The sequence below is a fragment of the Cuculus canorus genome, chromosome 1 (genome assembly GCF_017976375.1).
Source record: "Cuculus canorus isolate bCucCan1 chromosome 1, bCucCan1.pri, whole genome shotgun sequence".
In the NCBI taxonomy this organism is placed as follows: domain Eukaryota; kingdom Metazoa; phylum Chordata; class Aves; order Cuculiformes; family Cuculidae; genus Cuculus; species Cuculus canorus.
In genome coordinates this window covers 16,626,641-16,698,252 of record NC_071401.1, presented here as the reverse complement: position 1 = coordinate 16,698,252, position 71,612 = coordinate 16,626,641, and the positions used below count along the sequence as shown (strand labels likewise).

The following is a 71,612-nucleotide window of genomic DNA, read 5'->3' as shown; positions in this document are numbered from 1 at the left end:
GCACACTCAAGTGTGCAGAACAGAGAGGACACATTACAGGTAGCAAAGTAAGGCCTTCATGCTTTGGATAAATTGTGTACATACTGTCTGAGTAAACAGTGTCACACAAATATTGAGGCCTCATAGGTGGTGTCCTAACTGGGGAAATGCCGAAAGCCCTGACCCACAGGGAATGGCTTGTTTGATCTGAGCAGCTCGACACAGTTTGGGGAAGATGGGAAGGATTGAACCACATTAAAAAGAAGCTAAAAGTGACTTTGGGATTGAGGCTGGTGACTAAAAAAAAAAGACAAAACAAACCAAAACCTGATGGCAATCTAATCCCCCCAAAATAATATCTATATCTTAGAAGTGGTATTTTAAAATTCAAATACACTTCAAAGTCTTCTGGGCACGGGGTCCCAGGGCAGCTCCCAGTGCTCGGTCCTTTTCTGAAGCACAGTCAAGCCTTTGTTTTGTGTTTGGAGGAAAAAAGTGACAAACCACTCTGTTTGGGGAGTGCTGTTGTTTTTCAAACCCGTGTTTGACAAAAGAGAAAATGAATCTTCACACTGATTTTAATAATTATGCTTTTTAAAAGCACTCCTCTGATATCTCTTGGAGCAGAGGAATTCTCCTGAGAGCCTCAGGGGCCAGGGAAAGAGGTGTTTTCACCATCAGCAGCAACCTGCTTCAGGGAGGACGTGCCTCATGCTTCTTAGTATCAGCCCCTTCCCTTGCCCCACATCCATGTGTGCTTCTTAGCGAAAGCCAACATCTCCAGCATCCAGTCTCATTTTGGGGTGAATCCAGGAGTTGAGTTATTACTACAATGATCGGCTTCACTCCCTATCAAAAGTCTCACTCTGTTTAGTAACTACCACTGGGCAAATGCTGTTACATCCCCCCTGGCTGCTAGATTTGCTCTGTGTAAGCTCAGGTAGATGGATACCTGGCAGCAAAGCAAAGTTAGACCTTCCTTTGCACAAATTAAAAGTTGATTTCCCCCCAGAGTGGAGGCCGTTCCAGTTCTTTAAATCACGTTCACCCTGTTTTGTTTCTACTGCTTGTATAATTTCTTCAGAAAAAAGTCTCTGTCCATCCCCTCCACACCGCCACACACCTCTGTGGGTATCCAGCAAGCCGAGAGAAATAATCACCCAGTGGCAGTCTCTACAAAATGAAGTCATGGGCTATATCTGGACATGGGTCCCCCTTCTCCACCTTCCCCCAATAATACGTTTTGTGATGTGGATTTCTGTCGACAGAGCGAGACGCCCGGCTCTCTGCTCCTGATGAACATGTCCCACGAGGACAATGATGGAGTTCCTGCAAAATTTTTACCGCTGACCTTTTCTCCACCATGGAACAGGAATGCATCTCCCAGTGAAGGCTGGGGACAGTGGAGAGCATGTAATAATGCTGGAAAATGTGACTCTGTCTTTGTGGAATGCCATTTCTCCCCCCTCCCCTTTTCTTTCTTTTTCTTCCCCTCTCCCCTTTAGAAAAATGCAGTGCTGAAAACTTGAAAATTTAAGGCAAAAAGTTGCTGTCTGCTCCCCCCTCCCTTTCCCAGCTCCGTCTGAACAAGCAGCCAAGCTGTTAAATGCTTTTACCTGCTGTGTCCAAGTCAAAAGTTAAATAATGTGTGAATGAATGTGGAAGGAAAACACGAGGCAGAGAGGGAGCGCAGGAGAGAGCCCCTCTTACAGCAAGATAATTGTTACATTATGAGAAACAAATAACACGCAGCTCCTCTCCATGTCTGTGTCCCTGATATCTTGACAGGTACATCTGAAATTAATTACATGCCTCTTGTTGTGTTTCACTCCACTCTTGAAGCCGGAGCCTGCAAACATGCAGTGCAGAGCATTGCACCCCGGCAGCCAGCGTTTGCTTTTCAGAGGTCAAGACATTGGAAATGGTGTTGGTTTGCTTTCCATGGGCCGTTGTGGCTGCAAAAATGCCTTTACCAAGAGGCTGAGCTATCCCAGCTGGCCGCGCATGGTGGGTTGGATGCTAGTGTCGTGGTTCCTGCCTTTCATCCATGTCCACAAAGAGAAGTCTATGGCTTCTGCCAACAGGAAAGAGGTGTATTGTTATTGCTGACTAAATAGTACAGTTGCCACATCTTTTCTTCTTGGGACTTGTTTGCTGCTCCTTGATGCTGGAAAGCTGTTACCATCTAAACCAACGGATTCCCATCGGCATAGAGATGCAGGTGCAATCCTGCAGGTTTCCACTGCTGTTGAATCTCCTTCACTGCATCTCAAGTTTGGCCCTCTCTCCTTCTGCAAATCCTCTGCTGGATCACCCATCCCACCTTTATGACCATGACGGGGTGTCCTGTGTGTCTATGAATTATTTTAAAGTGGTAGTAGTTGCGCCAATGTGATAAATGAAAGAGCTCTTGGTCCCTTCTGGACATGGATTCATCTCACTTGCATCAGTGGCCTGAACTGCCTCGGAGTCTGATGGGGAGTCCCTTGGAGAAGACTTCATCAGTCATCTCCCATAGTTCTATTTAGGAGAAGAGGTGTGTCGAATTGTCCCTGTATTTATGTTGAGTACAATGGAAGCTGCATGTGACTGTCTTGCATGGAGAGGACTTGATGATGAATGCATTTGGTCAGATGTCTCCTGCCCCATGCATAGAAATGTGTTGTGCACTTATTAACAACGCTAATTTAGTCTCCTCTTTGTTTTAAAATGCTTTCTGCTGTGGTTCACATTCAAAGAAACAAGGATTTTAGATTAGTGGAGGGGTGATGTGGTTTTTCCTTCAAACTGTTCTCCCAGACTTGCATTTTTCATGCTGAATCTGAGTTTCTTAGAGAAAGGAAGGAAACAGAGGAAACTGTCCTTGCATGCTACAAAATGAGCAATATCTCTTCCCTGCTCATGTTAGGTGGGAAGAGCCCAGGATCACTCAGGTCAACCCAGCGAAGTAGGTTTGTCTGCATTTCTGACCAGAAGGTGAGCTTGAGTTCATATGGATGATCCATACTGCTCACCCCCTGTCCCATGTCCAGCGTGGGATGAGCTTACTCAAGAGTCCTCATGGGCAGGGAAAGTGAGTTTGAACCTGTTTTGTCCCCTTCTGTCCTATGCGTAGACCTATAGTGCTATCCATCCAACATTGGTTTTGTGCTTAGAAAACACCACTCCGGTGGTCTACAGCACAGCCTGCATATTATTTCAGACAATTTAACTTGGCCAAAACACACAAAATTGTTGTTATGTCTTGGGGCCAGAGGAGCAACACATGAGCTGGGGAAAATGGCAGCTGGGAAAAATGTGCAGAGCAGAGGGGATATGCTCCAGACAGGGACAACCCTGAGTAGCGTGGACACCCACTGATCCATACCCCTTGGCCTCAGGGCCAGGAACACTCCGTAGTCCTCTGTTGTTTGGCAGTATAGACATGACCTATGAGTTCCACTGCTAAAATCTTCTCTGCCTCTTTAGATGATCTTCATCTATACCCAAACATTACCTACAGCTCCTTGGGTGATGTTGTCTGGCTATGTCCACATCACCAGGCTATGCAGAGTGAAAAAGTGCTGAAGATTTGATATTGACAGTTCAAAGATTTTTTTCTGGACTAGCTATAGCCTAGTCCCGTGAACTGAGTTTTCGCCGATGTGTGGTAGGGGAACACCTACCCTTCTGGGGAGCAGGACTTCTGGTTTGGGTTTCTTGTAAACTGAAACATCAATGCAGACACATAACCTCCTCTCGGCCAGAGGCAGTGGTGGGGAAGATGATGAAAAGCTTCACCCCCTACCAAGTCCATTTTCTTTGACTTTTGCTTCAGCTTTGATGTTCAAACAAAACCAGAAACTTGAAATAAAACCTGATCCCAAATCTTCCCAGAGGCGGCTTCACCCTTGCAGACATGGTGAGACCACAAACTCAGGGATGGCATACCTTGTCCTGCTCTTCCACAGATGGTCAGCAGAATCTGACCTCCATCTCAACCCCAAGTCCAGATGATCTTTATCTGTTCAGGGGTTTACTTTTTATTTGCACCCCTATAATAATGCTGTTACTATTCCTGTGGGCATCTTCATCAATACAAATGATAGTCTTCTGTGTCATTTTTTCCAAGGACGATTTTTTATGGGTTCCTTCAGCAATTAGTTCAAGGTACATTGCAGATTTACTATGATCAGTGCTTTCTGAATTTCTAACATGGTTGGAAAACTCCCACAAAGAAAATAATCAGTCACGAGTAAATAAGCATTGCCACACGTTCCACAACAAATTTACGATCTGGATACCCAGAAGACTTCTAAGTAAAGACCGCATGTATTTTTTTTCAAACATTTTATTTGGCAGGTGTTCCTGGAAGACCAGGGCTCAGCGGTGGGGTTGAGAACTGGCTGAACAAAACCCATAGCCATGCTTGTGAGACTACAAGCATTTTTAGGGCTCTTGTAGAAAACACCAAACAAAATAATTTGAAATTAGCTTGAAGATACTTTCTCAAGACTTTTCTTCCCCAGAGGCAAAATATGTCACACAAGGCTCTTTTCTTTCTATTGCTCACAGGTAGATGAAGGTAAATAATTTGATGTTCACTCTTTTGAGTAGACTTGCCTCTAGCCTACCGTGCATTTTTATTAGTAGTCCTAAAAACATTCCAGGTACAGTTCTAGATGCTGGAGGGATTTCAGAAATGCTTTTTTGCTGCATACCAAAATGCTAAAAGCAGAGCTAGACTGTGTCATCAGTTTTCAATCAAGCTTTTCTGTACCTCTTTTTGTAAGTCACTAAAAAGTTACACATACAATTGTGAACAAAGGTTTTCCATATAGCTTAAAAATAAAGCTCTTCGTTGCAACTGCTATAGGTGGTTTGGGGTGTTCTGCTGAAGGACCTGGTCCTGTCTGGGTTTGTGTGGCAGTGGCAAGGAGTGTGGAATACTTCTGCTTGGCTAGGTTCGCACATTTGCTCTGTTTTGCACCAAACTTTATCATCATATTTTACAGTTCTTTCACAAGCAGGAAATCTAGACTATGGATCAGTGGTTGCCCTAATTTTTATTGGCGGAATAGTCTTTATTGGTGTAATTATGAGCTAGCTGGACTTTACAGTCTTTGTATAATGGATCCAATATATTATTACTGGTGTGGTGTTTTAAATGTAATGTAGCGAAGAACAAAGGTAGCTTTCCTCTTGCTTTGTATCTCTTTTTCTCCTTTCTGTACTTCTTTTCTTCTTTCTCTCATTCTTTTTCCTTCCTTCCTTCCTTCCTTCCTTCCTTCCTTCCTTCCTGCCTGCCTGCCTGCCTGCCTGCCTTCCTTCTGTGTTGACAGTAGGTCAATCACTCCAACATAGACACAGTTATTTTGACAAAAATCTTGGCATTAGAAGAAGAAAAGAGCCAATACTAGCAATATGAAGTGGTTTTGCTGGTGCAGCTGTGGTGAGAACTGCATCTCTACCCAGCTTGGTCCCACTGATAAGTGAGATGGAGCCCTAAACCCAAAGATCACAGATGTAAGAGTCACTCTGAACTGTTCTGTTTTTTTCCAAACTGCAGATTCACGTTTCCAAAAGCGTGGTGCAGTGCTGGTAATTGTGCTGGTCTGCAGTGGCAAAGACTTATTCAAATCCCCTGCAGAACAGTGTTTGGTAGAGATAGCGCTGTCCATCACCTCCAGAGGAAAAAGAGCCATCGGAATAAGGCAACCACCTTCAGGAAGTCTAAAGAAGAGTGAGATGAATCAAATCTTATGTGGGTAAGTAAGGAAGATGGTACCAACAATCACCTGAAACACAGCAGCTCCAACCAAAATGGGACCTCAGCTCCAGGGCTCCCGATAGCCCTTTGGAGAATTCTTTCTCCCTCAATTGACTATGGAAGACTCAAAGAACCCCAGACAATCACTGTAAGTATTTAAAAACTATCTGGCATGAATAACTCCCCCCGCTTCGCCTCCCCCCAGGTACTGACCCAAAGAGTTGGAATCAGGACAGGAAGTTTAAGGAGAGGAATAGGGACATGGGGTGAAATCACAGACTTGGCAACACCCCGAGATGCTGCTGGAGCAAGGTTTACATCCCCAGCATCTCCATCTAAACCAGGATCAAACCCACCATATTGCTCAGCAGTGATGAACTCTAGCAGGACTTGTGTTTCACTTCCCAAAAGTAAAGAAAACCAAAACACCAGCCCTTTTTAGCCTTTTTTATTTGTTTGTTTGCTTTTTCCAGTCTGCGAGGAGAGAAAGATGTGAAGGATTGGGCCTTTGGTACTGCTGCAGATGGTGCCAGGGCCAGAGGAGAACACCCGGCTTCTCAGATCCTGGGACAAGTTGGCAGCACAAGCAGCAAGAGCAAACCACACTTTATTTGTAAACTGTGCAAAGTTACAATGATGTCATCACAGCACAATAAACATTGAGTCCCGCGGTGCCAGGTTTATAGCCTCCATCCAAACCAAAGCCTTGCTTTAATACTGCGCACACATAATCTTTGGTTTGTAACATTTACTTAATTCCTTATTGTTAAAAACCCCAGAGGAAGAATAGGCTACTCCTAACCTCTTCTGTACCACAGTTCTGAGCTATTAATCTGTCATGTCAGTGTATTTTATTAATACTGTTTTCCTGTGGATGATAGGTAGAGTACATCATAAGTCACTTACCATCTGCTGTGTTAGTGTGTTGTAAAGTATCTTTCCTCCATAGATTATTGCTTTGATAGATTAGGGGTTTGTACAGCCATGATACCTCATCCCATCAATTTTAAGCTCCCAAGAGAGCCCTCACAACTGAAGTATCTGATCAACGCAAAAGTCTTTAACGGCATCTCACTGTGTCCCCGCAGGCAAGGAAAGTGCTATTACACTCGCCTTCCAGATGAGGACACAATGTCATGATTTTGTGCTGCACTTGCTTTAATCAAGAGCCTTTTCTCCTTCTGCTCCATCCCTAGACAATGGGGAGAGATAAGTAGGTCTAGAGGACAACAGCCTTTTCTCCAGGATGAATCAGGGTTGGATCTGGAACTGGAAAGTTTCCTAGAAGTGCTTGGTAGCATCCCAGCCACCAAGGCATCTGCTCTGCTCTTTGGAGCTTCAATATGTTTACACCACCAGTTTTTATGGGCAGAGCTGCATGACCATCCTAGAGCAGCAGCATCCATTTAAGCTTACCCACTGCCGTCAGAACCTACCTCATGCTGGTTTAGCTATATTTACACCTGGGTGCTTAAGTATAAAGAACTGTGTTTAGGTAGAAAAGTGAGAAGTAAGGAGACACTACAAGGGAAAGGATTTATTTCCAGCCTAGAGAAATTATCTAAAGAAGATGGGCTGCACTGGAAGTGTGCTTGCTCCACCCCACTATAAATGCAAGACGGTGTTGCTACCCTTCATTGGACTTTTTTTTGCCACATTTACAAAGACAGGGACTCTGTGGGCAGCTGATGCATCAACAGTTCCCGTTCTACTTTCCCTGATGCAATGTGTCCTACTGGCAGATATTTCCACCCCCCCAGTAAATCCACATTTATGATGCAGCTGTGTCTGTGCTGTGCTCAACTCTATTGAGTTCTCACCTCCGTTTCTCCTTGAGTAGATGCCTGAAGAGTTCTCAGAGCTGATGATACAGCTGAACAACTGAATGGAAGAGTTTGGCTCCAGGAACCAGCAATTTGCGGTGGGCTGCAGCTGCTGTCAAACTGAAACCCACCTGTTCTCAAGTGGTCCTTTTGGGTAAACTCGGCCTCCCTGGAGGAAGGCTTGGAAAACAAGAACTTGTTAAAGGCTTGATTTGTCATGATGTAGAGCAAGGGGGACAAGGTGCTTTTTAGTGATAGAAGTCTGGTAAGACTTAATGAGTATGGGTTTGTACAAAAATATGCATAAATGCATTAAGCAGTTCAGTGTGAAGAGTTTAGGAATAGATCAAACATGAGACACCCATGAGGATGTGGAATAAATATGTCAGTCAAAGAAATAAAGCATATCAGCTACAATCTGTCATGCAAGAGATGCCAAGGAGATCACTGCAGATGGGATTTGGCATTGCCCAGCTGGATTTTTCCTGCGTCTTGGTCCCAAAATAGCCCCTACTTGCTGCCCCTAAGGACTTGTGTCACACACCTTGGCATGCTCAGCACCCCAAAGCCCTCATCTACCTGAAAGCAGTTCAGCATCCTCAGGGTTAAACCAGATTTGATATTCGTCCAAGACCTGGCAGCAGAATTTCAGCCCAGCATGAGTTTTTATGGTCAAATTATAGACCCCAGAAAAAGAAAAAAAAATACCCCAAAAAATCCAGTCCGAGTTTTATAATGGAAATCATGACAGAGCCATGATTATAGTAGCAGGAACAGCATCACTGTAATACAGTCGTAAACTGGTACTGTCCTGCGGGGTATTATAAAAGGAAAAAAAAGGTGTCTAAAGAACATTTGGTACCCCAAAAAATGTTTGAGGAGGTGGGTGCCACAACTGGATGGAAAAGGGCTGCTTGCCAAGATGAACTTTAAAGGATTACATTTCCTCCCTAGTGCAAAATGGCATCCATGGTGTCTCCACAGCCCCGTGTCAAAGGAAGTGAGATGCTGAACCGGCCCCTCTGCAGCGCTCATGCCAGCTCTTTGCACCCCTGAGACAAGGAAAACTAAGTGTATCCATGTCCAGGATGGATGGCTGTCTACGTGTGGGTAAACTCAAATTATATTGGACAGAGCAATACTGCATAGTAGTGTTCTTTCACGATTTGGATCTAACAAGGTGGAGGCACAGCCTTTTCCAACACTTAAATAGAAAAAAAAGTAATAAAGCTTCTGGATCTCATCTTTATTATTATCTGGCCATAAAGGGAGGCAAAGCATTTGTGAGCTGCTTGCAAATCCCAGCTTCTGAAATCCTCCTCTAGATCCTGTGTTTGCAACAATTTTGGTCAGTCGTCTCCAGGACCTCTTAAAAAGACGGAGCAGAAATGATGTTTGGCTCTGGCAGAAAGTGAAAGCCGGGAATGATACAATAAAGAAACAATGGTCACATTTTATTGCCTTACTCACGCATGGTTTCTTGAGTACGACCTATGGAAGCTGTGATTTACGCTGGTGCAAGCTTTATCTCCTGCAGTCTTGGCCAGCTCATTCATAATACCGAGACCTATGGGCCTCTGCTGACTTTCTTGGTTAAATAAATTAAAGCAAATATAAATGTTAATGGAAGCCACTTTATTTATGGCTAGATTGGAGCACTGTCTCTTACACCATGGGTCCAATCCAAACCCCATTAATCCAAAGTCTACTGACATCCCTGCATCAGGACCTATCACTGGGCTTTTCCTTCCCTCTATGAAAGGGTCAGTTAAAAATAATTCTAAATGAGATTACATTATCCCGCCAAAACTGTTCTGCATGAAACTTTCAACCCTTGGCACCTTTAGGGAGGCAGAGCATTCGGGATATTTTAGTGGCTGTTGTTTGAAGGCTAAAGATATCCTCCTGCAGTAATGCCTCCCGCCCTTTCCCTCTCCATGCCAACCATCCCACCCTCTCAATATCTCCTTGTGAAACGTTTTGCAATGCATCATGCATTGTTTGTGGCCAAACACATTTTTGGCTCTTCTATATGATACAGAACCTAATTCCAGCCCTTCAGACTTTTTCTCAGATTGTTCCTTGCCAAACCTTTATTTTTTTGGCCTGGTTGGATGGAGAGAGTTTTCTGCTGCTTTTATTATTATTATTATTATTGTTATTTTATTATTATTGTTTACTCAGAGATGCTTTCTGCCACATGCACTTGGATAACTGCCGCCTTGCCATTCCAATGTCTGCCTTAATGCATTCTAATGTACTCCTTCCCCTGCATTTCACCTTCTCCAGCTCAAAAAAAACCAAACCCTAAACCACCACAAAAGCTAGAAAACAAAATAACATATCAACAGGTAAAGAACAGTTGCATGCTATTTTTGTGCTGAAAAGAAGATCAGAAGAACGGGGTAGCATAAAATGTTAAAAAAGTGGAAAAATATAGGAGTTGTCCCACAGAGTATTAGGATGAGTCAGAAATTGATACTGTTTTGTTTTCACGTAGAAATAGCAAGATCTGGGTTATTCTTGTAGCATAAAATTTTACTGTTATCACAGCTGTGTGAGGGATAAAAGGAACGGCAAGAAGGAGGATCAGGTCCTCAGTGAATATGAATTATTATTGTTTATTGAGGCTGAGGCTTTTCACATCTGATGGTGTCCTGTTAGTATTAATAGAGCTTTTCCACTGAGTCAAATGGGGACTGGATTCAGAAGCTGCAAGGCAAGAAGGAAGCATTTGGTTAGATCTACAGTGTGGAAAGGGATGGGGAATCTACCCCAAATGGTTACAACATCAAGTCCCCAGCCTCTGTGTGAGCACAACTTCATCCTTTGGGATAGTATCCAGACTTTTTGGGCTTATAGACAGCATGGTCCTTCCCGACCATGACTGGTGGTACATACCTAGGTGTGGTATCCATGGCTCTGCAGGGTTTGGAAGCTGCCAGTCTAACAGATCAGGACAAATCAAGGAGGCTTGATGCATTTGAAGCCAAGATTAAAAGTAAGTAATATTATTTGTATTGCAACAGGGGTGCAGGGAACCCTGGAATGCTTTGTGCCATGCAACTTGAGTGCATGTAGTAAGAAGGATTTTGTACCTGTGACAGTCCACTGTAACGCAGGAGAGGAGGAAGGGAGAGGAGACAAGAGCAGTGAAATTGCACACACGCAAGTGAGGAATTGGAGAAATCCTAAATTAATCCACACATTTCTTTCTGAAATCTGCCATCCTAAACATCTCAAAGGCAACACACCGACACTGATTCTCAGTACCACCTTCACACCACCACACGTCTCCAGCAGCTAAACAGGCAGCGGCTTGGGGAGCTTCGGGGTTGTTGAAGGGTGTACTGCCAAGCTGGTGTGCCAAGTCCTGGAGCTCAGTCTACAGGGCAGATATGGGAACTGCTTTCAGTTTGGTTGCACTATTTCTTATTGAATTAAGTATAACAACACTATCTTCTGGGGAAAATTACATTAGGCAGGTGGGGTGGACTGTCCCCTGTAGGACACAGGCTCCCAAGTCTCTGTGAGATGATGCAACAGCACTATAATCCCAGCCAGGTCACGCCAGCACAGCAACCCTTTGCCAGGCACATCCTCTAGAGGCATCCCAAATTCTCCTTAAAATCATCTCACAGAGCTTGTTGGGGACCAGGGGTGGAGATGAGATCAGAGGTGGGGATTTTGCATGCTGTCTTCGGGCTTTTGTGGCTGCTCCACATGCAGCTCAGCATGGGAGAAGTCTGCTGGTATTTTGCCTTTGTTTTTTTATGCACGTCAGCACTGATGGGCTATGGGAATGTGTCCAGGTAAGGGGGCTCAAAAAAGACCCCGTTTTCTTAATGAACTTTCTATATTCACCCTGCTAAGCCCTCAACTTTTTGAGCAAAGTGACAAATGGCTTTCAAATCTGTCTTGCATTTTGCTGAGAAGGGAATGAGCTTTGTGAATATTTACCCTGTAGGTTTCCTCAATTAAAATAGCTCCATGAATATTTGTTCTGTAGATTCCATGCAATTAAGTGAATAAGCAATACGTAACAGCTTGTGTTTTCCAAGAGCAGGACAGTGTCCAGGCAATAGTGTAGCAATGCTGCGAGGAGGCAAAAGGAACAAACGCCTGCCTTTGTTTCTGTGTCGTCCTGTTATTAACCCCTAGATCGGCAGGAGAGTACAATTCAAGTAACTCATTGCTAAGTCAGCCCTGAATCCATACTGCAATCTCAAAAGTTCCGTATCTTGCTCAACACCTATTTAACAAAGTTTTATGGTGAATGTGCACTTGTAATCAGGTGTTCATACGTAAACAGAGACTCTAACTGAACCATCAGGGTGGAATCAGAGAGAACTCACAGCAGAATCACTCAAGAACAAAACCTACTGCTGTCAACAAAAAAGATTAATCTCTAATGTTTTCCTGACAGTTTTAGATAAGAACAAAATGACTGAGCCTGAGTCTGTCCAGGAAAGGATGAAGGGGTTTTGTAGCATCCACTTGAAGACCATTCTTTAATAAAACCAAGTGGGGGGCAAGGTAGCTCAAGCTGGATGTCTTAGGAATGTCTTAAGGATGTCTTAAAGGATGCCTAAGAAAATCAAAGACCAGGTTTTAGGTAGTTGGGCTCCCATCACAGCAAGCAGGTGAGAAACTCTGGGTGCCCATAACTGTGACCCTATCAGGCAGGTTTTTAGGAGAAACCAGCACCCAGAGTGAAGAAAAGATCCATGTATAAGCAAGGACTATGTGGGGTGTGAATGCTTGACAACGGGACCCTACTTTGAGTTGTCCAGAGGAGATTCAAATGTACATCTCCAAACCAAGGAAGGAGTAAGTGAGATGGATGTATGAAATTACTCCTGTGAAACAGAAGGGAGGTTTTAGGTAAAAATATAAAAGCCTGGTGTAGCTATTGTTTCTGATTGCATAAAACAAAGTGCATTTGGGAGAAGTTTTCCTTGTCTGAATGGTTCCAGACCGAGTTTCAAAGCATAGTATCTTGTCTGGTACCTTGCCAGCTCTCATCAGGTTAGGTCATGAGGTGATTATACCATTAGTCTCCTGTCTGTTCTCAATCTCTGTCAAAAAGCATTTTTTTTTCTCACAGTTTCAAATAGAAATACTTGGCTAAGATGAAAACCTGTGGGCTGCTTTGGGGTCCTTCCCCAGTTGTATGTGCTCCACTCAAGACCATGGATTAGAACTAAACAAGGTGATCCATGTCATATTTCAGGATTTTTTTGTTTTGCCTTGTCTGAAAATGTGTCCCTTCAGGAGAGCAAGTTGTGTCTGCATCCTCAGAAACATTCACCCCTTTGGTCACAGCTGGATTTCTAGATGCGCTCAGCTCCCACTTAGGCAACTGAAATCCTGTCTTTGGAAGATCTTCACACAAACAGCATTGGAATATCTGCCAAGGAGGTCTGGCAGCAGAGGTGGCTGCCTCAAGCCCTGCAGAAAGTCCATCTTCTTTTCTGCAAGTCTGTCTTGTCTGAAAAACTCTCCAAAAGCCCTTTGGATAACCTGGCCCTAACACTGCTTCATATGAGATGGTCCCAAGACCCACTGAGTCAGAGCAAAACCTGGCGCAGCTCTCTGCTGGTCCCTGCTTCCCATCACAAGGTCAGAGTAAATGTTGGGATCAGGGATTGGGTTGAAAATGGGAAGAAACTGGGACGTTTAACAAATGTCTTGTTCGCAGATGAGATGTTTTTACTCTCAGACATCATTTGCAAGGACAGGATCATAATGGCAGATGCTCCCCTGAATGTTTTACATTATTGCTCCTATTCCAGAAAGGCTATTCAGGCATTTTATCCTTTCCAGTTGGTTTCCATCTCTCCACTCTTGAAAATTACTGTTATTAATAATGCACCCACTGCTAAGCTCCCTTGCAAGCAGGACTCCAGCTCCAACACTGCAGAGAAGGAGGGGTTACTGGACTTCTTTGCAGGGAAAAGAAAGCGCTACCCCACCCTGAAGGGATCATTCAACTTTGGAGAGAGGAGCTGACAGCTGGATTGTATTAGGATGGAGGCCTTTAAAAGGCAGTCTTGTGGTAGGGGTGAGATCTTTGGTCCAGAAAAGCAGCATGTTCTGCTCAGTCCCTGGGCTGGAAGGTCAGGCTTGTATGGCCTCCACCCAATTGGCACAAGAGTGGAGAGGCTCTGTTTTGATTTTCCTCTGACTGGTGATGGGAGCTGGGCTGGTGCAGTGAGACAAGAGTTGGCCACTGCTGTGCCTTGGACTGGACACGGACTGGGCACTCCTACAGCATAGGTGATGAGTGATGGTATTAAAGACAAGGTGAAGGAGACAAACACCACTGAAATTTAGGGAAAATGAACTGTGTCTACAGCTCTGAATGCTGCCCCTCTACAGGCAGATAAGTAGGATGTTAGTGCACAAAAATCTCTGTTATTTAAGGGCAGGGTAGGGAAAGAAAAGAGGCAGAATAAGGTAGAGCTGTGAGGCTTCAGGCATGCATTTTATCCTGGAAAATTCTGTTGTTTTCTGCAAGACGTCTGATGGGAGAGAAATCTCAGGTTGCTGCAGTCTTCCCGCTTTACAGTGCTGGCCTCATGTGCCAGAGGAAGACAAGTGATGATCTTGTCCTCTTTTAAACCTATCCGTGCTATAGGTAAAAGGGACTTTGTGTATGGCCTTTAAGATCTGGCCTCCATCACTGCAGTTTTGGCACAACAAGGAGAACAACTCCGCTTTCACCTCCCTCTAACTGAACCTTCTTGTAGCAAAAAACTCTTTTCTGTTATTTACCTTACAGCTGCCATGCACCGCCAAGGCATAACTGGAGCTGCATCCTCTCCAGGCACATGGTGGTGTGGCTGTGGGGTGTGACGGATACTCACTCATTGTTCCTCTGCACCCCAGTCCCTGTTCAGTCCCTGCCAAGAAGTATTCTTGTTTTAAACCTTGTCTGGCTTCGGAGCAACCTCATGTTACAAAACAATCCATGTGTCAGAAGCTGTCTTCCTCTTTCCAGAGATGTGGCATTTCTCCCTGGATGCTGTACAGACCAGGAAGGGCTATATCCAATCTTATACCAATGTATTTACTCCTCAGGAGTACAATGCTGCCTATGTTGCAGTCTAGATCAAAAACGCCTTAAGTATAAGCCTGTTGCGATTTAATACCAGCCAGCAACTAAGCACCAGAGTGCCACTTGCTCACTCCCGCTTGGTGGGGTAAGGGAGAGAATCAAAAGTGTAGAAGTGATAAAACTCATGGGTTGGGATAAAGACAGTTTAATAAATAACATAAAAGCTATGAATGCAAGCAAAGCAAAATAAGGATTTCACTCACCCCTTGCCATTGGCAGGCAGGTGTTCAGCTGTCTCCAGGAAAGCAGAGCTCCATCATGCGTAATGGTTACTCAAGAAGATAAACACCAGCACTCTGAATGTCCCCACTTCCTTCTTCTTCCCCCAGCTTTTTATTGCTGAGCATGACATCCTATGGTGTGGAATGTCCCTTTAGTCAGTTGGGGTCAGCTGTCATACCTATGTCCTCTCCCAACTTCTTGTGCACCCCCAGCCTACTACTCTCCGGTAGGGTGGGAAGCAGAAAAGGCCTTGACTCTGTGTAAGCACTGGTCAGCTGTAACAAAAACATCCCTGTATTATCAACATTGTTTTCAGCACAAATCCAAAACATAGCCTCATACTAGCTACTATGAAGAAAATTAACTCTAACCCAGCCAAAAGCAGCACAATGCCCTATTCTTCTTTTAAATTGGAAGAACCTCAGTTACTGAGTCCTTACTTCTATGTGTATTCCTGTTCTTCAGCATTTGACAGAACATTTTAGCATCAAATGGTCCTTGCTTATTCTCCTTATCAGAAGAAAAAGTATGTGAGTTAATATGCAAAATTCATAGGATATTAGAATCATAGAATAATTTGGGCTGGAAGGGACCTTAAAGATCATCTAGTTCCAACCCCCCTGCCATGGGCAGGGACACCTCCCACTAGATCAGGCTGCCCGTGAATATTAATTATTATTACTCAAATAATAATAATTTGACACTTTCTTAGCAGGTCGAGGAGCCTCAGAAAAAGTCCCTATCAATGTTTGAAATTGAAACTTAGAGACCCAGTGAAAAACATTTATCTGCTTAAACTAGTAACTAAACAGAGTCAAGGGCACAAATCTGGTCACTGACTGATAATTTGTTATTAGTCACCATTGCTCACCAAAATAACACTCACCTAAGTCTGGACAGAGATTGGGGGATTTAAGAAAGATGTTTCCCAATACAGAATGTAGATGTGGTCATCCAGTTTTGAGTAATTGAGCTTAGTTTTACAGGCCAGTTGCGCATCAGGCCAATAAATGGCCATTAAATTAAAGTTATTTCTTTGGTTAATTAACATTAACATTAACATTAACATTAACATTAACATTAACATTAACATTAACATTAACATTAATTAATTAACATTAAACTGGAGCTCGTGTTTGAGGATGGCCATGTTTAAAATGGAGAATTGTCATCCTATCACAGGGCATGCTGTCACATGCTCAGGCACCTTCCAACCATGGGTCCCAGCTAAATAATTAAAAAAACCTCATCCAAGACACTTATAAATGGCTCCTTTGACTGTCACATGCAGAACACACACAAATGCTGGGTGAAGTACTATTCTATCCCTTCTGTGGGTGCGATGGCTTTCATAGCTCATTCATAGCACACAGCATCTTGAAACTTACTGATAAAGCCATAATACCACACCCCACAGTATACATAACGATGTCATCTTAATAAATGTTTGCTGAGTGCCACAACTTGGCACAGCACTTTAGAGATTTTTTAAATAAAGGAGCATGCAGAGTTTACACTTGGGTCCTGATTCTGCATATGTTTAATATTATCCTGACTCATCCACCGAGGGTATTCTTTTGTGGAGGCAATGGAAGAAGAAGAAAGAGTGAGGAGACACATGCATAAAAATGAATGATAAGTGATGCTGCAGAACGCAGCATGGGTGGGCCAGGAGCATTAGTAACAGAATATGCTTTTTTTTTTTAAAATCTATGTATTGGTTAAAATCCAGTTGAGCTCCTCAGCACCTGAATCATATCCTTAGCTCAAAGGCAGTGTTATGGTTTATATAACGTGAGTTTGGTGAGGTCTGCAATAGAATCAGGACTTTTGCAACGGGTTGCAGGACTTGCTTCCTTCTGAGTTACATTTGTGACCAGGGACAGATGTAGCTCCAGTCTGGATGAAGGGAGTCTTACCTGTGCTGCTTACTCTTGCTTTGAAGACTGATGTCTCATCACTGTATGTGTTCCTAGTAAATCCTGCAGGGACTTGCTGACAGATTTGGGGGGTGTGTGTATCTCAAGTGCTGGAGGTTGACACACCTGCTGCGATAAATGACAACAAAGACATATTTTCCATCCCAGTACCTTTCTGACATGCTAAACACATCTTTATACTGTCCCAAAGATATCTCTAAAGATTCATAAGAAGATGATTTTCCAAACATTACTTTAAGTCTAATATATTAGGTCAACTAGGAAATGAAATTCAGAAAAAATCATCCCACTGCCTCCATTTCTAATAATGGTGATAGGATGTAATGGCTTTAAACTGAAAGACAGCAGATTTAGATTAGATATAAGGAAAAAATTCTACACTATAAGGGTGATGAGACACGGGGACAGGTTGCCCAGAGATGTTGTGGATACTCCGTCTCTGAAAGTGTTGAAGACCAGGCTGATTGGGGCTTTGAGCAATATAATCTAGTGCAAGGTGTCCCTGCCGTAGCAGTGGGGTTGGCACTAGATGATTGTAGAAGCATAGAATCAATAGAATGAGTTGGAAGGGACCTTAAAGAACGTCTAATTCCAACCCCCTTGCCATGGGCAGGGACGCCTCCCACTAGGTCAGGCTGCCCAAGGCCCCATCCAGCCTGGCCTTGAACACCTCCAGGGACAAGGCATCTACAACTTCCCTGGGCAACTTGTTCCAGTGCCTCACTCGAAGGCACTGGAATTGTGAAGAATTTCCTCCTTATGTCTAGTCTAAACCTGCCCCTCTCCAATTTATAGCCATTCCCTCTAGTCCTATCATTACATGCCTTTGTAAAAAGTCCCTCCCCAGTTTTCTTGTAGCCCCTTTCAGGTATTGGAAGGTTTCCTTAGTGACAACATGTCACTAAGGTCTCCTCAGACTCTTCTCTTCTCCAGGTTGAACAAGCCCAGCTCTCAGCCTGTCCTTGTATGGGAGGTGCTCCAGCCCTCTGATCATCTTTGTAGCCCTCCTCTGGACCTGTTCCAACAGTTCCATATCTTTCTTATGTTGAGGATTCCAGAACTGGACACAGTATTCCAGATGAGGTCTCACAAGAGAGGAATAGAGGGGCAGATAACCTCCCTCGCCCTGCTGGCCACGCTTCTTTTGATGCAGCCCAGGATATGGTTGGCCGCCTGGGCTGCAAGCACACATTGCCGGCTCACGTCAAGCTTCTCATCCACCAGCACCCTCAAGTCCTTCTCTGCAGGACTGCTCACAATCACGTCATCCCCCATCCTGTATTGAAGCCATGGATTGCCCTGACCCAGGTGTAGGACCTTGCACTTGGCCTTGTTGAACCTCATGAGATTCACACATGATATTCTTTGAGGTCTCTTCCAACTCAAACCATTCTATATTTCTATTATATCTTACATGAAGACTGTGCCTTTGCAGGTGACAATGCTCAACAAACACTTGCTTCCCATGGAGTTTAAAAGCTTCTGGAAAGTCCCAGCTCAGGTCTGTTTACTGTCACAGCGGTGTGGCCAGTTCTTTTGTATGAAAACCCCGTGGAAAATGGTGAAGCTGATTGTCTTCTGCTGATGAAAGTCGTAATAGCTTTAACCCACAGCAGCAGTAGGAAAGCTAAAGATTGCTGAACTTTTAGATTTAGTCCCTTGGTTCAGAACTCAGATCCCATGAAATAAAACTCCATATGTACACTGAGACGCTTCCCAAATGCCCCCAAAGCATCCATGCTTTGCTACCATACCCACCCCCCCCATGTGTGCATGAGAAACCAGAGACAAAGAGTTGCAACATTTCATCAGTGGAAGTCCCTGATCCAGTAAAGCACTTAGAGCACAACATGTCACATAGAGATTAATAGTATTTCAACATGTGCTGAAATATTTAGGCATATCAGGGCCTAGGGACTTGTCTACACACAAAATTGTCTCAGATTAAAGGTTTGGGGTGATTTTAAAGTTCCTAAAGCTTTTCCTTAGTAGCTCCCTATATGCATGTGGTCAGTCCAGAGCATATTTATCCTATGTCCTTCCTGTATATATGCTTTTTCACTACCCTTCTAGTTTCTTAGTCTTTATCCCACCTTTTCACTACTGTTCCCCATGTCCTTCTGTCCTGAGGAACATCATGGACAGGCAGCTCTCGTGAATGCTGCAAGGAGTAGACACTTTTGCTCCCAGTGTCATTTTTTTTTTTTAATGTTTCTCCAGCATGTTGCCCTGTTTAAGAAACCTTAACAAACTGTTAGGGCACAAGACAACCATGCAGACTGGGACCATCTTCCTCCTGCACACCATCATTTTTGCCCATTCAGCTTTCATCATCAACATTTAAACTGTGAAGTTCCGGTGGTAGGACTGTCCCTGCTGTGTTGTGTTTGCACAGCTCCGAGCACAGCAGATGCCTCCTGCAAACTCATGAGTATTATAACTATGACTACTTACTACGTCTGCTCTTACTGATTAATAAGCAACAGCATTTTCCCAACAGCCCTTTAAAAATTAAGGTAATTTGGAAAAAAGCTTTTCATACAGAAATCAGGGCATTTGCACAGCAAGCTGGACTGCAATTGATATCCCAGGCAATTTCCCCATGTAAATAAGTGCTCCTTGGAGAACCCTGACAGAACCTCCTCTTCATAGATACGTGTTTCTGGGGGGCAGTTGGACTGGGGTGGGGGAATGGGGGGACTGGGGAAATGGGAGTCTCAGGCAGTTTGAGCGCTTATGGGCAACTGTCACATGAAGAAAAATAGACATACTGTGCAAAGCTGCTGGCAAACCTGGGTGTTAAACAATATAGTGGCTCTGGGAATTTGGGAGTGTGTATGCAGGGTTCTTTTGCAGTTCACATAGGAAAGCCCATTAGCGACCCGTGTATACGAATGCAACCTTTCCGGCACAGGGACACGTACATAAAAATATTATCCTATGTATATAGCTGTTCCAAAAATAGACCTCTAGGAAATTTATTCTGAGACTCCTGGTCCTGAGACTAAAGCATTTATTCTTTCCTTTTACCTGAAACCCATGATTAAACTGAGTGATCGAATTCAGACAAGTACATTTCAACGAGCACTCATTTCTTCAGAGTCCATAGTTGACACAGGCGGTTTAAATTCAGATTCATGAGGCTTGAGGTTGAGAGGCCAGTTGTGCTTTTCTTGTTAAGTGTTTTTTTTTTTAACTCTTCTTTCCCTTCCCCTTCCTTTTTCCCTTCCTTTTCCCTTTTCCCTTTCCCTTTCCCTTTCCTTTTTTCCTTTCCCTTTCCCTTTCCCTTTCCCTTTTTCCTTTTCCCTCTCCCTCCCCTTCTCCCTCTCCTTCTTTTTTCCTTCTTCTATTTCTCCTTCTTCTTTCTACTTTTTCCTTCTGCTTCTTAATTTTTCCTTCTCCTTTCTTTTTTTCTCCTCCTCCTTCTCCTTCTTCTCCTTCTCCTCCTTCCCCTTCCCCTTCCCATTTTTTCCTTTTTTTCATCTTTTCCTTTCCCCTTCCCTTTTTTCTTTTTCTTTTTCTTTTTCTTTTTCTTTTTCTTTTTCTTTTTCTTTTTCTTTTCTCTTCTCTTCTCTTTTTCTCTTTTCCTTTTCTCTTTTCTTTTTCTCTTTTCTTTTCCTTTTCCTTTTCCTTTTCCTTTTCCTTTTTCTTTTTCCTTTTATTTTTATTTTTATTTCTTTTCCTTTTTTCTCTTCTCTTCTCTTCTCTTCTCTTCTCTTCTCTTCTCTTCTCTTCTCTTCTCTTCTCTTCTCTTCTCTTCTCTTTTTCTCTTTTCCTTTTCTCTTTTCTTTTTCTCTTTTCTTTTTCCTTTTTCTCTTTTCCTTTTCCTTTTTCTTTTTCCTTTTCTTAGCAGACACCCATGAAGCCCGCATCCCCAATACCGACGTGAAAGCAAACCCCAGATCTCAGCGCCTGAACTTCCCACCGATTAAGGGCAGATCAGAGAGAAAGCGGCCGTGGAACCCTCGGGCTGGCAGCAGCAGGACTCGGCGAGGCAAGCCCCGGGGCTGCGGGGCAGTGATTTCTTCGCCCGGCAGGAGATGGAAATCCACCTGACAGCGCTGTGCATGAACAGTATCTTTGTCCTTCACCCGCGCCGCCGGTCCCGCTGCCCGGAGAGCGCTAATCTCCCTCCGGGGAGGCAGCGTTTAAAAGTTTCCGGTGAAAGCACGAGCCGGCTATTTTCGTCGCTAATCATTAACCGCTCGTTAGAACGTCGCCGTTCGCGACGGCAGCGCCGAGCCCGGCGGGTCCCCGCGGAGCTGGACCGTTCCCGGCTCCCGAGGGATGCCCCGGGGAGGGAGGCGGGGGATCCGCGGGCGAGGAGCGCTGCTGGCGGGGCCCTTTGTTATGCTAATCCGGGCTGACATCACGCCGCATATCAAAGCCGAGGGGCCCGCATATAAGGCGGCTCCGCGGGCCGCCCCGGCAGAGCAGCCCGGGCCCCGCCGCGCCCGCGCAGCCCCGCGGAGGTAAGCGGGGATGCGGGAGACCCGGGGAGAGGGGAGGCTGCGAGGGGGAGGGGATGCAGGGGAGAAGGGAGACCCGCGGGATGCAGGGAGAGGGGAGACCCGCGGGATGCAGGGAGAGGGGAGACACGGGGGATGCAGGGAGAGGGGAGACACGGGGGATGCAGGGAGAGGGGAGACACGGGGGATGCAGGGGAGAGGGGAGACCCGCGGGATGCAATGAGAGAACAGACCCGGAGGATGCAGGGAGAGAGGAGACCCGGGGATGCAGGGAGAGAAGAGGCTTGGAGGCTGCAAGGGAGAGGGGAAACCCAGAGGAATACAGGGAGAGAGGAAAGGCTTGAAGGCTGCAGGGAAGAGATGAGACCTGTGGGGATGCAAGGAGAGAAGAGGCTTGAAGGCTGCAGGGAAGAGAGGAGACCCGGGGAGATGCAGTGCGAGAGGAGACCTGGAGGATGCAAGGGGAGAAGAAGCTTGGAGGCTGCAAGAGAGAGAGGATCCAAGGAAGTACAGGGGGAGAGGAGACTCAGAAGCTGAAGGAGAGAGGATGCAGGAAGACCTCAGACCCGGTAAAGTGCAGGAGAGAGTAGAGTTGGAAGCTGCAATGGGGAAGGGAGATTCAAGGGCTGCAAGGGAGAAAGAGAGCCAGAGGGTGTGGAGATCTGAGACCCAGAAACTGCAAGGAAGAAGGGAAGCCCAAGAGTTACACGGGAGACTGGACACCCTAGCGCTGAAGTGAGAGGGGAATCCCTGGGGCTAAAAGGAAGAGGGGAGATGGAGAGAGCTATAGGGACATGTAAGATCTGGGGGCTGAAAGGGAGAGGGGAAACCGGGTGGCTGCAGGGTAGCAGGTACACCCACGGGCTGCAATGGAGAAAAGAGATGCAGATGTCTGCAGGGGAGACCTAGAAACTGCAAGCACCACCACCCGCTATTCCCTGTCCCTGCTCCCCATCCTCACTGCAGGTCCTTTAGGGATGCACTACCTCTAAACCAGGCAGCTGTGCTCCTAGCTAGAGCTGCAGGCTGGTGGCAGGGTCAGGTGGATGTCTTTCCTTCTTGAGTGAAAAACTGGAAAAACGTGAGATGGACACTCACACGTTTATATATAAGTTCTCATTGCCTGTTCCCGTCCCTGGGAATGGACTCTTGGAGGTGTTGGATTGGGAGCATTTTTCTGCGTGTAAGACTGAGGCAGTATGCAAAAAGCCTCGGGGTGAAAAGAAAAGGGAGCTTTGAGTTAAAAACAGCTCCTTTTTTTTTTAGGAGTCCTCAGACCACTTGCTGCTGGTTTGATCAGTGACCCAGAGCTCTCCAGAGCTGTAAACATCACGTCTGCCCCCAAGAGTGTCCCTCCTTTCCTTCCCTCCTCTCCCCTTCCAAATTCCTTTTGCAAATGTAACCTATACTGGACTGAGTGGAAAAAAGCATTATTACCTTTGCAAGTAACAGGGGTGTGATTGCAGCCCAAACTTATGGCTCCTGGGTTGAGGATGGTAGTGGTGAGGGGGTCAGATAATTTCTATTCCTCCCTGGGGAGGAGAACAACCCAAACTGTGATTTTTTTTTTCAAGGCAGGGAGCAAAGCAGAGGATGATTTTGGCTGGTCAGGGTTAGAACAAGGGGTTTAGAACATCTGAGACATTTTACACCCAACTCTGTGCTGTTCAGTGCTTCACGGGAGGGAGATAAGGAGCCTGAAATATCTAAATGGACACTAAAAGGCATGGGCAGGATTAAGGGTTGAAGGTTTCCAGTGTGCTTGCGGAGAGGAGGGGAGAAAAGAGCTTCCAAAGATGAAAAGATAAAAAAATACCCTGAAACATAGCTTGTGTGACCACTGCCTTCAAGGGATGCATCAAACCCAAATCCAAGCAGGCATTAAAGAAAAACAACCCATGGTGATGGAATCCTGCCTCCCTTGCAGTCAGTTGGAGTTTTGTCTCAAACTTCAAGGGAGCCAGGAACTTGCCCCTAGAGGTTATTAAAATCCTTTGTAATAACAGCATTTCTCTAGTAACCCTTTACACAAGGCACTGGGGTTGGGATAGTGAAAAAGCAGCCTGAATGGAAAAATACGTTGGAGATTCTAGAAAATACACCCTGAAATACTCCTTCCCCCTCAACCCTCATATAGGGGTATTGAGGCAGAAAGCTGCAGCTGGTACATGTTCAGAGCTAGAGATCGGGTGGAATATACTTTTCCCAGGGTAAGGAGTTCCCCGAAGTGATGCTTATTGCTCTATCCGTTCCTGGTCCCATCCCTCACTGCTTCAAGGGGGCATCGTGAGGGGATGCATGGTCACGGCTTTGGGATACCAGCATGCTCTGTGATGGGCTGTGAAATTCCAGAAACACAGTCTCCTTCACAGGAGCGCAATGTGGTGGGCAGGTTTTTCTGTTTATTTTATTATTGGCTTTCTCATGGGGTGGGAAACCACCGCAAAGACCACAAAGAGCAGCCTGGAGCGGTGTCTGATGTGAATAACTGAAGGGAAGCCCATTTACTGCTATTAATACCACTGCTAAAATAAGCAAGCCATGCCCCAGGGACAGTGGGATCTCTCTAAGAATTTAAGTCCTGCACCTGATTTGTTTATTTGTTTGGACTGAAGGAAGAGAAAAACAACAGCAACAAAAAAGGAGGGGGAGGAGGGGAAACCTTGAGAGGTTTTGTCTCCTCCTGGCTGCTCCCTGGAGACAGAAATTTGATTTTATGTTTACAAAGTTGCAGACCTTTCTGCAAGCTCCAGGTGCCCCAGGACTTGGAAGAAGTGAGAGGCAGAGTTAATGAGGTGAGAAGGAAAGCAGAAGGGAATGAGCAAAATGCATTTGTTGTAACAGATCAGACCGAAACATCTGCAGGGCATGGGCACCTGCGTTAAGTCGGGAAATGCAGTTTTTATAATTTGTCTTCTTCACAGAATAACAGGATGAAAAAAAAAAAAAAAAAGAAATCTGGAGAGAAGGAGGGGAAAGATGAATAGCTGAAGATTTAGGCTTGTCTAAAGATTTATCTTTTTTCTTTTTCCCTCCTTCCCAAGCAGTTATACAAACCTTTTGGAGGGGGGTGGGAAGTGAAGCAGCGAATGAAGTCTTGCCATGTGCAGGGTTAAATGGAAACACACAATCAGACCATAACTCAGGGTGTAATTCAAGCCATACGTTTTGTCTGTCTGTTGACTCTGAAGGTTGTATCAGGGCTTGGCGAGGGAGGGGACTGAGAGGGGATAATCCAAACTTTTTCGTGATTCATAAACCACTCCTTTGCAATTTGGATAACAGATCTCTCTCGTGTGATGACTCACTAAACTTCTGAATTAACCATAGCTTGTGTTTTTTCTTTCTCTCCTTTCAGGTTGTTCATCTCCAAGGAGGAACAACACCCAAACTAAAGGGAAATACATTGTGCAGAAAATTAGGAAAACTCCTTTTTTTTTCCTCCTTCAGAGAAGCTGATTTTCTTCAGGGACGGTGGAGAAAATGAAGCCGAGTCCGCAATTTTTCTTAGCTGGTTTTCTGTCTTTGATTCTGCAAACAGGGAGTTGCTATGGGATAAAATGGATGTAAGTACCTGGCTATCTCTCTGCATTTTTAAAGTCTTTGTAGGCATTGCTCGTCTCTTACCCATTTTTGCAACTGCTATTTGAAGCACACTGTAAAGCCATTTAAAGAACAGCAAGCACTGCATTTTTCCGGGCATTCATTGATTTCAAGTGTGCGTACTAGGGGCTTGGGCTAACAGTATGTCTCCATCTTCTTTCCAAAATATGTATGATTTAAGCTTGCTGCTTCATCTTATCATTGATACCAAAGGAAAGGTACACACTTGAACGCTCACATGAGCCACTTAACGAAGTTTCTAGCACTGGCTCCTGCTATGCTCGGAAACTCTTCCACCGGGACTGCTGATCCTGTTGAGTGGGAGCTGAGAGCAGTAGGGACAGCAGCTAAGATAATGCCGCCTATCTCTAACCACAGGGGATGCTTGACAGATAACATGTTTTTTTTGTGGACCTTTTAACCTTTGGATTTTGTGATGGGTGTTAAAAGTGAGGCAGGAGGGGGGGAGGAGGGTGAAGAAATAGCAGGGAGCATGATCAAGTCTGGATCCAGTTTCCTCAGAGGTAATGTCACTGCAAACAAAGTGAAAACATCAGTATCTCGTTTCTTTGCTTAAGCAAGCAATCAATTAGTTGCTTACTGCAAAATAAACAAACAAGCCCCTCCAACACCCATCTGGTTTCATGTCCTTACTGAGTGATCTGTCTTTTCTACTCAGATTTGAAGCTGTGCACAAAACAAATAAGGGGATGTGGGTTGACCTCAAATGAGCATCTTCTATAAAGGAAAAGGCACAATAAAATGTAGTGCCAGAAAGAGTCTCTTATGTAGGGTATAGTGCATTGAGGTGAGGCTCTTGGGGTTAAGTGGGAAAATTGAGACAAGAAGTTCCTGGTTTGTTTCTCATTCTGTACTATGTCTAATTTCTATTTCACTCATCCAATTGTTGTCATTTGAGGCTCTCCTCACACTGCCTTTTATAAAGGCTTTCTTAAATTTGGGCATCTTCAAGTCAGAAGTCTTGTTTGAGCCAGTGTTTTCAATGAAAACTGCATGCAGTCATGGGAAAGAGGATCTTCCAGATGGTAATTCACCCTCTCCAAAGAGAAATGTTCAACACAAATGTTAAGAGGTACCCTCTGGAGATGCCATGGACTGCAGGGAGTTGGTTGAGACCACACAACAACCTTTTCTATGCATAAAGGGAAGCAGGGGGTGAATCCCTCCATAAGGTGTTTAAATGGGAGGAATACTCACCTACCTTAGGGCATCTTTCATTTGCTGTCTCCATGCTTCATGGGCCACCTTGGAAGAGAAAAAGAGTCAGAATCCGATTTGCTCTTCACTACCTTGGCTTTATACCTTGTAGCAGTCACAACAGCTAAATTACACAGCCCATGTGTTTTTTTCTGCTGTCTTCCTCAAGTATTTAGACACTCATCTTTACGTATACCCAGCACATTGCACAGAGCAGGCAACTCCTCTCTACAGGACACTTAGCAACATGTGTAAGGGCTGGCAGAGCCTGACTAATTTGAAACTTTTATTTGTACTCAGCACAGAAATATTGGTGTTCAGTGGCACCCTGCTTCAGCAGGGCATTTATTTACAGACCCATAATTAAGTGGAGGGGCTCGCTTATATGGTTGACATTAGGGTCCTGCTTAAGCGATGTGCTAAATCCCAAGTGAAGAACCTGGGATCCTACAAAGTGAAGGGGCAAGATGAACTTCAGAGAGAACCTGATAGCATGGTGAAAAGTTGTAGACATGAAAAAAGGCTGGAAGGCAGGGCAAGGTCCCTAATAGCTTTGTTGGCAAAAGCAGTCTTTTGGCTGGTAAGTGGTTAAGCTTCGAGGGTTGCTTTTGGGGAGAAGCAGTTGGAGGAAAGAGCTGCAGTTGCCACTCCTCTTCCCAGCAGACATATCCCTCCTATCAAAAAGCCCGTGGGGAAGATGAAAGGTGGGATTAAAGTGGCATTTGAAGCATGAACTGCATCCAGATGCACCACTGGGGCTCCCCTCACACCTGTTTAAAACCTGGCAGAGACCTGCATTCCCTGTCCCAGGGCACTTCATGCAACTGAGTTGCTGCCAGATAGGATTTCTACAAAGTTAAGCATTTCATTTGTTGTTTGGAGTTTTCTGTGTTTATATTTTTAATTTGTAGTTTGTCCTCCCTTCTCCACCCTTGTTTTTTTATGGGAACAGAGGACATTTTCTGCCTCCTCATAACTCTCTTTCTCTTGCTGCAGTACTACTGCCATCCTTGGAGCTAGGGCACCATCCTTGAAAATTGTATAGATAAAGTCTTGGTGAACAGAGATCAATGCTACTGAATACCGAGTATTACCACGAAGCTGCAATCCCAGCCCTGGACTCATGTGCTGGGTGCTGTACAACCAAACCCTGCCCCTTCCCGTCTCATGTTTGTGGGTGAAGAGGAGGAAAAAAAGACGGGACGAAGGGGGAGGAAAGTGCTATGAGATGTTTTCAGTCCTGGGTTTGTCTCAGCAGTCTGCCCGCTGTTGTTGTAGGCACGGTGCCAGAGGCAAGCTTCAAAGAGGATTTGGGAGGGGAGAGAGAAGATAAGGAGGTGGGTTTTGCCAGCCTGGGGAAGAGGGAGAAACTGATAGGAAAGGTGATAGGAAATTCAATTTTGATTCAGTGCGTGATGTGATTACAGGAGAGAGGGAGAAGAAAACGACAGTTTTCAGCCATTACAGGACTTCCCTGTAACACAAATATACCCTCTAAACCAGTAAAAATGTAGAGAAAGTAGAAAGGAGCTATTTGTTTTATTTTCTTTGGCTTATTTTTGAGTTCTGTAGTCCAGATCCCCAGCTGTTGTAAATCTGCACCGTGCCCTTCGCTGCCACAGAGGTGTGCACCACCAAGCATCCAGTGTGGTGCGTGGATGGTCAGCATCTCATAAAGCTGCTCTTACTTCTGGGGAAACTTATTTTGAGCTCTTGCATCTGAGCTGAAGGGAGTTGCTTGGGTGTAAAGTCGGGGTGCAGACAGATCTTTGCAGTATGAGGGCTGCTGTGGAGAGGCACTCTTTCTGTTCAATGCATGTGAGCCCACAAGTCTTATTTTTGCATCCTGCTTTTTGCAAACGCTATCCAGTCCTTAGAGCAGGGAGTTTGGAATTCTTGGTGCTTGTTTTGCATCTCAGTAGCCAGGGGAAGGGAGGCAGCCATTGGTTTCAATGGGACATGTCTAAAGGCCAGTGTGTGTAGGTACTCTAATGTTTTACCTGTCTCCTTTTGCACCACGTTCAGCTTTCTCTGGGGCACTTGGGTCTGGCCAAGCAGGTTGCTGAAGCAACTTGTTTGGGTAGAGCTGGAAAACAGATTAGCAGTAGAGGGAGCTGTGGCCAGATGTGCACACCACAAAGGTCAGCAGATGTTGAGATGTCTGGGCACAGAGCAGCTCTTGAGGAACTTCTGCTTCTCTCTGGATTGGCAACTCCTGTGCCCAGGAACCAAGACTCAGGTTGGACTCTCCCTCTGGGTACAGTATCACCCTCAACCCAAGAGTGGTTGTAAAGAAGCCAGATGCAACTGGTGGGTTTTTTGTATGGCTTGGAGGATTGGTCCATGGCAGCAAGTGGTGCCATTAGGAATCCCATTAGTTTTAGGTGGAGCTTGGTCACTTTGGGAAGTCCCTGCCTGTCCCTGGAGCCATCTCTAGCTGAGCAGTATTCCCAGCTACAAGATCAGCATTGCTGCACAGTTTCCATGGTTAAATCATAGCCCTTCAGGAGGAGTAAAACATGGCTTAACCATGCATTTTGGTGAATCCAGGATATACCCCATCTCACTGACCTCGAGTGGCACTGCAGCTTTGCTGCAGCCAGCAGAAAGCAGGGAAGAAAATGGAAAAATTTTGTGCTTCCTGGCAGCTCTTGCTTCTCTCGTTCGACCGGGTGGGGGGAGCTGAGACACTGAAGCATGGGCGCCTGTGAGGAGACCGTCTGCCTGGAAAGGGGGCTGCTAGATGAGCTGCTGCGAAAGGACTGCAGGACGGGGATGGCAGGAGGGGGGCAGGCTAGGGGAGAGGAAAAAGGGGGGACAATGACTTTGAAGTTTGCTCTTCGCTCCATAGGCAGCTCAGGAAAACTTGACAAAGCTCCACGGCCTTCCTCGGCGCTCAGTGAGCCAATTCACTGCTGGCATCAACTTCAGTCAAGCTTGGGCTGGAAGTCAATGGCCTTGTGCCCACTACTGCCAGTACTGGATTTGGCACTGTATCTGAAAGCCGCTCTTATTTTAAGTTTTTACTTCAGGGTTGGGTTTTTCCCCCACTCCTCTCCCTTTTCCTCCTCTTTTTTTTTTTTTTTTTTTATTACTATATAAATCCCTCTTCTCTGTTTGGAAAGGCTTTGCAGAACCCCTGGAAGCATTTACCAAGGGATGTGGTGGCTTTCCCAGTGCTTGTGGTCCCCAGACTGCAACTGTTGAAGGGTAGGGGCATAGGCTGCCTCTGCTTAACAGGAGCTTAGACAAAGCATTTGTAATAGTCTTGTGAGCCTTTTCCAGTTGAAAACCTGAGAAAATGAGGCTCCTGCAGGTTAAAAACCTTCGATGAGATTGAATGCAAAAAAAAATCCTAATTGCTGCCTCTATCAAAGTTTACAGCACGCTTCACTCTCCAGAGAAGTGTCATTCTGTTTAAAGCATTTTGTTCCACTGAAATCCCTACAAGATAACAGGGTTTATAAGTAGGCATAGAAAAGAAACTGCCTTCACAGAAAGCAAAATGGACAATCGAGCAGAAGTTCATGATTTCACCAACAGCCCCTCTGTGAGACCTTCTTGGGTCACATCACACAAGAGAGGACGGGGACAAGCCCTCAAGAGAGAGCCCACATCAGGAAAAGAGATCTTTCCACCATATAAGGGTGTTTTAAAGGGTACCAGTGCTGCACTCTCAATTCAAGGAATTTTTCTCCTTTTGGCTTGACCGGGAGCAGTGTCCCAAGCACAGTGTACCTTGCAAACTAAACTGTATGGCTCTTTTTTGTGTCTGCTCAGATTTGAAGATACTTCTCCCAAGGTACTGCTCCTATGAATAGTCTTCTCATGGAGCCCAGATCTGCAGGAATGGGCCCACACCTCTCAAAGGACCTAACACTGTAGAGCATTCATGTTTTCAAATGAATTTATTAACTGCTTGGGATAATTAAAAGAGTAAACAAGTCATGATCCATCCATGCATCATATTTCCTCTGTAATTATGTTTATGGTTTTCTGTCAGTATCTATAAGTTCAGTTGAAAGCCCTGCTATGCTGCATGTAATGCAGGAGATGTTTGATTCTGGGTCTGTTTATTTAAAGGGTTTGGTCAAGCATTTATATTTTTAATTAAAAAACCCCAACCATTCCTCATATGTCCTCAGCTTTCTGGAGAATGAATGAAGGATGGAGGAGGAGAGTTAAGGGAGGAGAGCACAGTGTTACCAAGAGAAAATGGGGGAATGCACTATTTATGGTATGGCAGCAGGTAAAATCCTCACATGCTTCTTCTTGGATGGAGGGTGTGAGTCTAAAGAAAGAAGTTTATCTGGGATATGTTTCTGCCAGATGGAGGACTAAAGGTTGTTCTTCCCCACAGGCTGCTTTATTCAGACTGGCTGTTTCTTTTCCTAGTGCTGGTGGTCAACAAAGACTGTGTGGATATGGGGTAAAGACCCACCACCGAATCCCACCATGGGCAAGACTCTTCTGGGGGAAGGGGATTTCCTTTCCACTGCCCCAGGAATGGACTTGGCTCCCCAACAGTTCTCTTTGCAGGCAGTAGGCATTCCTCCACGGTGCTTCCAGAATTTGGGGAGTAGGGAGGAGTGGTGCCTTTCCATGGGGAGTGTATAAAGCAACTAGAGATGGAGGGGATATTTCTGAATGTACAACAGAGACTGAGCAAATCTGGGCTGCCAAGGCATGGACTAAATGGCCTAATAGCCTTCTTACATTGCCAATCTGTGATTTATAAATACATTTTTTGGTCTCAGCAAGTGACTCCAGTAACTGTGAGTTTTCTTTTCCATCTCCATTAACCTTTACTTTTTCCTCCTGACACTTGGACGTGTTCCCAACTATAGATTCTCACAAGCAAAGTTATGAAGTTCAGGTCTGGGAGATGTTCAGTAAACACCTTCCTGTGTCTTGCATTTTTATTCTTAGTGGGCTCCCTGGAGCTCAGCTTATTCAATCAGCCATTGCTGCTGTTTGCTGAGTTCTCCCCGGTGGGGTTGTGGCCCTTCCTCTCTTGACCGTCTAGCAGATATTTTTCCTCTTACATGGGGCATCTGTCATTCTTGTTGCATTGTAAATCTGCTTCTTTAATGGTGATTATTTCAGGCCATCTGTAATAACATGATCTTGTTGTAGCACATTCTTTTTCTTCACAATGGGGATGAATTTCAGTCTGAATTCAGCTCTCATCGCAACTTGTAGGTGGTTATTTCTGCTGTTCCCAACCTGCCTGTAATGGTGAGATGCAGGTACCTCAATGTAGGCTTCCAGGTCCTTAAAAGATGCCAAAGACCTCTCTCTGTAGGATTAGAAAATGTGTTACAGGACCTAGGAGATATATGCATCCTTCTGGATGGCCAGGTGAAATATCGAAAGGCGTCTAAGTGTCACTTGGCAACTCTGATTAGAAAACTGAGGTGTTGCTCCATTGTACGGCATCTCTCAGAGACCTGGAACATTCCTCAATTGCCTGAAGCTTGGGCAGTGAAGATCTCACTTCATCTGCCTCACCCTGCCCGCTAATTTTGCTGCTGGAACATAGAGTGCTGGAGTATTTACCAGTTTTAGTCTATCAGTGATGAGCTGCTTTGGCCTCTTGCCTGATTTACATTTCAAGCCGTTCCTAAGAGATGCTGATAGTCTTTCTGGGATAAATTTTTGCAGGTTTCTGGTGCCAGTTGCTAGCGCTTGGACTCCTCTCACCCAGCTCTGTGATTATATAGTCCAGATGTCTGTGTTCAAGCTTAGTACCTGAGTTCCTTCTATAGCCTGAGCAGAAAATGAGCACTTCCAAGGCATCGTCCTCAGAAAGTTTGAGGATAACAGTAAGCTGGGCAGAACTGTTGATCTGCTTGAGGGTAAGGAGGCTCTACAGAGGGATCTCGACCAGCTGGATCAATGGGCTGTGACCAACGGTATGAGGTTCAACAAGGCCAAGTGCCAGGTCCTGCACTTTGGCCACAACAACCCCATGCAGTGCTACAGGCTTGGGGAAGAGTGACTAGAAATCTGCCTGGCAGAGAAGGAGCTGGGGGTGTTGGTTGACAGCTGACTGAACATGAGCTAACAGTGTGCCCAGGGGCCAAAGAAGGCCAATGGCATCCTGGCCTTTAACAGAAATGATGTGGCCAGCAGGACCAAGGAAGTCATCCTTCACCTGTTCTCAGCATTGGTGAGGCTGCACCTCAAATACTGTGTTCAGTTTTGGGCCCTGCACTTCAAGAAAGACATTGAGGGGCTCGAGCACAAACAGAAAAGGGCAATGAAGCTGGTGAAAGGGCAGTACAACAAGTCTTGTGAGGAGTGTCTGAGGAAACTGGGGTCGTTTAGCCTGGAGAAAAGGAGGCTGAGAGGAGACCTTATTACCCTCTACAACTACCTGAAAGGAGGTTTTAGTGAGGTGGGTCTTAGTTTCTTCCTCCAAGTAGCAAGTGATAGGATGAGAGGAAATGGTGTTGCACCACGGGAGATTTAGATTAGATAGTAGGAAGAATTTCTTCACTGAAAGGGTTATCAGGCATTGGAACCTGCTGTCCAGGGAAATGTTTGAGTCACCATTCCTGGAGGTATTTAAAAGATAGGTAGACAAGGTGCTTAGAGATATGGTTTAGTAGTTTGCATGTACGATTAGACTTGATGATCTTAAAGGTCTTTTCCAACAAAGGTTCTGTAATTCAATGAGTCATCTCATATTACTGTAGATCTTAAAAGCACATCAGGCTAGTTACTGCATAGACATGGCTTTTTTTTCCCATGGGCTGAAGAAGGATCCTGAAGGATGACCGTGAGGTCCACAGTGTAGAGGTTTGCAGTCGGGTGACATTTGTACTGTCCTAAGGCTCATGCCTCTACCTTCAAGGACATAATATATCTGAGACACATGAACACCCACAGGTTTTGTCTCCACCAGCTCAGGTCCATTAATGGTTCATGTCTAAGGCAGGATGAGTTGCATTCTGGAGGTGCCCCGCTCCAGACAGGGACTGTTGCATGAGCAGCAGCAACTAAAGAGACAAATTTCTTACAGTTAAGTACTCCACTTTTTCCTTTCCCTTGAAATTCACTGTCCAGAACTTCTATTTGCTGTATATTAATGGACCATATTAAATATATGTATGATGTATATATTTACATAGCTAGGAGAGTGCTAGTTTCCCTTCCAAGTTTGCCCCCGATTATATAGTGCCAGAAATGCCAAACTCCATCCACCTGGGAATTTGTCAGTGCAGACCTACTCAGCCCTAGCAAGGATCGTAGCTTTTCCCAGCTGGAAGAGTGGTTGAGGTTAGAAGTTAATGTGCAGCCTAGAGAGAGCTCCAACACAGACAGCAGCTGGTTCAAGCCAACCTTGAGGGAGCTGGTAGAACATAGAAGTGTTTTCCTGAAAACCAGAGATCAGAGCTAATACCCCATGCTTGGTTAGGGCTCAATTTTAGCACCATTTCCAACTCATTTAACTTCTGAAGGACATGGATGTTACAGTAATAAAGTGAAATGCACCCATAAATGTGTCTGCTAATAATCCAAAATAACCAAGATGGCTTAGGATGAAACTGAAAGGCAACACATTTAACAAGGAGAGAAGGAAATATGTGTTAAGGCAGTTGTGTTGCCAGGATCAGATGCCAGTTACTGATGCAGCCAGCTAGAAAGCTGTTTTATGGGAATCAATAACATTTATGACTGCCCTAAGCAGGTCATAAAGATTCAAAAGAGTTACACACCATGTTTCTGCTGATCGTTGTGGGTGCTTGGGAAAGAAGGGCACAGCCTCGTATGATGCATGGCATCATTTTATTTGTTCTTTTTCTATCTGGAAACATTGGCAATTGCACATTAAAAGAATCAATAGGGTCTTTGGGGTGTTGTTTGTTTCTTCCATGGTAACATACATGCCGGTGCTGGTGGATCCCTTCTCAGTTTCGACCGTTCTACTCTCTTTGCACAGTGTCATTATGCTTCTGCACTACATTTTTGTAGACCAGAGGAACAGACTTAATTACATGCAATGGTGATAGAATTGATGGAAGCCTTTGGTGTTAACTTTAAGGGATAGAATCTGTTTTGCAAACTTAGTGTCTTTTCCCCAGGCCTTGGAGGCAATTTGCTCCATAATTAATTACATGACATTTAGCATAATCCTTAGAGAGTGTGTGAGACAGACGCTGAATGCAAAACACTGATAACACGAACTTCACTTTTTTCACTGTATACCACAGTCCTGGAAGATTCAGCTTTCTGTTATCATGGAACTGATGGGTCATTTTTCACTCTGTTGGGGGGGGTCTGTCCTCTTCATTCTTCAGCAAAAAACCTTCCCATAAGGATTTACACACTCAGTCAACTTGGCGTATGCCTCAGGAGCTGTGTCCAGGCTCCCCTACATAATGAAGGGAATTGCACAGCTCTAGAGGATTTTTCTTCTCATCTACCTTAAATACCTTCTTTACATGAGATAAGTCACTCTTTTTACTTGCCCATCTTTCTCAACAGCTTAAACTAAGCACCTATTTATAGGTAGCTAGAATTAAGTCAGAAGAACACAGGCCAAAGCATTCATTGAACTGGAGGTAGTGGAGAAATTAATATTGATTAACTTTTTTTGCAGATTTTAAAGGCCTTTTTTGCATATGCTTGTCTCCTTAGTGCTCTATCCAAGACTCCTTCGGCTTTGGCCCTGAATCAAACACAGCACTGCAAGCAGCTTGAAGGCTTGGTGGTTTCCCAGGTGCAGTTGTGCCGCAGCAACCTGGAGCTAATGCAGACCATCATCCAGGCAGCACGGGAAGTGATAAAGACCTGCCGTAAAACTTTCTCAGATATGCGGTGGAACTGCTCTTCCATTGAGCTGGCTCCTAACTACCTGCTGGACTTAGAGAGAGGTAAACAGCACTGCTGGCTCAGCCAGGGACTTGAGTGAGTAGAGTCAGACAGTGTGTGTGTATGCGTGCTGGGGCTGGGAAGGGTCTTGATACCGGGGGTACACGGAGGGAATATATAGCCTAATTGTCCTGTTCTCTGAGACTATGTGCATCATTATGGTGCCAGTCATGCCCAGAAGCTCTGGAGTCCAATATCTGATATCCCACAGCTCTTAGAAAGCATTCCACCAATCTGGTGGGAAAATCTTGTTAGGAGTGTATTTGTTCACAGACATGAAGCTGCTCTTCAGGGCATGCAGACTTGTCAGGTAGCACACACCGTGTGTGTGGCTGCACAATCACCTTTCATGGATCAGAGCATCCTTGAATGCTCATGCTGCAACTCTATGGCCTCCCACCAACTCCCTGTGTATGTCAGTTCCATGACCTGCTGGGAAGCAGCATCCAGCACAGGGGCAAAAGGTGGCAGCAGAGTCCATGACCGGACTTTCTCACATGCTCCAAGAGCAGATCACATCATGATGGACAAGTTGCCAAAGTCCATGTGCCTCCTCACCCTGCTGGGATGTTGTCTTGTGTGGATGAACTCACTCTGGAGATGTGCTCCATGCTGGATTCCATGGGAGGTCTCAGCTGCAGTGAGTTGGCGTGTTTGCTGGTCTGGGGCACAGATTGTATGGATCTCTTTTTTGGGGAACATTAAGCTGTACCGGGAAGCTGAGCTGGATTTCTTGTCTCTTCTAGGCACAAGGGAGTCAGCATTTGTGTATGCTCTTTCTGCTGCTGCCATCAGCCACACCATTGCCAGAGCCTGCACCACCGGGGACCTCCCTGGCTGTTCCTGTGGTCCCATCCCAGGTGAGACACCTGGACCTGGGTATCGATGGGGAGGATGTGCAGACAACCTCAACTATGGTCTTATCATGGGGTCCAAATTTTCAGATGCTCCCATGAAGATGAAAAAATCAGGATCACAAGCCAATAAACTGATGCATCTGCACAACAGTGAAGTAGGGAGACAGGTAACAAATCCACAAGAGTTATTGTAATTGTACCATCATCTGTAGGGGTTGGTTGCTCCGTGAGGTTAAGTGTCTCTATCAGCTAGCAAAAGGAGTAGGTTTCTCCCAGATTGTTCTGAACTCCTTTGGCCTGCTGAAGTTTTTGGCTATATAAATGCAGACTGGGACTCAGGAGGTCCTGAGTGCTATTATCAGCCCTATATAACTATGGGTGGGATAGTCTCATTGTTACCCTTTTCACAGCCAAGGATGGCTCTGCCTTGCTTACCCCAGGAAGTGTGGGGGGAATGAGTCACATTGTGCTTTTCCAAGGGTGTTGCACAGGTGAAGTGCTGTGTGAGTGTGGAGGATTATCATCTGCCAGATGCATCCAGCCTCCCAGCCATCCCTGCAGCCAGGAGGGCTGATTTTTCCTTTTCAAACTGCTTCGCTAATGATTATTCTCATATCTGGCAGAATTTGCTTTTAACAGCTTGCATCCAGTGGAGGGATAATGCTTACCATGTGCAGTGCTTGGTGTGCGCTAAAGGTGAAAATCCTTATTGCAGCCCTCCATGCAGATAGAGAAATAGGTGAGGCACTGTAAAGCCCACCCCTCCACTCAACTCTGGGGCTACAGCAGTTCCCTAGGCTGGTCCTACCACACAACTTGGTCCTTACAGAGCTGCCAGTTCTTAGGCACTGGAGAAGATAAAATTTGGAGCACGTTTTGCTCATGGGCAGCTTACTGTGTAGCTACAAGCTGAAACCACCTTTGCAGAGCACCCCATGCTGAACTTGCCTCCACTGGATGTTTTTCTCTACCATTCTCACTATATCTGGGTTTTTTTTGTCTTGAGTTTTTGTTTTAATTGCAACGGGCAAATTTTTGTTTGGGGCAATGTTGCCATGGTGGTTGCATTCGCCCCTTTCTGGCAGCATTCCCTGCCATGCCCCACAGAAATTAGACTAGTACAGAACAAAATTAAAAGGCTCTTTTGGCCAGCAGAAAGACAGGATGAGGGTGCCCTGAATTCATCAGAGCCTTGACATCTCTGTTACCCAAAGTCCAAAGCTGCTGGAGACTGAAATGGATAATAATTATCTATTTATGGGTTGTTTTGATTTTTGCCTACTTAGGAATTTAGAAGATGGAAAGGTAGCCATGTGTAGATATCTGATCAAAATTCAAAATACTCTCCTGTCTGCTGTCTGTAAGGGTGCCTTGCTGAAAGTAGACCTGGGCTGATAGTGATCAGCAAGGAGCTGTGGGATCTCATTCCCTTTGCACAGTAGCTACTCTAAAGTGACTGTGCAGTAATCAGGGAAGCAGTCATTTTATATAGCAGCCCCTGCTAAGAAACTTCCTTCTTTAGTTATGTCATTGGATGTTTGGAGGTAAGAGAAGGGCATTTCCTAACACCTGCATTCCTTTTTGCAGGTCTTGAAAGCCTCTCTTGAAATGAAATGTAAGTGCCATGGAGTTTCTGGGTCATGCTCTATCAAGACCTGTTGGAAAGGCCTTCAAGAGCTGCAAGACATTGCATTGGACCTCAAAAACAAGTATTTATCAGCCACCAAAGTTGTTCACCGGCCCATGGGTACACGCAAATACCTCGTGCCAAAGGATATTGATATCAGGCCGGTTAAAGAGACAGAGCTGATTTACCTGCAGAGCTCACCTGATTTCTGCATGAAGAATGAGAAAGTGGGGTCGCATGGAACCCAGGACAGGTGAGGTCTTCTGCTGCAGGTGCTAACTGCACTTTTGAGTCGCGGAGAGGAAAGAGGAGGAGGGGAACACGTACAAATAAGAGGCAAATATTTGGGAAGGTAGCACATGCATGCAGGTGAAGGTCATCTCTAACATCCAGTGTTGTCTACTGATGCCTAAGCCTATTAATGATGGCTGCAGACAAAGCAAGACTACAGACACCTTTTGCATTATACAGGCAGGCACAAGACACTTTTTCTGAAATCTCCTAAACAGCTCATCTCTGCAGGAACTTGTAATGATCAAGCAGCTGTTTTTTACTGTGTTGAATCTCTCTAAGTAGTTTCTTGCAGTCATTGCTTATGTGATGAGTTGTTACTCTAATTTAAGGCTCCTCTGAGTAGGCAAGTGTTAACCCAATTAGGACCGGTATTCTCAAGCAGCCTTAAAAAAGTGCTGTAAACTACAAAGGTGAAATTTTAGGATTTTTATTCCACTGCATTTTAAAAATCCAGGCACCACTCTGTTTTGCAATGAAAACATTGTGGAGGTTATTTGAAAATTTGTTTTACAGGAATTGCATGAAAACAACAGGTTGTGTCAAAACCAAACTGAATTCATTACAGATTTGCCAAGTAAAACATTTTCCACACGCTGAAATCCTATTGTGAGGGAGGCATGACTTCTCCATCTAATTTCATTATACAGCAGATTATGCCTTTTTATCCCAGCTAGGGATGAAAAATATATCAAGGTCTTGAACGTCTTCTTTTCCCTTCTGAGGACAGGAAAATGTGTATTGCAGGCATCCGTTTATCTCAAGCTGAGTGAGGGCAGTGATTGTGAGCTTGCTAGGTGAGAGTCCATGGGAAGTGAGATCGAGTGAGGATTTAGAGGACCGAGATATTAAGGCAGGAGGGAATGACTTTCAAAAGGAAACTGTCAAGAAATACTTCTTATTCTTGGATGTACAAGACTGTGATGGCCATGGGAGGGGAGGAGGGCAAGATGGTGCTGTGTTGAGCTGCAGGTATTTCTCAGGCCAATTTTTAAGGTCCTATGTATTTACTCTCCTTTTAATCACAATCCATCTGCCAGCTCTTGAGAAGGTGCCTGGTGTCTCAAAATTGGCACGTGTAACACAAGCCATAGCAGCCCTTCTTCTGCATTAAATTAGCAGTGGAAATAAGTGTAAAACAAACAGCATGTGTTTGCAGACGGGTCCTTTCTTCCCAGGGGGAGCAGGGAAAATGAGAGGATCTTCCCTAACCTCCTCCTCCCATGGGTGCCTTTTTACTTTCTCAATTTTTCTCTTATGGAAAGACATCTAAATGTATTTTAAACGAGGTGGCTTTCTTCCAGCTGGCTGTGGCGCTGCAGAGATAGCAGCTCGTGACAGGGATGAGGCAGGAGGAACACAAAAAGGGTGCTGAGAGAGGGCAGGGAAAAATATGATTTGAGCTTATTCCGCAAACATGTAAAAACACTCTCATGGAAGTAGCCCAAGCAGGCTTTTATTTCATAAGTCAAGTCCTGGAGGCATCTTAACATTTTATCCTTATGCACATCAAAATTTTCTAGAGGGAGATCCTGCTGTTTCCTACTAGGCTAATTTTTAAAGTCTTTTATGGCAAATACAATCAAACAGAGATTTTTAGTGGTGGTCCATCAGTTAATTTTCTATTTTCTCTTCTTGCACCACCTGCCTATTCCCTCCTTGGACTTTTTCTGGCCATGAATATGGGTGCAGGGATCAGCCCGCAAGATGTTACAGCGCAGACCGTTCTCACCACACTCCAGAACTTGATCTGGGCAGCTTTAGCACCTTTCCAGCCCTACTTTCTGCCTCCAGAAGGGTGCAGAGGGGAAGAGACCTCATTAACAACCCTTTTCCCTGTTACTGGGAAAATCCAGTTTGTCGTTTTTTTGTTATAAAAAACAAGTAGGTTTGCATCACATGGAGAAAAAGTCCTTTCTCTCATCCTGCTCTCCCAGGTCCGGTGCTCGCTCAGAGCATGCTGGAAGCAGATAGAGGATGATGGCTGAATTGCAACACCTTGGGTGCATTGGGTTTCAGTATATTCTGTAGGGAACAACCCTGCACCAGCAGGTGGGCAGAAGGGATAATATAACAGGTCTCTTCCCTCTCTCTAATTATCCCTTGCATTATGTGGACTTACTGTGCATTTTTCAGGCAGGAAAGGGAGTAGAGTTACTTTGTAGTAGAACCACATGAAAATCCACTCCGCCAATGGGCACTCAGTTCCTCAAATGCCTTTCGGAGCTCTTTGCTGAAAGGATTTCAAAACCTTATTTTGAACAAACCTGAAATGTGTCTAAGAAACTTTGGCCTTTCCTAATTTCACGTTGAAATTGGAAATGGTTTGGAAATCTGCATGCCTCTGAGCACTTGGTGCGTATCCAGATTTCAAAGCCAGGGAACTGAACCCAAACCTGAGACTTGAAGCCTCTTTGAAATGCTCAAAATCTGATTAAGGAGCTGAGTTTTGCAACCCTTGCTGAAGGTTTCTGCAAACTGGTTTGCGGCAACTGCAGTCTATCAGCTTCAGCCAAGCTTCATGTACTTATATGCCAGAATCACACTTCAATGGCCAATAAAAGTGGTCTGGGGAAAAATCTAAACAAGCTGATCTGTGAAGCTGTGAATGGATTGTACAACTTTCAATACAACAAATTAACCACTGGGAAAAAAATGTGTATGTTCCTGTTTCAGAGCTTTCTTGGACATAAGCTTCCTGTAACTCACGTTTTAAAAAGCTAGTTCATTTTCTTCTGCGTGAAAAAATTGTTATCACCTTGAGTAAATGATAAATAATAGCAGATATAAAATTGATGTCTTTTTTTGTGAGAAAAAAAAAGGAAAAAGTATTAACCTTCTTTATCAGTAGGGTGCAAGGTATCATATTTCAAAGGCTGTTTAAGGTCCCTTAAGGAATTCAAGGAAAGGGAAATTCTGCTATGCGTGCAAAAGCCTCCAGCTTCTGAAGCCTTACAGAGATAACCGAGCTGTTTATTACTGCTTTCCCAGAGCAGTCTTGGAGCCAAGCAAATGCTGCTCCCTCCCTGCTGAACATGGGAAGGAGCTTTCTTATGCTGGAGAAATCAGGCTGCAACATTGCACTGTAGCTAAGCTGAGTTGATCAACCACCTCTCCTTAACTGACTCACTTTGGCAACAAATGAGGCCATTCTTTAGTGGTTGCTCCTTACTCACAAATTAGTTCTCTTTTTTTTTCAACAAAAAATGTTAAGTCTTAAGTATCTTCTAAGTTTTCTTAGGCTGGTATGTTTTCTTGGATAAGAACATGCATGAACTTAGCTGAGCATGCATTTGCTGCTTGGTGGTGACTGCCATGACTTAGTGACTGGTGGTTACCTCTTTGGCATCTTGGTGGTCCAAACAGCTGAGTTGGTAAACGAAAGGAGGCACAAAGAAAGGAGGCAATGGTTTTCTAGTGACAGCCCTTTGCTTTGATACCACCTGTTTCCTGTCACCTGAAAATATACTTTGCCTTGTGTGACTATGTGAGCAAAGAAGTTTCTTAGCAGAATCACTTGTATGTAGAAGGGGAAGAGTGCTAGTTCTGGCTAGACAACAGCACTTGGGGTTGTTTTTTGTAACAGCCTCTTTTAAATCCTGTCATTCATGAGGGCACAAAAACCAATATGATCAACTTGGCTTTTGATTTGGTTATAATAGAATCATAGAATAGTTTGGGTTGGAAGGGAATTTAAAGATCATCTAGTTCCAGCCCCCCTGCCATGGGCAGGGACATCCCACTAAATCAGGCTGCCCAAGGCCCCCGTTTTCATTTTCAGTCACCTCCTCCCCTTTTTCAAGAACATGTACCAAGACCTCTACTAAATCTGGGATCACTTCTGAGGGGAAGTTATGCCAGTTTGCTCCCTTGTGTCTTCTACTGATTATTTTAAATATTACTTCTCCAAGTCTGATTGTATCAGTGTCGTCTCTGGCCTTCAAACTGCAAAATATCTTAAGTAACCGGACAAAGCATTAGCAAACAATCAAGCTGCTGTTTTGGACGCTGGTTCTTACTGGAAGGCTGCACAGTTTTGGTAGATACTTCCTTCAAGAGCTTTGGATAAATATTGTCTGGTGCTAGGCTCATAGTATCATAGTACCATAGCGTAGTTAGGGTTGGAGGGGACTTTAAAGATTACCTAGTTCCAAATCCCCTGCCATGGGCAGGGACATCCCACTAGATCGGGCTGCCCAAGACCCCATCCAACCTGGCCTTGAACACCTCCAGGGATGGGACAGCCACAGCTTCCCTGGGCAACCTGTGCCAGTGTCTCACCATTCTCATAGTGAAGAAATTCTTCCTTGTGTCCAGTCTAAATCTGCCCCTCTCCAGTTTATACCCATTCCCCCTGGTCCCATCCCCACAAGCCTTCATGAATAGCCCCCTCCAGCTTTCCTGTAGGCCCCCTTCAGGTACTGGAAGGTCACTATTAGGTCTCCTCAGCTCCTTCTCTTCTCCAGGCTGAACAAGCCCAACTCTCTTAGCCTGTGTTCACAGGGAAGGTGCTCCAGCCCTCTGATCATCTTTGTAGCCCTCCTCTGGACCCGTTCCAACAGCTCTATATCCTTCTTACGTTGAGGATTCTAGAACTGGACACAGTATTCCAGAATAGGTCTCATAAGACAGGAACAGAGGGGCAGAATCACTTCCCTCGACCTGCTGGCCACCTTCTTCTGATGCAGCCCAGGATACGGTGTCTGATAATATGTCTGATGATTTAGTAATTTTCTGACCATTATCAGATTTTTTCATGGGATCCAATCAATAACAAGGAGCAAATAATTCTTCTGTGAGTGCCCCAGAAGCTTAAACTGAAGGAAAGTCAGGAAACTGAAGGAAAGTGAGGAAACTGAAGGAAAATCCGGAAAATAGCAGCTTTCTGTTCCTACTGCCTGCAGTGAAGGAACTTTGTTAGGGCAGTGTGCCCATAGCTGGTGCTCATTTCAGCAGTTGGGCCAGCCTTGCTTTCTTGGGCTTTTTCTTAGTTCATTCCTGGGGAAGTTTGAATCCTTCCCATTTTGAGACACCTGGATTAGACCATAAAGTTTATAGAACAGATTTGTGAATAATGAATTTATTAGTGGAAAAGAATAACTTCACACAGTAACATTGAATTAGATACTGAATTCAGGTTATAAGAAAAAGCAGACAACTTTTCCAAATGTACTTAGTCGCTCTGCATTAAAGCAGTGTTGGAGTTAGGTAAAATCAGTGTTTGGAACGACTTTCTGTGGAGCCTGATCTTTTTAGGAGCGAGGCTGAACTGAGACTACCTGGACTGTTACCGGAGATGTTTATCTGCTCTGGTCCTAAAAACAGTAGCGCTAAACAACCTTTCCAGGGCTTTACTGTCCTCAGAGTAATATTTTTCTTGATCTAAATTTACCTTGTTTCTGTTTTTTGTGGGGTTTTTTTTTTTTTTGCATTTATTGTCCTCTTTTTTTCTACATATAAAGAAGTTTTCTTATCTCTCTTTTTTTTTTGCAATGACCTTTTATAGATGGGAAGATAGCTCTTCTTACAAACTTATCTAAATCAATTCCTTCAACCTTTTGTATTTTCTGAACTGCTCCTCTGACTCTTCTGGGAACATTCCCACACTTATTTGGATCTTTCTCAAAGTGTGTTGCTTACTTTGCATTTTAATCCACTCTTGCAAAATGCTCTCAGCTCCTCTCGCTCCAGCGTTATCCACAAATTTTTGAGCTCACTCTCTACTCATTAATGAAAATACAGGCTGGTTCCTGGATGTCCCTTGACATCTCCTTGTTGACATGTACGATTGATAACTCTCCTTTGTACAGTTGTTCAGTATCAGTCTCAGCCTCTAGTTGTTCCTTGTGGATGAGAAAGCAATTTAAAAGTAGTTAAGATCCTACCCACAAAATCTTATATGAAGTTATGCACTTTGATATGTATTTTAGGCAATGTCCATTGTGTTAAAACTCTCCTGGGTTTTTTGTATTATTTTTTCTCTTTCTTTTATATACTGCTGTACTTTACATTACTGGAGCAAGGGGCACCAAAGAAATGAATAGGAATTTGATTTAAAAGAGAAAAAATAAATTACTTCTTTGCACAGCAGTACTGCATTCTGGGACTTCTGACTCCTAGAGTTCATGGAGGCAGATGGTTTCCCTGAGGTCAGAAAGGGATGAGACAAACCCATGGCCAAGATGCCCACAAGAGGATACTGAGATGTCTAGGTGGGAACACACCTTCTATCACCCCTAATGCAACAGCCCAGATGCTGGTAGTGTATGTGGAAAAAGACTACATAAAGTGACCAGGTTTACATTTTCCTCCCTGAACAGCGTCTCCCACAGCCACTGGGAGATGTAGTGAACTAGGCAGGCAGTTGCTGTGACCCAGAATGACTTTTTTGATGTACTATTTAATAGGATTGATGGAGTGAAGTCCCAGTGAACATCTGGCCCATCGCTGTCATCATATATCATTATCGTGGGTGACAGTACAGTGGTGGGCTTGGTCTGGCTCTCAGACGCCATTTGAGCAACTGAAAAAAAATGTCTTTATATCTGCTGATGAGACAGAAGTGAACTAGATCCTCAGTAAAATTAAGCGTGGCATCTCCCCATAGCTTATAAAATTAAAATCCCGCAGGTGGTAACTGTGAGGTGGCTTAGCCTCTCGGTCTGGGAGAAGGCTCTTAGAAGTGCTGAGATGTCCTTTACCATCCCTGCCGAAGAGCCCCCCCCTCATGGTGAAGCTGTTTGGACTCAGGCAGCAATGGACTGTAATGCTTCTGCAAATGAGGACTGGAAATGAGAGATTTAAGGCAAGAAGATTGAATGGGATTCATCCAGTCAGCAAGGCTGACCTCCGCCCTTCTTGCATAAAGAATAAAAAAGCACGGTGACAATGTGAGAGCCTGTTCCTGAGCCAGGACCTTGGCTGGGATTATGGCCGAAGCATCATTTTTCACCAGTCTTCCAAGTGCTTCTAGAGGTTACGGTGTTGTCTTAAGATGCAATCGCTTGCCTTTGTATTTTCTCTCCAAGGCTCGGGAGGAGGGCATTTTTCTGAGTTGCTGGACCAGGCCCAAAACAAATGAGACTGAACTTAACCCATCAGCAGGAAGCCTGGTGAGATCACAGCCGTGGGCTCTGAAAGCAGATGCTCAAGGACAGCTTCTGTGGGTAAACTGTGGTCTTTGGGGTCCTTTGTCTTCCCTCACTTGCTCTTTGTATTTATAGGTATAGTGGAGAAACTACCTGTATTTTTCTTTAAACAAGCTGAAACAAAGATAATTCATCCAGACCTGTGCCTTAAAACAGAAAATAAAATCCCTAGCTAGTAGCATTGTCAGGAAAGTCTTCTAGAAAACTGTTAAGGTTCAGGATGGGGTCATAAGCTTTGTTTTTGCTGTTCAACTCATTCATCCAGAATATTCCTTTCTTTTACCCAAAACTGAAGGAAGGTTGGGGATTTTTTAATAAGATTTTAGTTTCTTCTTTTCTTTATTTCAGGCTGGGTGGGATGGGGACAATCATGGAAAAGTATAGTTAATAGTATATGAACTTTTTTTGTAACCCACAGGAGTGGGTGCAAGGAAAGGGAGATTCTCACATCTCAAAACAGCAGATAGAGTTTTGCTCTCTATTTGAATGTGATAAATTTAACTGCTGATTGCCGTGTACATTTTGTGGATGAATATCCTCAGTGGTGAACCAGAGTCAGAGTGGAGCCCTATTCCTTTTCTTGGCCATTTTAATGAGGTGTCAGCATGAGGTGGCACAGATGCACTGTGCGTCCATCACCATGCTTCTGCAAACTACCCATCCTCCCTGGGTGAACCTCTGTGCAACAACCTTCCCATCCACAGGTACAGCTGAATAAGATTGTCAAATATCCTCCCCTCTTCTAATGTCAACACGCCTGTATTGGAACCTTTGCTCTGAATATTTAATGCATGTACTAATACATTTATGAGGAGTCATTTGGAGGTTTCCTGGAGGAGGGGCCTCAGCTCGCAGGGGCAGTAACAAGGCTTTTGGTTCAGCATTAGGCAAATACACTCAGTATGCTTTCAGACTTCAGCTTTGGTAGAGACTTTCAAAGGTTTGTAAATATTTACACATAATCCCGAATGATGGGGAAGCAGAGGGGGGGGGGCTTTAAACACTGAACCTGGAGAGGAATGCAAGTCAGAAATAACAAACAGGAGGCCCGCCTGAGTCAGAAAAAAATAAGGGAAGAACAAGAACAAAATCTCAGCACCTCATTAATCCCGTAACTTCTCCTAAGGCATTACCTCATGAGGAATTCCTATAAATCTCATGGATTTGTTTTCATCTATTAATGGAGTGCTTAGCTTGAGAGTCCAACTCATGCTCCTTTCCCTGCCCCAAACCAGCCTTAGAGTGTTTCTCTTCAAAACAGCTATCCAGAATAAAATTTAGGAGAGATGTCAGCTATTCTCCCCACTCTTCATACTGCCTGTCTTACAGTGGTTTCAAGACTACATCAGGTTCATAGACCCATGGTGTTGGGTGCATCATGAGATCTGAGCACTAGAGTCCAGCCAAGCTTTCGACCAAACATGAACACTTCCACATGGGGTATCTTTACAGCCCCTGGAGAAACAGCATCTCTAGGACATAGTTCATCTCATCCAAAAGTTGATGCCTGTTGTGCTGTCACGTCCAGTGACTCAACTTGGGGTATTTTAGGAGGGTGAAATAGTGGTTTTTGAGAATGACTATGGATCCATGATCAGTGGATCAGTGTAAGAGATTCTACAGTTCATGGGTTACTTCTGAAAACCTCAAGTCAGCCACTTGCAAGTGGACAAAATGAGGGAACCCCACACAATGGTCGACTTATCCCAACAAGTCTGGTTTTCATTAAAAGCTGAAGGAAAACAGGCAGTGAAAGTCCGTGTGATATTTGGCAACTTGTCATCCTACGCTGTGCTCCTGCTGTGCTGCCTGCTCCTGGGTCAGGACTCGGGGTGTTATAGGGCTCCTTGTGCCGTGCTGGGAGACACTTGGAGGGGAAAGTGCAGAGTCTAGCCCTGCTGGTATCGATTGTGTATTTCCCTGATAGGGTCAGAGCTCGATTGTGGCTATAACAGCCTGCTCAGGAACTTTCCCAGCCCGAGATCATTGGCACGGAGCCTGTGCAAATACTCTGTGGCTGCAGGGTTCTGCTGCCATCCTTTTCAGGTTAGGTAGTGTTGGAATAACACCAGTGTTTGTTCTATAGGGTATCATCTTCTCCTAAGTCCTTTCAGGCAGCTTTGGAGCTTACCTGAGAATATGGATTGCTAGGGACTAAGAGGTTTTTGCTTGGTGGAGATATCGTGATACCTTCTGCCTGTTACAGGAGGTAGGTTCTGCCTATGCTGACTGATGACAGCCTGAATGCCACTGAGCCTGAACTGGGAGTCAGAACAAGAATTCAATGTCATTTTCGGTGTCAGAACAGCTGATGCAAGTGCAATCCTGGGCATCAGAGCAGGTCGTGTCAGTGCAGCCCTGGGACTCTTCCTGTCTCTGTTGCAGGTGTAGAGGGCTGCTTGGGTGCTCACCCGTGCACTTGCTGAGGCTGAGATGCAACTGTGCTGGATTCACCCAGCAACTTGCAGGGCTGTCAGACCCCAGCATCACAGCACGACACTGGCTTGCAAAGCACAGCAGGGATTTGCACTGGCTCACTGCATTTTCTGTCTTCCAGGCAATGCAACAAGACCTCTAATGGGAGTGACAGCTGTGACTTGATGTGTTGCGGCAGAGGCTACAACCCATACATGGACAAAGTGGTGGAACGATGTCACTGCAAGTACCACTGGTGCTGTTACGTGACCTGTAAAAAGTGCGAGAGAACTGTCGAGAGATATGTTTGCAAGTGAAACCCCTCCTCTCTCTGCCCGGGAGCTGAGACGCCAGCGGCACCCCAGCACTATTCAGAGAAGAGAAAACATTTCCCTGACTAGACGTCATTTATCTTGTAAAGATGCAGACTTGAAGAAAGATGGTAGGAGGAAAAAAAGCAATCACACAAGTAGAAATAAGACCCTTAAAAAAAAAATACCAACAACCCACAAACGTTTCCCCCAACCAATAAATGCTCTCTGAGAAGACAAAATCTCATTTGGGATGGTATCTTTTTCCATAAGATTTCCTGTGATTGCTGATGACACCCGGACATCAAGTGCCTTAGTATTTTGAGAAACAAAAGTAGAAGCTTTCCCTGGGGAAGAAAACCAACTGTTGTTTGAAAATAACTAAGGCTCACATCTGCCTGTCTTCTAGCACAGGTACTGAGTCTGTATTAGGACCATTCCAGAAGGGAAAATGATGCAACTTTCTGGCAATAACTGCCCTTTTTTGCCAAACACTTAATTTTTTAGCATGGAAGCATCAACTCCGGATGATAACAGTGGAAAGATTTCAGGACAATCCCCTGAAATGAACAACTCATTATAACCTTTCTTTTATACAGCTCTGCAACTTTGAAGCTGGAAAAACTGTCCGTAATTTTTCTGCGCTAGATGAGGTTTCACATTCAGCTGTGCAAGAACCACCATGAGATCCCGGAGATGGTGAAAGCAGGGGACCCTGAGAAGGACTGTATGAGATCCATGGGATCATAGTGGAGCCATTAGAATAAAATAACAAAGTAAAGTCAAAATCCAGTGGTAAAATAAAAAAAAAAAAACAGTTCCTGCTCTCTTTCTCTCTTGCCCTTTGAGTGTGATGCCCTTAGTCACTGTTGTTCTGCCACGTTGGGCCATCAAGTCATTAGAGAAATATGGCACTGCCTCTTTCCCCCCCCTGCAAAACTATTGGCCCAGCCCTAAGAGACTGCAGAACAGACCAGGTCAGGTGCCAGCTGTAGGGAGTGCAGCCATGCAGGGCAATAGCTGTTCCCGGCAGAAGGGGCTGGGAACGCATCAGTCCTTCATGCAGCCCTGCCCTGACGCAGCAGAGAACCACTATCTGTGGCTGTACATATTTTCTTTTGTATGCGGACATACAGAAATATTTATAAGATATATCTCATGCTTTCGCCTACTCTACTTCCTGCATAAATATATCTACGTATTATAAACAAGCATTAACAATAGTATGAAATAAATGCTGAAGTTACTGGTGCAACAGCAAAATGTTATGTATTATTTTTCACTCTCCTACTTGGAAAGCAACCCTGCTTTCCCTCCCAAGGACAGGAGAAAAGCATGGCTTGAGGCACTCACTGGTGTGGGATAGAGAAGTTCCTTTATTCCCTGTCTCCCCAGCCTCTTCATTTAGAGCAGAATTAGCCAAGATGCAGTCAAGACAACAAAACAGAGCACTTGGAGAAAGGAAGAGTCACTGTTCTTGTTTTTCTTTTAATATCAGCAATCAATTTAATCAGTAAAAATTGCAGTGCCTCCAAGGACCTTAATAGAAAATGTGACTAATATCAATCATGAGTAGTTTGCTCCTGGCTCTTGCTGTTGCAGGAGTTGCTGTGAAGCAGAGATTTTACCATAGATTAGGCTCCCTTTCTTTCTCTTTTGTTTTGCAATGGGCATCCAGCACTGTGACACTGTTAGGAAAGGTGATACTGGAGGAGGATACCTGCTCTAGGAGCAGAAGGCAGCAGAGCCTATGAGGTCCTTCAGATTGTTTTTGGGAACCTTGTTCCCTGACCAAAGTGCTGTAAGCAGACAGAAAATCGCTCCTACACAAATTGTGGAGGACAGTGGCACTTTCTTAGGGGGAAATATATTCATAATATCGCAGTCTTCCTCCACATCTTTTTTTTTTTACCCACCCAGACACTTTCTGGGAGGCAACTGGCTCTGACATGTCTCTCAGCACCCCAGGGGAGCTAGAGGAGAAACTGTTATAGGCCATAGGGAAAAATTAGAGAAATTTTGTACTCCTAAACTATTTTGTTTTGCTTTAACAGGTTTGGCCTCCTTGCCTGCTTCCCTCCCCCAGCCACGAGTAAGCAAAAAGAGGCCTTTGGTAGTTTGTCAGTGGTTTGTGTTATTGTCACCCCATAAAAGCTTGTGGACTAAAACATCTCTGCAGTGCAGTGTGATGAGAGGTGGGTGTCTTCAGGCTGACATGCAGACAGGCTGATGGCACAAATCCCACTGCTCTCCAAAGCCAAAATTTTGCTTTGTTTGATAAGTAAAGAAATGGTCTACTTTCATTCGTTTAAAGAACTCTATTTTTATTTATAGTTTCTGATGAAGCCAACAAGCCAGGGATGTTCTGACCAAAGGAAAATTTGAGCATTTCAATGCTATTCTGTAATGACTTTTTTTCTTGCTCCCTTGCTGATGTCCTGAGTCTTTCTGCTTGGCAAAAAAATAGTGATATGGAAGAAACGCTCTATATGTACATTGTTTTCAGCTGCATTTCACTTCTCCAGTGCAGACTCATATTCCTCAGCTGCTTTTCCCATGTCAGAAGAAATCATAGCTTTGCAGAGCATGAAGAGATGGGAATAAGCCTACCAGACATCTGCAGGTTCCTTAGGTGGGAAATGACCCCTCAGCAGAACTTTAGCCATGGTGAACTTTTTTAGCCATGAGAACTTTTCTCATGGTAAGAGTCTGCCATGGTGGTACCCAATGTGTCTGCCTCTGCCCACAGCTGTCTGTCTGTTACTGAAGATGCTGAACTGAAATGTCTGCAATGTCTGGAGGTTTGCATTTTGGGGCATCTAGGCTCAAAATCTCTGCTGGCTTCTAGATAATCCATCATGAGCTTCAACTGAATTTTTCTTCTCTGAGCTAAGAGTGTACACTGCCCCAGCCCATATCCTAGCCTGTTGGTCTGTGAATTAACACTATTACATCAGTTTTGATATAACTCCTGCATTTCAAATTCCTTCTCCAGAGTGGATGTGTTAGCACCCTGCAGCCTTTCTTGTTACACAATCCCGTTTCAACCAGAAAATTAGGGTCATCTCTCTCCTGATGATCTGGCATTTTCTAATTTTTCAGAAAATGACTTTCTATGAGAGGGAGGCAGTGCTTTCTATTTTCTTTTCCTTTTAATACAAATGAAGAAGAAAAAGAGAGTCTCTAACATGGGACTGTACTGGTGGAACAGCTCATGGTTCATCTTGCACCTTGCAGCCTAGCTCTGATGCTTTTCTCCTGGCATCCGCAGCAAAGCACAGAAAGGCCAGAAGAAAGAACTGCCCTTACACTCAATTGCAATGCTCAGTGCAAGCGGAGTCCAAAATGTAGCTGTCAAGTGATTTTCTGTGCATGTGTGGCCTGAAAGATATTTGGGACAACATTTGTCACAAACCAGTTTTACAAAGAAAATATATCTCTAATGGTAGGGCAAGACCTTCATGTACCAGTTTCCTTTGCTCCCCCAGCCCCTCAGTGACCAGCTTTGCTCTGAAACACTGAGATCTTTCATCTTCTGAATGAAATGACTTTAATTATTGTGAATGTCTCTGTGGGGTGATGCTACAGTTCCTTCTTTCATAATGTGCCCTGCCAGATATTAACAGCTGGTATAATTTGGCCCAGTTCCATGGCCTACTACACAGTTCTGTTGATTTACACTAGTTAGGAAAATATGGCTGTTTAAGTCCCATAAATATTATTATTTTAAAATATTACACCATTACCCCTGAGGGAAAATGGCGAGCTATCTTGAAAAGTATTATGTCGGTGGCTTTGTAGCATTTATTAATTTGAAAAAATATCTGTGATTTAATAAAACAGTTTGGACTTAATGCTATTTCCAAATCTGAGGATTTAGACCTTGTGTGTATCCAGCTGGCTTTGTATTTTTTGATTAATTGTCCCCCATCCTCCACCCCTTCCAGTTTTATATCATTTAGGTTGCTCCCCGGGGTAGGCAAATGACATTCATTATAGAAATCTCCCATCAGTTGTTTAGTTTAGTTTGCAAAACAGAAAACATCTTAATCATGCTAAAGCAGGTAGACCGTGAGTGTTTCGTATGCAGCTACAAAAACCCTTGCTGAGAGAAAGGAGAGCAGGGAAAGGAAGCAAAACTCTGAATACAATTATCACTTTCCTTTGTCAGGAAAGACACTATAGACACTGTAAACTGTGTCACTGTAGACAACTATCACTGCAGACAACCATTAGGATCCTGCAAGCAAGCTGGGCTTACAATGCCCAGCTCTGCACTATCCAGTTGGGGAAGATGCAGTGAGGAGACTCTGTAGATACTGTGGGATGTGGGGAATGAGGAAAATTCAGCCCTGAGATCATTTGTCCTTAGTACCCTCACACCACCACAAAGGTTTGGCCCTCACAGCATCAGGCAGAGCTTTGTGAGACACCGTTGCTGTGCTCCCAAGAGTCAATTGGAGCCAGCACAGGCATGACTTTGTCCTCTACACATGGGAGATAGAGCAGAAACAAGATTTGGGAGAGGGAAAGAACAGGAAACTTAAAATCCACCTGAGATTAATGACTTTAACATGTACAACATGTTTTGTTTTGTTTTGTTTTCCCCTCAGGGCCCATTTCATCAGTCAGACAGAGTTTGATTAAATATCTCAGCAGAACCATGGTTTATTCATCTAGGGCAAAAGTTACTGCCTGATCAGGGAAGCAGCGTTATCTTTGTTTTCTAATTATAAGAGCAACAATAATAATAAAAATAATAACATGGTATGCATTGTGGATGGTTTTTATTTGCTTTTTGTTAAGAGTAAGTGGACTGTATTTTATCTGTATTGCAAAGATGCAATTAATTATTTTAAAGATCCTTTCTGACTTGCGTGGAGTTTTTGTCCCTTCTAAGTGGAATTTTTCAAGGTATTCACAAGAACCACATGGTGTCAAAATTTCTCTTAAGCAAATAACAAGGCAGAAGAGGTTATCATGAATTTCATGAATCCAGGAACTGGGATGTGAAGGGAAGTGCTGCAAAGGCTGAAGAGCTTATGCAAAAGCCTTCAGATCCATAACACTATGCTGTCGCCCTTGTGCTACCATCTATGCAGGGACAAACTTCATACCTAAAAATTGTCATGGGTTGAGTTGCTTTGAGAGTCTGCCCACTCGTACAACACAGCAACAACTCAAATAGGGACAACTCGCATGCTTAAAGGCTAAACATGAGTATAAGTGTTTTTCTGGATCAGGGCCAAGGCACTGAAAACCTTGGAGAACTGAATCCTACGAAGGCCAGTTATCGATATCTCAGATCTCTCTAAGTGGTAACTGCTGACAAACATGGGCTTTTAAAAATGGAGACCCATGTTTCTTTCAGATTTTCTAACGTCAGGCCCCAAATTCACTCAGTCTGGGATTGAGTCTATGGCATTGCTCAGGGGTGATGAATGATGAACCCAGGCTGGAGTGATGGTAGGACCGTAAAATAAAACCAGGTAATGTTGGGTGCTCATAACCCCATGTTTGTCTGAAGCTCTAGTGGTGTGTGACCACTCAACTTTAACATCCTTGAGGTTTGGCTTCTTTTTCAAAATTAGTACTGAATTTCAAAGGAAAAATAAATTTTAAGTCCATTGTTCTAGGGGACTTCCTTCCTTTCCTGTTGTTTCTTATCCTAAATTTCAAGCTACTTAGGTTTATAGCATCTCATCCTAAATTTTAAGCTATTACCTTAAATAGCTTGAAATTTAGGATGAGACGCTGTAATCTCAGTCATTATAAAAGTCATTAATAGCAGCAACTGCATCACCAAAAGAAAATCAGCCTGTGGGTATATCTCAGTCAAACGCCTGATCATGCAAAGGAGGCTCTTTTTCTGCCACATGCAGACACTGAAAACATGTGCCATCTGCTGCTACTTTCCACTCCACTACCTGCTCAACATGCAATTAATTTTACAAAGTGCTGTACATATTGACGAAGGCCAGGCTTATGCAGGGAAACTGTTTTCTTTTCTAAAGTCTTGCTCTGCCTTGCTCTCCTCAGCTGGCTTGGACAGATTAAAATACCACCTCAGTGCTCACCCCTGCAGGTGCTTCCTTCCTCGCTGCAGGCAGCGTGCAAGCTGCGGGAGGTGCGAGATGGAAGTATCTTTGCATTTGGGGAAAGTGGGACATGACAGCTAGCAATTCACTATATATCCACTGAGGAGCAGCCCTCGGTGTAACATAAAAGCATCAAGCTGACAATTACAAAGAATTGGCTCATTTAGTGCAGACGCAACTCCCCAACTTGCCCTGACCCCCATGCATAACTCTTCCTCCTCTGGACATAGGGCTCCTCTCAGCAGTCCACAATGAAGCATCTGGTGCCATTTGAGGCTTTGCATAAGACTTCAGGGTGACCTTGGCCCTGCAGAGGTCCCCTGCCCACCAGAGCTGGAAGAAGAATGTCAAGGGGACACCCAAGGGCATTTCAAATAGCATTGACATTTAAGAAATTGAATTGCACTCCTGCATCTAGTGGTGCAAAAATTCAAAGACACTTTCTTCCCTCCGCAGCGCAGGTCCCAAGGGCTCCTCCAGATCCACTGTGGACCAACAAACTGGGTGATCCTCAGGAATGAGCTCTGCAAAGCCATGGGGCTGATCCTGCCTCATAATTGCCCCTCACACATACACAGCAGGCTGGACCTCCAGATATGATCCTTACAGACCCAAATCATCAAGAGGGGTTTCTGAGTTAAAAAGACCTCAGTGAAAAGTCCCAAATTGTTGTATGAATTCCCTCAGGAGGAATTCACCTCCTCTGACATTGCACAGGCTGTGGAGCAAGTTGTCCTCAACTCGTGCTCTGTCAATGAAGATATTTTTAATGTGCTAGACACCTGGCATGCCTCCAAAGAGGGGATCAGGGCAAGATGAATTCTGCTCATTGGGAGTTAGCGTGACCCTTTTCAAGTAGACATTCATAGAGCAGGTGTCAGGAGGTGGATGGGATTTATCCTTAGCTTGATGCTTAGTGTAGAGGTCTTTCCGTTTTTATATTTGATCTTGCTGTAAACAAAGCTAATTAGTTGTTAAGTATAGCTGGGCTACTAGCCTCAGAGCATGATCCTGTATAACCCTTATGCCCAAAATGATTACAGCTAGCATCTATTATTTTACATAAATTGCTTAAAGACACTTCCAAAACAATGAAATTCAATGAATGAACTCAAGTATTGTAATAAACATGTAAATGTAACTGGTTAGATTTAGTTTTTCCTCTTCTCTCCATTAGAGGGAACATTTTCATCTTGGGATTTGTACATAATTCTAAGAAAACTAAAAAAAATTACTTTTCGTGGAGATTATAAAGAAAATCAAACCATGCAAGTGCACTGTCCACTTTGTGTTTGCAATCAAATGTCAGACTCAAGGCCCCTGAACTTGACTCCTTTTGTTAATTGCTCTGGTACAAAGTAACTTCTTTTTTTTTTTCCAGCCATTAAAGAAGTTATTCCAGATGATAAAATGTAAACAAAGAAACTTCAAAGAACAAAATGAATGCCATAAAGAAACTGTGTTTTGTATGAACACTGAGTTGCTCTTAGAGGATTTGTCCTGGCAAAATATTTCCACTCACTCTATGTAGTCTGGTTAATAGCCTAAGTGCCCTGGCTTACCTTTTGAAGACTTAGATAAGCTGAGAGATCTTCCGGCACAGAAATACAGTGATGATTTTTTCAACATCATCCTTTCTCTCCTCAAAATAATCTTGGCTAGTCTAATAAGATTGACCTTCTTTCTTTTTCTTGCTAGTACTTTTGAACATTTCTCTCAATGGTGTGGGTACTCAATAAAAGACATGCGAACAAAGGAATCATGGAGAACGACCTGCAATACTCCAAAGCAAAAACCTTGGCAGTTGGGGAGAAGGTGCTCTTAAGCTCTTTTTAGGTGCCTAGATTCAATAGTTAGATGTGAGTGCCTCAATGACTGGTATATTCTCGTATATTTTATCTTTTTTTTTAAGTCTAGAGCAGGTCTCCCTTTCCAGGTTTGCGACTAATGGGTTATATGGATAAGTTAGGTATAAAAGAATGGGTCTGGGAATTCCCCACAATTTTCATTTTAAAAAATCTCCTGCCCTCTTATAGCACGACCAAACTACAGATGTCAAATCCCATCCAAGTTTTCCTTCTGTAACAGTCTCCACATTTTTTCAGGTCCTGTCATGCAGAGAGGCTCCTGAGGAGTCATGTCATTCAGCTTCTTTTTTCGTGTTAGTCCTTGATTCACAACAGCAATGGAGGTACCTACATCTGAGCTAACTTGGCACTGTCTTCATAATGGGTGAATGCAAAGGGCTGCACTGGCTGCCTCCTCTCTGTTATTCTGCCTTTTAGTGTGGTCTGGGTTAGGAACATATGATTTGTGTTTTACCTAGTTTGCCTCTGAGATCTGGCCAGGCTCACCTAATTCTGGATTACAACTGAATCCAGAACCGGTTCTGCTTGGATTCACGCTAAGGAACTTTTCACAGCTCTAGCTGTGGCTAGGTAACAGAGTTCTGTTATGTTGGAAATCCAGTGGAGTTTGGTTTATATTTATCATCACCCTGTAACTAGGACTGACACAGAAAAGATTAAAGCAATAAAATCCAAAATACACCATATTCTTACATGGTATTTTTTCTTTTTTTTTTTCTTTTCTTTTTTTTTTTTTTTTAAGACTTGAAGTTTTCAACTAGGATTTGCCTTGACAGGATAAAGTACGTTTTCAGACTTGGCTTCTTAATGGGCTACATCTGCTTAATGTAATTTCGCATCTGAACTATGTGTCTTGTCAGATGCAAACAGAGTCAAAGCTGCACTCAGCAGTACTCACTTTCCCTGGAATCAGATAAACTCAGCCCAATAAATTAGTTTTACTGCTCTCAGTATCACCCCGTTATCATTGTGAGTGATTTAGTCTGGGCTTCCCGAACTTCCCCATTCTTCCCAAATGAAAGGCACTGAGCTCCCAAAAAAAATACTTAAAAAATACTTTTTCTTTTTCTTTCTTTTTCTCTATCCTTCTTCCTTTCCTCCTCCTTTCCTTTCCTTTCCTTTCCTTTCCTTTCCTTTCCTTTCCTTTCCTTTCCTTTCCTTTCCTTTCCTTTCCTTTCCTTTCCTTTCCTTTCCTTTCCTTTCCTTTCCTTTCCTTTCCTTTCCTTTCCTTTCCTTTCCTTTCCTTTTTCCTTTCTTCTGCTATCTCTTGCTCTTTCTCTTGTTATTTTGCTTTCTTTCTCACTTGCTTTCTTTCTCTCTCCATCAATGTACTATATAAAGTTATTCACAGATACACTTTTTAAAAGTATAGATTTTTGCTCAAAGAGAAGCTATTTAATTAGGCAATTGTGACTTGGTTCTCAGCTGGTGAAAATCAGCAGCAATGATTTATACCAGCTGAACACATAAATTCTGGTATTTGGTAGCAGCTTTTAGAGGACCTGGCTTGTAAAGTGCATTGAACTGTGTATTATATTAGCTACAAAAACATTTTGTAAAAATACAGTTGTATTTTATGCCATCTTTTTTTTTTTTTTTTTTTTTTTTTTTTACATCCTTTATGTTCCCACAACGTTTGCATGATTAAACAAGAGAAAAGATGGACTTGTCATTGCAGAACAGACCAGGAGCTGGGTGATAATGGTCTAAGCTCCCTCTTACATCATGGACAAGTCACTTGAAGCTGAGGCGCTGAATATCCTGTACGAGGTACTGACAGCTTGCAAGCTTCACTGGAGCCCACAGTGCTTTACAGGGATCTAAGGGGCCTCTAGAGGCATCTGGAGCTGTGATGGATACAGCCCACAGGTTGGCTGCTCATTAGGGAAGGAGGTGGGAGTAGGTGTCCAAACCACCATTGCAACAGAATGGAAGGGCAGTGCAGTATGAAGGGGAGTAGGGAGTGACAGTTGGGATTTTTTAAAAATGTATTTCATTTTCTCAAAAAGGCTGATGGATTTTTTCCATGACGAATGAATTCTTCCGTCCAAATGAATTGAAGGGTGATAATCAATATGTAGACCTCTGGTTAGGGACGTCTGAGAACCTAGTGAAAACCACAGAATCACAGAACAATCAGGGCTGGAAGGGACTTCTGGAGATCATCTTGTCCAACCCCCCTTCTAAAGCAGGTTTGCCTACAGCGGGTTGCGCAAGAACGTGTCCAGGCAGGGTTTTAATAGCTCCAGAGAAGGAGATTCTGCAGCCTTTCTGGACAGCCTATTCCTGTGCTCTGTCACCCTTACAGTAAAGAAGGTTTTTTTACAACAGACAACTTTACAACAAACATCATCAGCAAGTCTCACAGAGTTAGCTATGCCTGGAAAAGGGTAAGGAAAAGAATGAACACAGGAGTGGCAATGTCCTAAATCACCTAGAAAACTTGCCAGAGTTTGTCTGTCAGAGCTGAGAGCTGTGGGAGAGGTGGCAAGTTCTGGTAAGCTAAAGGGATCGGGCCCTGATTGCTGAGGATATCAGAATTTTGCAACACTCTTCTGCCTTCATGGATGTCTGTACATCTGTCCTTTCAGCTGCCTTCTGCTCTCAGTGGTGAGTTCCAGCAAACTTTGGCAGGAGGCTGTAGTTTCAAGAGCATCAAACACAGACAATGTGCCATCTGCCTAGATATGCCAACTCTGCTGTTGAGCTAGTTCTTCCTGGACTCCCTCTATGAGTAGTGATTAGAAATTGGCATCAGTATCCTCTTTCATGCTTGTGTAAAACAGTCCAGAACTTCTCTGAAAAAGGTAGCACACTGCCAGGGTAGTTCAACATTAGCCTCATAAATGATCAATTATACTTGGTATACTTAGAAGGAAAAATAAAGTAACTGTACTCCTTGCAGAGCTAGGTAAATTAATTTAGTGATAATAGTCCCAAACTCTTGGAACTGAGTTCCTGTCTCTATTATGGTTAAATTGCCTTTGAAACATGCTAAATCTATGGGCATAATAAGTCAAAGAAAGGCATTTCTGTATGAAACACCAAATTCATTTTCCTGCTCTGCTTTGTGCTCAGTTATAACTGGGATTTCATAAGAGTGTGCTTGAGAGTGGAAAATCATATTATCCTTTAAATATGGTGTCCCAGCTATGGCTGAACTTTCAGTTTGGACTTTGACCAAGCTGCTGGGCTTAAAGCGTAGCTCTGGAGCTACCAGATGGACCATATTATTCTCACTTGCAGAAACTCTATCAGACAAACTGCTTTGACCAGAACAGGTCTACTACTCATGGAAGGTGTGAGGTACTAATGGGACATTGTGTTCCTGCTGTGGGTGTCGTGCTTCTACTGGTACTCATCCCAGATTGCCTCATGCTTGTGTTTTAAAATTTCCTGGATCAGAGGAATGGGGAAGGGTCTAGTGGAGATACAGCCCTGCTAGCAGATGGGGCATGGCCAGATGGACGTGCCTAAATGAGGACCGTTGGCGTCTCAGCATCACAGCAGCCTGAAGTGCTTCACAGCAGAATGTCTCAGCCCAGCCAACAGGCACTGCCAAAGAGAGAGATGTGTTGGAAATCACACTTCTTTCTTGGACTCAAGCGCCTGTGTACAGCTCTGATATACCTGCAGCTTTGCCTGTATTTGACTAGTAAATAAACAAGGCTGGAACATGTTCGCTGGCTGCCCATGGCAAATGGCACAGCAGAATGTGCAGCCAGGTGTTTTTATCCCCTAAACAGATTACTTTACCCTTACAAAGCTTTGTCAATAATCCTTGCCCTTTGCTAGGATGACCATGCCTGGGTGTTGTCTGGATTCATTAGCTGGTGTGGTGCTCACACACAATGGGGAGTAAGCTAAGATTCAAGCAGTCTGGATGATCACAGAAAAGAGCTGGGATCATTTCTCTGCCTTTAGCCAGCTCTTTAATACAGACATAGCCTTGAGACTTAAAGAATTTCATGACCCTTTACTTTTCCTTTCCTGAAATAGTACATTCTCCCCTTGAGCTCCTGTCACTTTCTCATATCCCAGAAGAGTACTGCAATTCACTTCTCTGTTGACTGTAGAGCTAACTCCTTTGTTTGTTGTGAACCTGGCTCCTAACAGCTTTGGTGTCCCCTAGTCCTCCTTCTACAAGGGAAGGTTCCTGTACTGAAAGAAATTCCTCTTCCTCCTTTCTGGATATCTTTCCAGGATGTCTTCCCATTTTTATGTAGCTATGCTCAAGAATGCATAACAGAGGCATAAAGTTAATGTCCTGCTGCAGCTATAGCTGGTAGTCAAGAAACACACAGATTGTAGACCTCTCTTTCACCTGGTTTGCAGAGGTCTGTGCCTCAGCTGGAGTTCTTAGCAGTATCCCTGAGACCGTAGGGTTTAGGTGTGACAACGTGAAGCATGCAGAGGAATCAGAGACCTCTCTGTCTCGAGAAACTGGGCACGGTGCTGGTGAACCAGTGCATAAGTTCTTCATGACACTGCCAAACCTCACCAGTGTCCAGCACCCTTCATTCCAAATGCACGGATAGAAATCTGAGGACCTGAGTTCCACGAGCATCTGGGAAATGAAAAACCAACTAGCTTTTCTGGCTTTGCGTCAAGGTGGAAAACAAATGGGATTTTTGTACTCTGGTTTTCTTCTTCCCTGCTGAGCAGAAGTTGTAACCTTTTCTAGAGTGGGCTGGAGAAATGTGCCCTCATTTCCAAGAGATGGGAGAAGGGAGATTAAGAGATACAAACCACTTCTTGGCCCAGCTCACAGCCTATAGCCTAACTGGCCCACAAAGAGGGTGCAGAAGAGTGTGTATGGGGGCACTGACACCCATTTCATCATTGCCTTGCATCCGTGGGAAGGGGTCTGCAGAGAGAATCAGGAGAGTTTATTGGCTTAAAATGGAGTTTGTTGCAAAGCCTATGTGGTTGGGGTTTTTTTTAAGCAAATGTAGCCAGTTGTGACCCGCTTGTAGAAATGGGTGGGAAGTCTGAGTCCTTTATGTGCGAAAGACAGGTAGTAGGTTTAAGGATGAACTGGAAGTCAGAGAGTTAGGAACCATGAAGAAAAGAAAGGGCAACAATGAAGAAAAAGAAAGGAATGAAGTACAAGACTGTTTCTCAAGGCTGTATTTTAAAATTTCACTTGATTGGTTTTCAAGTCAGAATGATTTCAGGTCCAGTGTGTTTCCAGTAATGATGGTAAAATAAGAAGGAACTTTGAAAGGAATTTGTAATCTTTGTATTACTTCCCCATTTTTTTTTTAACATTTCATGAAAAGGTCTTTTGTCCTTCCTGGCTTGAAGTCGAACTTGGGAGTAAAACTTGTCTGTGTTCACCAAGAGAAAAGACCTTTTTCGATGCAAAATTTCCGATACTTGGATTTGTGATATTGGAGACGTTCTTTTTTTTCTTAGGAAGAAACATTTATATATGTCTATATTTTACAAAATTTCATTGTTCTAGCAAGTATCAAATAAGGAAAAATGCAGCAGGGTCCACAGGGTATTCAGGAATCCAAATCGTGCAGAGCCAGAGCTGGAGACAGGATCACTGGAATAGAGAAAATTGAGACTCTGGCAGCTTGATCCGACATTAGTCCTGGAGACTCACCTGTAAACCAAGCTGAGCACCTCCAGCTTGTGCAGGCCCCCGAACAGAGAGAGTCGGCTCTTTTGTGCTTAGCATGGAAGGGCTTGCAAGGGAATTGGTGAATCCAGCTTCATTTTCATGTGTCTTCTGATGAAATGTATATTGAAGTCATTATGATAGTGCGGGCTTTTCCAGATGTGACAGTAAATGTCTGCAGGCACACTTTTTAACAGGCTGCAGGGTTAGGAAGACATTTTATGATCTAGGTGGATGAGGCTGTTTTATGTCTGGGCGAAAGAAAGTTAATGGCAAAGAGCTGCCTAACAAACCTTTTTCTGAGTGATTGCTAGCCAAACTAATTGTATTTGGTCATAAACCAGATGGGACATTTGGGAAGTATTAGCCAACTTTTGCATAACATATGCAGGAAGATGCTGAGAAGATGCAACTGGTATATCATGATGTTGTACAAAACTATTGAGTTACATGGCACAGACAGTGAGTTTCTTTAAAAATGTGACCCTTGTCAATGCTGTGGACGTAGTTCACATGAAAGGCATAGATTTTTGGTGGGACATATTCTTATGTTATTTCTTCTGTATTTCCCTTTTTCCACCCATCCGCAAATAAGGTCTTTGCTTTCCTATCAGCTTGAGGATCTTTGAGATATGATGGTGATGAGAAACAGATATTTACCTCCAAGAATGTGGGCCCACTTGATTTTAGTGAATGTTTTCTCATCACCCGGAGAGTGCTGAGTCTGCCACTACATTCGAAAGGAGTCTTTTAAAATAATAACCTTGATAGGTAATGATGTTGCCTGTGTGAATGGCCTACGGAAAGGACAACCAGAAGACATGATGGTCTTCTCTTCTGGAGTGTCCTTGTGCTTGGAGGTGGACAATGCTGTTGTGTTTGTTGAAGGAAAGCTGAGTGAACATCTAATTTCAGATTGTGTTAGAGAAACCCTAGTAGTCCCCATAAGAAGGTTTTGCTGCTTGTAAGTCATAGAGGAGCTGGTTGGAAGATCTCTGAAATCATTCCTGAGATCTCTGGGTGTATCTTCACTGCTAAGTAGGAGAGGTCAGGTCTTGGAACACTGGTTGTCCACACTGCATTGCTGTTAGCTCACTCCCAAACCCTGCTCTCAGGCAGAGGAGAGCCGAGGTGTTTGGACAGAAGCCATGCTGTGACACTTGGCCTCAGGGCCAGCGAGCCGGCCCAAGCTAGCTTTATTTAGTAGAGTAGGTGTTGCTGATGAGGCGGCACTGCTTTTGGCTCCTTCTGTCCCGCTCAGTCCTTCAACACTGTCCCAGCAGGCTTTGCACCTTCAAACACCCCCACAAGTCTTTATGCCACATCTCAGAGCTCGTAACACCTACCCTCAGTTTCTTACTATAAAAACATTATGCTGGCAGGCTGCAGTGCAGCCCACCTAATATTTCAGACACTTTGAACTGACACCCCCCCATCCCTACTCCAATAACTACTATGATCTAGGACTGTGGGGTATCACACAGGACCCAGAGGAGGCTGAAGGCCAAATGCCATGTGCTGTGGACAAGGCAGTCTGCTGGCAAACTCAAGCTGTGTGTAGCGATAGAAACCAGGCTGCATGATTGGACTTCAGGGCTAAATGGAAGCACAACCCTCTTTGCTACAGCAGTATAGAAGAAATTGTTGTGGATTTAGGGAATCATGCCCTTGGAAGACGAGAAACACTTTTACCAGTGCAGACATTGGAAATAGTTTGTGAGATCAATGTTCATCTGACTGGCTTCCCAGCTCACTTTCAGGTGTTGAAAACTGTCTCAGACAAATCTTGTTTTGTTAAGACACGTAGCAACACTCAGAACCCAACAAGTCTTCATAAATACCCCTGGTTAAGCCCCCAGTACAAAAGAGTTGTTTAATACGGTTTTCAAATGCAAGGTAAGTCATGGCAGCCAAATGCAAGGTCATTCTTATCAACTCAGCTTACTATGCAGAAGTGTCCAACTTCTGCCTGCATTGCATGTTATGTGGGCACTGTGATAGTTACTACATCTTAGCCAACATGTGACAATGCCATCTGGGCTGCCATAACTGGATAGTGTGTTTGAGCCCCAGCATCCAGCTCTTCAAAGATGATGGGTTTCACCTCCGCAAAAGGGTAGCATATGTGGACTGCTCTATGAGAAAGAAAATCCAGCTTATCTTTAATCCAGAACGCACAGATTTGACATTCCAGGCATATCCTGACATTGTTGAAGGTATTACTGAAATACTATAGGTTCCCATGCAGAATGAGCAAGGATACATTGTTATATACAGAAAAGGACCTTGTGCCAAAATGCTTGAAATCTAAATCTATTTAATAGCCTGGATGTGATTTACAGGAATATGAGTGGTAGGTAGGTGCTCAGGCAACGACTTAGTATAAAATCATAGACACGGTTTAGTTTTCATTTGCTCAGTGTGCAAATGTCTGAAGGGTCACTACTGAAAAAGCCTTTCTGGCTTTGGTTTGAGGAATTTGCATCTCTTGACACAATGACCTTGCTACTGGCCTGGAACAACCAGCCTGTGGAGGTCTGAATGCCAGCAACTCATCTCCCAACCAGTCAAGTCACAGTCACAAGATTTTTCCTTCATCCCTGAGTGTATAGGAATGCAGTCCCATTTATGTAGGTGTTGGGGGAAGATTCCTCAAACTTTGCATCTGGTCCAACTCAAAGTAGACACCTGTGTCCTTATTTTATCTTCAAGCATCAATCATTGCTTCATAGTTGCTCTGGAGATCCCAGGTCAGGTATGGCAAACGAGGCAGGCTTCCCAACGGGGGTACCAGTTCATCTGCAAAGGTGGAAGTGACATGCCTTGGCTAAGCAACGTGAAAGCCTTGATATGTCTTCAGAGATAACACGGAAGGGAAACCATCAGTCTTTTGGTGAACCTGAAAGATGAGGCAGTTCCTTCAGCTAACAAGGAGATCACAGAAGGCAACTGTGGCTTTTATAATATGGACATATAACTACTTACTGACTCAGGGCAGTGAGGAGATGGCAGATTTTCACCACTATCAAACCAAGCTGGATTTGAACTAGCATCCAGAACATATCTCAGTAGGCTTTCAAGCCTCTGGATGTCTCTCTTCTGTACAGCACTCAGGTCTAAGAGGCTCTGAGTGTTATTACTACAATAAACATTGATGTTAGCTCTGTATCTGACAGGTATGGTGCACCTCAGAAATGCCACACATATCCTCAGCCTTTAGGAATTTTGCCAAATCCTATCCATTCAAAACAGATCCCATAGCTGCTTCCCCTGCAAAAATCCAGCTGCACCATCTATTGTGCCTTTACAATAATTATCAGAAGATTTTCTTCCAGCTTAGCAGAGCTGCACCTTATACAATCTTGACCTCTGAGGCACAAAGAGGAAGAAGAAAATAATATGGCACAATATCTGCTTCAGCTGTTATTCCACCAGGGCCAGCCAAGCTACTGAAAGGGAAATCCCTGCACAAATCAAAGAAATTTAGATATTTCTTTCCTTCTAAGAGGCATTCCTGACAAAGCCAAGGCTTGTTTCCGAAGTCATGGCTACATTTCAGCATCAGAGAAACTTTATTAAGCAAATATTGACCAGTGTTGAAGGAAACAGCAATAAAAAAACTGTTGAAGGTGACAAAAGCTATTGCACTTGGGCTGTAAGCCAAATTTTGGGAGCATTGTTTCACTGGTGAGATGGCTTTTGCAAGCAGAAGGTAGCAGTAGATGATGCATGTTTCTTTTACTTTTCTTCTTTCTTCATTTTAATTGGAGAAAATGCAGTCCTGGAAATGATGACAGAAACACTAGTGAATGCACAGAATCCTGCTATTGTCCAGGATTTAGTTACACAATGGTCCAAACAAAGATCCAACACGTACACCAAAACTAATAAAGACCTACCTGGCAAGAACACGAAGAGGAACATTATGTGTTGTGGATTGGCCCCAGGAATGAGACCATTGAGTGGAAGAATATTGGAAAAAGATGGGAACTCCACCTCCACTGAAGCTGATGGAAAAGTTCAAAGGAGGCCCAGGAATGATGGGGCAGGAACTCAGTAATGATATACAAGTTTTAAAGGTTTAAGGCAAAAGTCAGGGGTCACACAGATGAGGGTTTAAGCTATGTGTTGGTGAGGGAGAGCCAAGAAGTCTAAATATTTGCGGCTTATGTGCAGAGGGGTGGAAAAAGACAGGAAGATACAGCATAACCCCGCAGGCTGTGTAGGTGTGAGTCAAGGCAACGTCATGCCCTTAAAACTATTTCAGCTGCCTCCACAGCAGAATTGAATTAAATCTTCACAAGCTGGTGAAAGACACTTTAAAAAGTCTTCTCTACCCATTTCTTGTCCTTACAGAAGTAATGATACAAGAATGACAACATTAGACCAGATGGTGTCCCTTACTCAGATATAGTCAGAAACAAATGTTTGAAAAAGTATTCCCAACAGCAAGTAGTGACTTCTCTTTTCTTTGTAATACCCTCAACTGATTCTGACATGGGTGAGTCTAGAGTACAGTTTTATTGTATTCAAATATCAGACTCATATTTCATCTTCAAGAACTCTCCTTGAAGCTGAGGGAGGATTTGTCCCTGAGATAAGGTATAGTTTAACAGATATTTTCTTTTCTGCTGCTTCTCTCCTTCTGTTATATATGCCAACTCTAAGCCATATTCACCCCAGCACTATATAGACAGTTCCCAATGGTTCTGCAGGATATCCTCTTTTATTAAAAAATTACCAGCTCTCCTCATCATATATATTTTCAGAAGCATGGATAGTGTGGAAAATATAGTTGTTACCCCATCCCTGGGCTGGCATATGAATCAGAAGCCAAGGACAAGCATTGCTTCTCTACACTGGCATCTAGACAAAAGTTGTTATCCATGTTCCCTCAGCACCTCACCTTCAGTATCTGACCAAGGTGGATAAACCATCCTCTTTCATTGCTAGTCTCCTTTCATTGACTATAGAGACAATGCAGCTGACATTGCGCCAAATGTTGATTTGTCATGACAATTAGGAAGTTAGTTCAAAAGTTCACAGAAGGCATGAGCTTTCCACTACCCCCCTTACTCCCTGTATATGCATGGGATCAGGTTCTTGTTCAACCATATGATACCACCTTGATCTACATATGATATTGCTTTTTGGGTTTGACATCTGAGAGCGGTTTCGGTGCAAAATGTCAACTGGGACCTTTGGGAATGTCACAGGTCCATCAAAGTAGCCTGGTGTTCATGGGATCTGACACACAAAACAGGGCACCATGCTTTATGTTCCAGCACCAAAAGCTCTATAAAGGTGCAAATCAGTAGTTTGTCCCTGGAAAATCCTGATCTAGGGCTGTGCTGTTGTTATATGACTCAATTTGCTTGCTAAAGACAACATTGCTCTATCTGAGCTAGCACTGTTCACTGTGTCTCTGCAAAGGTGAGATCTGTTGCTTGCAGAACTGGTTGCCTTGTGCTTCAGGAAAACAGAGTGAAAAGGTCTAACATCATCTTTGCAAGTGCAGTGAAAGAAAGTAGGTGCTGGTGCTTCTTTTGCAGCTTTCCGTGTTTCTCAGTGCTGCACATTCAGACCTGGGAAAGGGAGCACAACAGCCGTGTCACCGCGGCTCTATGTCTTCCCCACTTTGTTTATTTAGGTGTAGGAGGCTAATCTGGCTCTGAGGAGGACTCAGCAGAAATGGAGAAGGGCAAAACATTTTACATTTGAGGGGGGGCAGGCATTGAACAAAACACACCAGATAGCACCAAATGGTCTGCAATGAGGAGGGTCCTCAAATCTGCAAGTATACCCCCAGGGAGATGGGATTTAGAGCGGGAAAAGGTAGAGATATAGGGATTGCTTCTTCCTATGTAACAGGTACAAAGTAGCTCAGGGGGATTTAACAGTAAGAATAATGTATATACACACAAAGATGCAAAGGGATATAGACTTTTCAAAGCCTTTCCCATACTGGCTCTGTCTGGCAGCATTTGAGTTTTAAAATACCAATGCCTTTTCTTGTCACTCTCAGCTTTAATTTATTATTTTTTTAAATCAATAAATATCCCTCCACTTCTCCATCTGGAGGATTCTTCCTTCATCCCATCACTGCCAAGCCGATCAGAGCCACCTATGCAATGCCATTTGTTCCAAAACATATTTCAATCTTGGCCTGTTCTCAGCCTCATAAATTCCTGACATGATTCGGGAGACATTTCTGTTGGAAATAGCTCTCTGCTGCACTGTCGCATTTATAGAGGTTGCTGCTGCTGCCTCTGATGTGAGGCCAAACATTAGGAATAATTGTAGCAGGAAGCAGGACAGAACTTGACAAATCGTTTATTTATCTGGATTGTTTTAATTTCAAGATCATGGAAGTTCCCTCACTTACTGATTTTAGGAGCAAAAAAAAAAAAAAGAAGAAGGAAGGAAAGGGAAGCACTGCTCAGATTGCTCAGGAATTTTCTATTTTATTTTTTCTTTTTATCGCTTTTGTAAGAGGCAAAGAGAGAATCATTATGCTTGCTTCTGAGGACAGGGGAGTGAATTAAATGTTGGTGACATGGCTCTGCATATGCATATGTGTGTCTATGTGTTTGTGATGGTAAGGAGGGGTGTGCGGAGATGTAGGTGGGCCCCCAGAAACATCAGCCACAGAGCCGCCCCGGTCAAGGCTGAAGCTGTACATGAACAAGGTGCTAATGCTGGCAATTCAAAGGAGCCACACATCCAGCCAGGCAATGGCCCATACTCAAAGTGTGAAGTCCTTGGGCATGTGGCTCATTGCTGAGAATGAAAGCTGCAGGATGTGGATGCCAGGAGCCTTCAAACACACCATGTCTGAACTGGGGTAGCTGTGTTTGCAAGTGAGAGACACGTGCACACACTGGGAGCCTGAGCTGAAGGCTGTTGAAGTAGACAGAAAAACATTTTTCACTTTAGTAAGCTTTGGACAACACTGGAGGTGTAGCTGAGAGGGAGAATAGGAAAAAGAATAAAGTCTCACCAGTACAGGCACACCAGGAGGTCTAAGAGGATTCCTGGTGCTCAGAAACCACAGTTTAAACATCTTCTACCCCTGTCTCACCATTGACTGAAGCACAGAATGAGCTGATGAAATGTGACCTCATGGCAGAGGGCTACTAAGGTTGTCTTCCCACACTGGCTTGCTTTCTGTGTAGCGTTGCTCTAATACAACAGGGAATTAGCCTTGCCCAATCCTACTGCCTTCCGAAGAGGGTAATGAAGGTTTGCTTAAGCACCCATTTTTGGTAAAATTCTAAGAGCCGTTATCAAGTACATGTTGAAATATGTTCCTAAGTAGTGATCCTGAATTCGAGCTATAGCCTCTTGAGAAAGAAACCCGACTCTGATTTCACTGCTGGGTAATAGCTTTGGGAAAAGAGATCTCTTCTGCTGAATATTGGGCAGTGATTTTTCGAGACTACTTTTGCTGTCAAACCAAGAGCTCTCTTAACTGAGTATAGATATGGGTTAAGAGCTGCTGCAAGTTCAGAAGAGAAAACTATTCATGTTTCCAGCAAGAGCTACAATCATGTTAGCTTAACACAAAGGAACAATAAAGGGCTCTACTCAGCGAAAAAAATGGCAGAAGTCAACAGCTGGGAGCTGGAGCAAAAAAAAAACCAGTTATAAGCAAGTGAGCATTGTAAATGGAAAGAGGAGGCTGACAGCCTAGGGCAATCTATCAAGGAATGGTTAAAAGGTTGGCCAATCATTAGGGTGCCTTCAGGAAAAGATTCCTTAAACAAATTCAGGTTACTGGGCTCAGTCCAGTTTCAAGGTGAAAGTGTCTGTTCTGTGCTACACAGGAGATCAGATTAGAGGCTTGTTGGTTTCTGTCACCTTTAACATCTCAGAGTGCCAGGAAGCACTCGTGCATCTCTTAAACTGAGAGAGAAAACAGAAATTAAGCTATCTCACATTGTTTCTTAGATTGTCAGTGATATGGTGTGTTTGCATTTTACTCTCAGCAACCTGTATAATAGTTCAGATATGGTTATGAAAAATATTGCAGTGGTGGAAAAGAGATAACAAACTGTGCTGTATGTCTGGCTTGACAGAGGCAGAAAGTAGCTCCCCTGTCAGGCTGCTGGCAAGAAGTTACATTTGAAATCCTCCATTACATTCCTAGCAGCAGCACCCAGCACTGCCATTGACTGTGATGTTGAGTCTACCACCTTAAAAAAAATGCTAGCAAATGAAGGCGGATGAAAAATATATGTGTTTTAAGGTCCTGGAACAAAATGAGGGCAGAACCAAAATAGGTATTACTGTATTTAGGACTGATCATTCTTTCCTGAGCTCCAGCATCTTCTCAAAGGTAGGACAGAGAAGTTAATCCAGTGCAACCTCTCCCATATTATTATATGAAGAAAATCTCATAGACATGCAGTAAGAAGTGCAGATGAAAAGGTGGAAAAAATGATGGATTAATTCTGTTTTCACTGAGGGAGCTGAGGCAGTGAAAGCTATAAAGAAAGACTATTGCAAAATAGGGAAATAGCAATTCTTTGAGTCTGACCACATCTCTGTCATTCCAGTAACACCTTCCCATAAGACTGACCACCTCAACCCATAACTGTGGCTGACAGTCACATTACCCTGGAGTCTTCATCATGGTTAAGTCACAATAATCTCCCTCTGGGAAATTAAGTAGCCCTGAAAAATTTAACAAGGTCTGCATTGCTTTGAATCTTTTAAGCACCCCCTGACATGTTTCAGTCTCCCTCAAATTTGATGCTAGTAAATTATATTCCTTTTATCTGAAAATTAATAAGGATAGTAGAGAAAGGGAGAAGATAAAATAGATGGAGAGGAAAACTGGGATGGATGCCAGAAGATCTGATGCTAATCACATCCAGATAATGTCCAAATCCAACATCGCCTTCCCCTGGGTATAGTACCCAGGACACAACGCCAGGAGAATGTCAGTGCTGAGACTCCAGCACTTGCCTGCGCGACCAGGGAAAGGGAATCTGCAAATATTTAGTCTGCCAGAAAGACTATTCCAATTAGTGGATGTCAGATCAAGGCCTGAATGATTCTGAAACATGTAAGGGTTTGGACAGGGCTTAATCAAGTCACATAAGGGTCGTCACTTACTTAAAACTATTAGTGTCTGACGAGCATGTGCATCTCCACACACTGAAACCAGAAACTATTTAATTTACACTAACAGTCGTGGGATGGATCCATTTAGCACAAATTCCTGTGTCCCCAGAAAGATGAGCCTGGGCTGATTTCATTGCTTTTCATTCCCTGGTAATTTGCTTATTCATAAATAAAAAACACCATCATTATCTGAGTTAAGGGAAGGAGCCTTTGTCACAGAAGACAGGGTGTCATCACCCAGCTGTGTTATTGCTAGCTTCAGTCTAACCGTTGGTCCTAATATGGTTGTGGTTAATGCTTACACCAACAGTCACGGACAAGTGAGGACTTTTTTGGAAATGAAGGGAGAAGGACTGCAGAGCCCCACGTGAACATTCAAGTCAAGAGAGTCTTGTCAGCAGATGCAGCAATGCTGGCATCATGCTGGTTGTGGGAAGGGTGCTCTTGTCACTCACCTTCGTTTTTCCACACTGCAGTTACTATTTTTCTTCAAATAAGGACAGGAAAATCTTGCAGGACAAGACAACAAATAACAAAGAGACTCAGAGGAACTGATGGGGTGGAATTTAAGGCTCAACCTTAAGTGCAGACACTAGTTTAATCCTTGTTCCAACTCCAAAACCAGTCAGGATGTCCTCAGCATGATGATGCCTGTCCATTCCCTACCAGAAAGGCACCAACAACCTGATAGCAAGTTCAGGTTTCTTTGCTGAAAGGCTAGGCTCCTTCTCCAATTTGAGTAGTGAGTCAGAGTGCAGAAGATGCATTTTCATCTCCCCCTGAGCCCTCCTATGCAGTTGAGTTGATCACCGGGGCCCACCTCTTCCAAATTTTGCTGTCTCTGAGAACGCTGAACATCCAAGCTACATCTGAACAAGTAATAAAATCAGGCCACATTTATCTAAATCGTAACTCATAATCACACAGTTAAAATCCCATTTTTCTGGCCCAAAACTGTGCATGGAGAATAGTCTCTGGCTAGTGCTTGGGCAGCATTGTTAAACCATACCGGGAGCATGCTAACACTCAGCCAGCTTCTATAGGCGAGCCCTTGCACTGAGTCTGATTACTGTGTAGATCCCAAATGCCTCCAGAGACAGAGGAAAGAGGCAGGCATCTTCTCTCCATATCAGTAGGATATTATCTGGGATGAATCAAGCATTGGATGTGACATGCATGATCATAAGGTTCTACTCTTGGTGCTTCAGATGGATAACCTTAGATGACATAAACCCC

General features: G+C 44.0%; 1 protein-coding gene across 2 annotated transcripts; it reads left to right on the top strand.

The window, feature by feature from the left end:
* The first annotated feature begins 20,930 nt into the window (after positions 1 to 20,930).
* Positions 20,931 to 52,402, top strand: WNT11 (Wnt family member 11). Of its 2 annotated transcripts, XM_054056388.1 has the most exons (7): positions 20,932 to 21,305; positions 24,661 to 24,868; positions 34,770 to 35,005; positions 35,750 to 35,863; positions 35,948 to 36,027; positions 37,448 to 37,740; positions 47,484 to 52,402. In XM_054056388.1, exons 2-7 carry the CDS (start codon positions 24,786 to 24,788, stop codon positions 47,656 to 47,658), a joined length of 981 nt encoding a protein of 326 aa, XP_053912363.1. In that variant the 5' UTR covers positions 20,932 to 21,305; positions 24,661 to 24,785; the 3' UTR covers positions 47,659 to 52,402. The 2 variants fall into 2 exon arrangements, with proteins under 2 accessions (XP_053912362.1, XP_053912363.1); XM_054056387.1 differs by having other exon boundaries at positions 20,931 to 21,305; positions 35,750 to 36,027.
* Positions 52,403 to 71,612: the final 19,210 nt, after the last annotated feature.

Excerpts from the sequence above, each read along its gene's own strand:
- WNT11 (XM_054056387.1), top strand. The coding sequence starts at position 24,786 with ATGAAGCCGAGTCCGCAATTTTTCTTAGCTGGTTTTCTGTCTTTGATT. Across the intron at positions 24,869-34,769 it reads TGCTATGGGATAAAATGGAT|TGCTCTATCCAAGACTCCTT; the intron begins GTAAGTACCTGG and ends TTGTCTCCTTAG. Across the intron at positions 37,741-47,483 it reads TCGCATGGAACCCAGGACAG|GCAATGCAACAAGACCTCTA; the intron begins GTGAGGTCTTCT and ends TCTGTCTTCCAG.